The sequence below is a fragment of the Carcharodon carcharias genome, chromosome 3, assembly GCF_017639515.1.
Source record: "Carcharodon carcharias isolate sCarCar2 chromosome 3, sCarCar2.pri, whole genome shotgun sequence".
Classification (NCBI taxonomy): domain Eukaryota; kingdom Metazoa; phylum Chordata; class Chondrichthyes; order Lamniformes; family Lamnidae; genus Carcharodon; species Carcharodon carcharias.
Window position 1 is genome coordinate 231417146 of NC_054469.1, and position 60056 is coordinate 231477201.

The 60056-nt window shown below is 38.7% G+C and overlaps 1 protein-coding gene across 5 annotated transcripts; it reads right to left on the reverse strand.

The window, feature by feature from the left end:
- Positions 1 to 5355: 5355 nt before the first annotated feature.
- Positions 5356 to 58706, reverse strand: prpf4bb (pre-mRNA processing factor 4Bb). Of its 5 annotated transcripts, none has more exons than XR_005942601.1 (17): positions 58573 to 58706; positions 47149 to 48375; positions 42189 to 42359; positions 39348 to 39509; positions 37589 to 37670; positions 35972 to 36182; positions 33655 to 33728; positions 30046 to 30136; positions 26816 to 26963; positions 23329 to 23466; positions 20579 to 20732; positions 19262 to 19376; positions 17496 to 17647; positions 12872 to 12958; positions 8824 to 9565; positions 7066 to 8310; positions 5356 to 6738 (listed from the first exon to the last, which is right to left on the reverse strand). XR_005942601.1 is itself a non-coding variant. In XM_041183823.1 (15 exons), exons 1-15 carry the CDS (start codon positions 58671 to 58673, stop codon positions 9362 to 9364), a joined length of 3117 nt encoding a protein of 1038 aa, XP_041039757.1. In that variant the 5' UTR covers positions 58674 to 58706; the 3' UTR covers positions 5356 to 9361. The 5 variants fall into 5 exon arrangements, 1 of the variants encoding a protein (XP_041039757.1); XR_005942599.1 differs by having other exon boundaries at positions 5356 to 5839; positions 6685 to 6738; positions 7066 to 9565; XR_005942600.1 differs by having other exon boundaries at positions 5356 to 5839; positions 6646 to 6738; positions 7066 to 9565.
- Positions 58707 to 60056: the final 1350 nt, after the last annotated feature.

Here is a 60056-nt window from a genome sequence, read left to right on the forward strand (position 1 = left end):
TGGTTAGAAATACAATATACAGAATTAACTAGGAAGTGAAAGATGCCAAAACATTAGTTTCTAGAAGCCACCTTTCCAGACAGTTTGCATGTGGGTTTAAAGGATAGCAAATGTGAAGCTCACCTTCAGATGAATTGGACCAACCTGAAGACTTGTGCTCCAGAACTTGCCATGCCCCTAGCCAAGCTGTTCCAGCACAACACTGGCATCTAGACAGCATGTGGAAAATTCCCAGGTATGTCCTGTCCACAAAAAGCAGGGCAAATCCAGCCTGGCCATTTTACACCCCATTAGTCTACTCTCAGTCATCAGCAAAGTGATAGAAGGTGTCGCCAACAATGCTATCAAGCAGCATTTACTCAGCAATAACCTGCTCACTCAGTTTGGGTTCTGCCAGGGCCACTCAGTTCCTGATCTCATTAGAAACTTGGTCCAAACACAAATAAAAGAGCTGAAGTCAAGCAGTGATGTGAAAATGACTGCCCTTAACATTGACAGAGTGTGGCATCAAGGAGCCCTAGCAAAACTGGAGTTAATGGGAATCAGTGCTAAAGCTGTCCACTGGTTGGAGTCATACCTGGCACAAAGATGGCTGTAGTTGTTAGAGGTCAATCTTCTCCGTACCGGGACATCACTGCAGGAGTTCCTCAGGGTAGTGTCCTCAGCCCATCTCCAGCTGTTTCATCAATGATTTTCCCTCCATGATAAGGTCAGAATTGGGGCTGATCACAGATGATTGTACAATGTTCAGCACCACTTGCGACTCCTCAGATACTGTAGCAGCCCATATCCATATGCAGCAAGACCTTGATAATATTGAGGCTTGGTTTGGTGAGTGACAAGTAATATTCGTGCCATACAACTGCCAGGCAATGACCATCTCCAACAAGAAATAATCTAATCATTTTTCCTTGACATTCAATGACATTGCCATCACTGAATCCCCCACTATCAACATCCTAGGGTTACCATTGACCAGAAACTGAACTGGACCAGCCATAAGACAAAGTAGGCCAATTAATTTGCACCCCATCCACCAACTTGAACATTCACTCCCTCCTCTACCAGGAGCAGTGTGTGCCACCTGCAAGATGCACTGCAGTAACTCACCAAAGTTCCTTTGACAGCACCTTCCAAAACTGCAACCTTTACCATCTAGAAAGATAAGGGCAGCAAGTGCATGGGAACACCACCACCTCCAAGTCACACACCATCCTGACTTGGAAATATATCGTTGTTCCTTCACTGTGGCTGGGTCAAAATCCCGGAACTCCCTTCCTAACAGCACTGTGGGTGTACCTACAGTACATGGACTGCAGTGTTTCATGAACATAGTTCACCATCACCTTCTCAAGGGCAATTAGGGATGGGCAATAAATGTGGCCTAACCAGCAACATCCACATGCTGTGGACAAATATAAAAAAACTTGCATTTATATGGCACCGTTAACATAGTAAAACCTTGCAATGTACTTTGCAGGCATGTTATCAAACAACATTTGACACTGAGCAACATAAGGAAACATTATGACAGTTGACCGAAAGGTAGGTCAAAGAGCCATATTTTAAGGAGGTGCTTCTTAAAAGAGAAGCAGAGAGGTTTATAGAGTCACAATTAACAATGGTGGATTGATGAAAATCAGAGATACACACCAGGCAGGTTTATTAGAAGGTGGTGGGAGTTAACAGAAATAGGAGGGGAAGAGACCATGGAGGGATTTGAAAACAAGGATGAAAAATTTTAAATCCATCAGATACCACTCTGGGTCACTGAGCACAAGGTTGATGGGTGAACAGCACTTGGTGTGAAGTAGGATATGGGCAACAGAGTTTTAGATGATCTCAAATTTACAGAAGTTGCAAGGCAGGATAGCATTTGAATAGTTGAATCTGAGCATAACAGAACCACACCTGAGGGCTTCAGAATGAGCAGAGGCAGGGGACGAGATGGACTATGTTAACAGGCAGAAGTAGGCAAAGAGGTTAGAGGGTTGGAAGCTCAGCTCAAGATTAAATAAAAGCCAAGGTTGCAAATATCCTGGTTCAGCTGCAGACGGTCACGGAGAGGGGAGGCAGAGGTGGCTAAGGAATGGAGTTTGTAGATGATATCCAAGGCAATGGCTTCATACTTCCCAATACTTGTTTCGAAATCTGATGATTCTGATGAAGAATGTCAACATTTAGTCCCATATGTTTAGGAAATTAGAAAAGGAGAGCAAACTGCTCATCTTGGTCAAGAGGATGATACACCAGATGGGGAATGATCTACAACCAAGGAATATGTCTCAAATGGGAGACCAAATATTGCCACAAAACTCAGGTAAGATGCAAAAATTATGCAATGTAATTCCAAGCGTTAAGCAGTTCACAATACCAGTACACAAGAGTAATCAGCCTGTATCTGTTCTACAAAATTCAGGGTGTAGAATTAGTAAAAACAAGTTAAAAGCTGAAAGGAAGATGGTCCTCATCTATGGTTTTACAGAAAAAAACAAAGATCTCTTTGACTTGAAGTGTTAACTGAACTATCCAATCTCAAAGAGGGCAAACGCAAGACGCCAAATACAATTAAGCCGCAACGTATTCCTGGAGAACAACTCAACATAATGAGAAAACCAGACTAAGGAGTTATCAGCAGGTGCTGTTGGCTGGGTTTCAGTGTTAAATTTCACAATCTAAACTTCAGAATCAGCAGTATACTGTGTTGAAAAGATTCTACTGTGGGGCAGAAACTTCTAGAAGTGCACGAAAAGGCTGTTTCCTTGCACATCTTTGAGGGAACAGCAGATTGTGCCATCCTGTTGGCTGAGAACGAATGGACTGACCATCCACATATTTTGTTACTTCTCGTCCTTAATTTAAACCTGTCCATGGTCTTGTCCTGCAAACCCGATATTTGCCTCGAGCACCTTTCAATTTTAATCACTCCACCATTGGCAGCTATGCCTTAAGATACTGATGCCCTAGGCCATGGAATTCCCTCCCTAAACCTTTCCTTAAGACACTTCTTAAAACCTGCCTCTTTGATCAAGATCCTATGAACTGGAGGATGTTTCACTATGTTAAGGTCTGATATAAATGCAAATTGTTGAGATATCTGAAGAGATCAGTTTGTGACTCAGCCCATGCTAAACTGAACTAGTTTTTAACAACACCATTTTCCTAACTCAATATTTTTTGTTGTGTAATTTCCCAATACAGCTTCCCAAAAGATACAAGGAAATAGCTTTAATCCTGAAAGATACCGAGTTTTCAAAATGCCTGAATTCCACAAACCCTAATATTGAGTAGTTAAAATTTCAATGTAGTGCATTTGTGAAGTTTTATTATATAATTAGGTTTCAGGAAGCTGCATTGGCTTCAAGTGGCACATGGTAATAAATGGTTATGGTTGATAGATATAATAGATTAGAAGTATGAAACTAGAAAAGGTCCATTGCTTACATGCACAATGTGCCTTTATTATGATTTCTCCCCAAACGTTTAACTTCCTGATGAAAGATTCCATGGTTTCCCGTGCCAGTAGGAGCAAAAAGAGACTCTTCTCATCCCATCACTGTTATGAGATTCCTCTCCCCTTTAAAGGGAAAGTTCATTTATAACACTTTAATGCACAACTTGCTTTTCTAAAGCTTCATGAAAATTGTTCCAATTTCTAGTCATCTTCCATTGTTTGACAATTCCAATGCTAGAAGCTTCTTTTGGTCTCTATTTCTCCCACCTAAATTCATCACCACACATGAAATTCATCTGCCATTTCCACACTTATTCTGCTATTAAATTCTACCCCAACTGCTCCTTCGACAGGCTACTCCACATGTTCCCAATCTCTCCGTTATAGTGGTAATTAGGCAGCCACATGAACTTAAAATGAATAACTCAAAGACCTATGGAAACATTCCAGGAGCATTGTGAATGGCAAGGTTTCCACAAAATGCTTCATTTTTGACAGACGTAGGCCGCAGATTTCTTGGAGCTGAAGGATAGGCTAGGCCCCATCAGCTCAAGTTAACTTTTGTGACATTCTTTGCTTCAGTAAAGTGTTCAGATAAATGGGAGTGATTTGAGAACCTTATTCCAGGGCTATTTTGGGACTAAACTTTAGATCTGTTGTATGCATAGCCTTGAGTGAGGGAAAAACACAGCAAAGTCAACTAGAATACTTTTGAAGAGTATTTGCAATGAGAAAGGAGTGATTAAACAGACCACAAACTTTTCCTGGCACCCCACTCAAAATGGAAATTGGTGCCAACATTTATCACCATGTGTTGGCAAAAATGAGGGGGCAAAAAAATTAGAGATAGCCTTTTGAGGTAGCTCGAAATTGGTTGGGTGGTAGATGACAAGAGTGGGGATAAAGGGTCTGTAATTTGAATAGCAGGATGTGACGTGTTATTCTTTGAATTATGTTGCTGTTCTTTCACTGTCGCTGGGTCAAAATCCTGGAACTCCCTTTGCCACATTTATTAATGATTTGGATGACTGCATGGAGAATTGCAGGTGACAGTAGGGTAAGGAGGAACAGTAAATAATGTAGATGGGAGAAGAGGGACACAGATTAAGTGACTGGGCAAAATTATTATAAATGGAAATCAATGCAGGGAAGCATGAGGTTACTTACTTCGGATCCAAGAAAGATAAACTGGAGTTTTTTCTAATTGGCGAGAAACTACAAACTGTAGAGGAACAAGGTGATTTAAACCCAAGTACACAAAACAAAAAATCAGTTGCAGAACCTTGGTCAGATGCCATCAGGAATATTGCATTGTTTTGGGCACTATACTTCAGGAAGGATTTATTGGCCATGGAAGGGGTTAAAAGTAAAATTATGACGAGAGATTGCATAATCTCAGTTTGCATTCCCTGAGGAGTGATTTGATAAAGGGTTTTACATTTTTTTTACAAAAGTTTGATAGGGTAGATCTAGAGAAGCTATTGCTTCTTAGGGGAATCAAGAACAAGGGGATACCCATTAAATTAGAGCCAGGCTGCCATTCAGGAGTGAGATCAGGAAGCACTTCCCAAAAAGGTCATAGAAATCTGGAACTCTCCCGCAAAAGGACAGCTAACACTTCCAACACAGATACATTTTCTGTTAGTAAGCGTACCAAGGAATATGAAGCAAAGGTGGGTAAATGATGTTGAGGTGCAGATAAGCCATGATTTGATTGAATGGAGGAGCTGACCTGAAGGGATGAATGGCCTACGCTCCTTTCCACAATATTCTTAACATTAACAGGAGGAGAAAAACAAACATGCTTTGTAAAAGTGCCCATGGGAAGTTTTCTTCAGTGACCAGAGCTTAAAAATCGAGCTTTGCTCATCAGTAACAAATTCTTAAAAGGAAACAATCACTTTGATACTAAATTCTTTTAATGAAAGGGATTCAATTAGCAATTAACAAAAAATATTTTAAGTGTTGACAAAGTAATACATTTACAATGTTGCAGCTAGACAATACAAAATGCATACATTACTGAGGTTTCAACACTTAGAAATGAGCATTCTAGTCCACCACCAAGATGTCTGGAGTTTTAAGATATTTTATTGAACTAATGGAGTTTAGGGTGTTTCAGAATGATCAGCACCCAAGATTAGTAAAACAGGTTGAATGCTTGCATAGTATATACATATATCTGCAATTTAAATCTGAAATATTTCAACAAACAGCAATACAATTATACTTCTGGGTATAACCGTATTGAAAAATAAGTGTGAAACCACTGTCTTCACTTTCATTCAATACTGAAGAATTCTTTTGCTGTCAGTAACTTGTGTTGAAGCTAAGATAATGAATCATCATTCGCAGGTGTAGGCATTTTACATTTGTGGTCCCTACCTATGAAATAAAACACAGAATAAGAAAATAGTAGAACATGATTCAAACATGAAACAAGCTTACTTATGAATCACCTCTCAACCCTGTCTATTTATAAACTCTGCTTAACTAGATTCCCTGCACCAAAAATGCTATTATAGTATAATATTTAACTAGGTCTATGCGAAATGAGAGTCAAACTTGGGTATTGCCTGCTATAATGGTAGTTAGGACATTCAAAATGATAACTGAGGTGTGGATTATCTGCTATGTCAATTTTGATATATATTAAAGTTTTCACATATAACCCAAATAGATCCTGCAAAAAAAAAAATCACTAGTGAAAACACAATCACAAGAAAACAAAAGTCTTAAGATAACCAAAACTTACTACCAGAGACTATAATGCAGAGTTCAAGCTGGACTTACAGAACTACAGCTCTTTTAAAAACCTTACTGCACTTGTAGCAAATCATTCCTTTCACTATAGAGATAGCATCCAACAAAAAGTGGGATTATTTTAGTTTCTGAAATTGCGAAAGTCACTGGTAAAGATCCAAGTGTCAGGCTCCTCAATTTTACAAGGTAACAACTATAGGCCAAACTTGCACCACCTTGCCTTATTAAATGAACTACCCAAAAGCCGAAATCAATTTAAAGCCTGCATGGTTCATTTAAACCTGCCAATAATTTGTCAATCTTTCACCAGAAGGGTAACAATAAAGGCAAAATACTGGTCCTTGTCAATTGAGATTTATCAGTGAAGGACTTTAAAGACACTATATTAATTGAAAAAAATCACAAGCAAACAGTGATATTCCAGTTACTTAAAGTCACTGTAAGTGTTGTCTTTATGGGACAGAAACCTTAATTCAGTCTTCATTTTCTTGCAATATGCATCGTCTCCCATCAGGGTGCACCTAAGAGACAGAGAACAAGTAAAGAAACACCTTGATCCCTTAAGTTTTGCTGTGCTTTTCTTTTTAAAAAAAAAAGCCTGTGAAAAAATTCTGCATAACAATAAGGAATTTAAATAAATTTTGAGTAAACACCTCAAGTCTGAAGCTCTCAAACTTAATTTTAAAAAGTTTATATACATCACAATTCAACTGGAGCAAAGCAAAGAATCCTTAGAAGTGTCAGCTATTCAAAGAAACGTGTTTTATTTTCTTTAAAGATAACAGTTGCAAGAAATGCACTTTTCATCTGGTATGAAATGCTTATCTAGGCATGCCGTCAGAAATGACCTTGTGGAGAAGGTGAAGGAGAAGGTGTCTCATTCAAAGTAGGCCCATGGAATAGGCGGCGTGGCCTGTTGCCTTCCAGCTTAGCAACATAACGTGCTTTCCTTTCTCTCTCAGCACCATCGAAGGGAAGTAAGAAAACAGTACAAAACATTAGTCATTTTGCAGTAACAGGGTAACTGGATCAGACTTCCAAACAGCTTTGTGAATTGTGGTGACCTTTAACTGGCATTACTCTGATTTCCAATAAGTAACATCACCTCTTAACAGGTATTTTCACAGTAAGTTAGAACATTATCTAAACTGATTTGAAGAGACACTAGGAAACTGATCAACTACTCCTTTGCTTAAATCATTTTTACCAATTTTTATTTTTTTTGAAATAGTAAGTGAAAGGCTTACAGCAACTAAAGGCAATTTACGTTGAGTGCATTGATTTGTGACTTGATAATCTTACTTTTTTTACTTTGTACAAAAGGTTGTTGGATAAAAATGTCACATTTACATAGAAAATGACGCTCATTAAACATCTCATACCAAGACAATTGGGATAATAAAATAAAAAAACAGATCAGATCAGCAAGTCACCACTGTAGTTTTATAGCTGTACAGAGACTTGACTGCACATTCAGATCACTGTGAAATAGCTATAATAATGTTTGTTCAAAATGAACACTTTATTCACCAATATATCTATAAATACATACCAAAATCCTTCAGTATTCTGCATGGGTAACTTTAGGTGCAGGAAGAGTTTGCTGCTGTCTGACAAAATGCCCCAACTTACCTTTTATATATATATATATACAAGTATAAGCAAAGGCATTGTGCAATTTAACTCCTTCACTGGCTGTTTAAGAGTCTGCAGGCCTGAGTACTAAGGTACTAAGAGCTTAACACTAAGCTCTGATCAGCTAGTCTTTGAAGGTTACTTTTCTTTGGGGGTTTATTCCAATAGGATATCAAAGGATTTATGAATGGATTTCCCCATAGGTGCAAGGCTTACTGAATCTCAAACAAACTATCATGCAAACTGAAGCCAAAGAGTTAACGGGTTCTTTTCCAGTCTGAAATCAATATTGAGTTGTGCCAGTGAAGGGGCTAAGTGCAGAGCTAAAATTTAAAGTCATCACAACTTATCTTAAAAAAACTAAATGCCAAATTAAATGTACAAAAGAAAAAAGGTAAAGAAGCAATTACCGCTTTAAAAAGCAGCTTCTTTGCTCAAGAGTGGAAGGTTATGTTTGCCTGTATTGAGAGACAACATGATCACAAATAATGAAACCAATGCACATAACGTAGCAAAGGAAATTCTTACTGTAAAACAATTTCTTAATTTTAATTTAAAAATTCAGAAAATGTCATATTTTAGCCATCTACAAAGAAATATAAAATCCCAATCTTTTCCATTTTAATGACTAAACAAAACTGTTTCTGTTTATTAATGGACTATAGGTACAGATTTACTAAGAAACAGAATTTTATGGCATTGACAAATTTCTACCACAATTCTATAACAGTGTCAAATGGTGATAAACAGTACACTGAAGGTGCTATATCATCAAGCTTCCCTGCACTGAAAGTCTATAAATTGGCATAGTTTCAGCAGTACATTAGCAAATTCACAAGCTAGTTAATATCTTATCACATTCGCCAGCATGCAAGGCATTCTGCCATGATGCTAATACTTCTCATTCATGAGCTGTGCCTATCTGTGACAATGAATGCTAATACACCAGTAATGTTGATGGTTTAGCTTACCTTCAGTGTACTGAAAGTGGTACACAACCTGCTTTAAATGATGTGACCATCCCTGCGAGCAGGCACAGGTAGGGACAGACCCCTTCGGCACTGAGTACACCAAGGGCATGCTGGCCTGCGTACACACACCTAGGAAAATGTGAATATAAATATCATTTTACCTCGGCCATTATTTTAGAGACAAGGATGGGCTAAGCCTGCACAAAAACAAAGGCGCATTTTGCAGAGTTGCAGCCAAAATTCTTCAAAAACACCACTGTTTACAAGATCTTAAAATTTTTTTTTTAATAAACAGTTTGTGTGCAGTCTTAGCTGTTAAAACAATTCAACAAAACTACAGTGAAAGTATGAAGAAAACATTTGGAAAAACAAATCAGTATATTTACATTGACTCATATTCCTACTAGAAGTAACATTTCTCTTTTAACTTAACTTCATGCATATTTCACGGTAAACATCGTGTTTCACATATACTAAAATACTTTTTTCTGACTTTGCCAGTCTTTGTTTAATTGCTCAAACCCGTTAAATCCTCCGATTAAATCTTCTCCTGAATGAATGGGTGCTGCAGTGCCTGGTTAATGCTGACGCGTTTGGCTGGGTCTAACATGAGAATCTGCTCCAGCAAGTCCTTGAGCTGGTGAACTTTTTTACGCTGGTCTTCTGGCAAACGCTGACAACCAATCATGTCAGACAACAGGTCCTTCGTAGAATTAATAGTGCTCATAACAGTGACTTTCTCCTAAAGCAGAGCAAAAAGAATTTCAGTCTTTGTCTGGATGCATCATGTGCTTCAATATTTTGTACATGCAGAATACTGAGAGTTAATGCACTTACTAACATCAGTAACACAAATTTTTCAAAGCATCATATTCAAAAACAAAGCAAGCTGAAAGTTGTGTGCAACAACAATTGAGCCTGCAACACTAAAACATTTTAAATTTAGAGGCGTTAAAGTTTCAAGTAACCATAACAGTTTCATACTGATTTGCAAAGTCAGATGCAAATAGTCACACAGAGAAGTATAATGGGCTAGGGGCATCACAGTTGAAGTGTAATGGAGCAGAACATGTCGTGAACTTAAAGACAAGTTATCCACCTTGGAGTAGATTCTTCTCTAATTGTCAACACGCTTAAATTTCTGCAGGGTGCAAGTCTCAATCATCACATTGCAAAGATACTGTAGCTCAGGTACCAATCCATACTCTACAAGAGTTGTGTAGAAGAACTAATTGCTCACTGTCAGGGTGTTCCAATTAAAAGGTTTCTGCTGCATTCTATGCTTTCACAGTATTAGATCCAAACATCTTTTGTTAGGTTATAGAAAATGTTATTCAGTAGGTTTTGTGGATCTTACCACTTGTAGTAAGGATTGTGTATGCCACAGGTTTCTTCCATTTGTTATGGAAATCACAAGTTCTCCATGCTCAGATTATTGTTACATTTATCATTTTTACACCATACCAAAGCAACAAGCATATCTAAAAACAGTAATGGTTGTTAGCAGTTTGTTTTATATCCTTATTTATGTAAATCATGGATCCCAGAATGTTGTTTAATTTGAAACAAAACATGAATTCATAGATAATCAAACTTTACAAGTAAACAAACCTTTGCATAATTCATACAATGCTGAAGGCATGATCTCCAAACAGTATAGAGTATAGCATATTTTCCATAATAAAGCATCAGCCTTGACACCTGAGTCAGACGGTTGCGAGTTCATGCACCACTCGAGTTGTAGCACACAATCGAAATTAACGCTCCAGTGCTGTATTCTTTGGGATTAGGCAGGGGCCGGCAAGGGAGGGCTACTGTATCACTGGATGCCGTTTTTATTAGACACGATGTTAAACTGAGACTTTGTCTGCCCTCTCAAGCAAAAGTAAGAGATCTATTCGAAGAGGAAGGGACCTTCTCCTGAGAAGCACTTACACCTGTCCACCTCAACCAAAACCATAAAATGTGGAATTACTTGTCATGTTATTGCTGTTTATGAGAGGATGCTCTGTGCAAATTGGCTGCTGTATATGTCTAAAAAATAGCAAACTATAATTTACAAGGTAATCAATTAGCTGTTAAATGCTTTGTGATAGAGGACTTGAACAGCAAATTTGCTGCAAATCTTTAACATTCTTCTGAAACATTGTTGGTAAATTAGAACTGTTGGAATATTCAGAATTGCTTGGCTTTGATATTATTGTCCATACATCAATGTTCTTTTCAAATTATGTTCAGATTCTGGGCCCTCTGCATTGACGATAAGGATTTAAAACACATTACAAATGTATCTAAACATGGACATCTAACGTTGATTCTTTAGACTTCTGCAAGGCATTTTTATTTGGGGGATTTTATAGGATCAAAGGATTGAAATCAATTAGTATTTCAAATTGCTTTTTAAAATATTTAAATTTCACTGAATCTCAGTCATCAAATTTTTGAAGACAATAAACTTTTGCACAAATCCATGGTACTTGAACTTGGATTTGCGGATTGAAGGGTAGACAGTTGCAATGTGTACCATATATGCCAAGAGAATTATAATGATTTAGTCAATAGCATTACTCAACATCAATATAACATCTCAAATTAAAACAGGCAACAGGAACGGTGGTGCATTTCCTCACACTATCTAGTCCCAATTGCTATATACACACATAGTCTCAGAAATGTTTCCACTTGCAGCATCATTAGATTGTTTGTAACTGCTACTTGTTCTGCTGTTATTTTTATCCTTCTTGAAACCACAGTTGCTACTCAAACACTCTCCCAAAGCGACTACAAGCAAAATCAGCTGCAAGAACCTCAAAATTCAACTTCCATAGGAGTTATTGAAAGTTTGGCACACTCATATGCACAACATTTTGAAACCCTACTACCACAAAGTATAATAGAATGCATTTCACAGCTTATTATTTTTGGACAAAGAGGTAAGAATGTTTATGCAGAAATCAGGCATTGAATTGTGTTCAACAGCCACAATCCTTGCAATACTTAGTTCAGAGAAAGCAATTCATGATGGAAATAAAATTCACTCTTTGTTCATTAAGGAGCCAAGAGTTTTTTTTTGGTCTTTTGTGCTGGTAGTAGGAGCACACTGGAATTTCCCATTTAAAAGCACTTTTAGCCAACTGTTGAGGTTCAGTTTTATCTTAAGCGGATTCATTTAAAAAACTTTTAGCCTAATTTGATAAAGATATATTTGCGTTTCATTCTATTTATCACAATTTTTTTTAACATCAGGTAAAAAATATATTAAATGAATATTTGATAAGATAATATTTCATTTTCAAAATACAGTGATTGTGCACAGGGTTGAACAGAAAATAAGCTTCAATATAATGTAGCACTAAATAAAGTATTACCACAACTCCCAAGTTATTTGTGCCAGCTGGAATACCCTGGAGAAGCTTCATTCATTCAGGTGAAATGACCTGGATTGTTTTTACATACTTCCAAACGATAGTCACAAACTGGCAAGTCTAAACATTGGGAGTGGATCATCTACCCAATCACATGGCCAGAGACTGAAGAGAGATATAAAAGAGGTGGCAAAATATTACAACAAAAACATCCCACCTAATTTTTCCTTCTCTAGCCTCCATGGGCCTTTCAGAACATCCCCCAACTCACTGCAAAATGCAGAGATACAGGAGGGGCCCAGGACAACTCTCTCTCATGTTTGTTCTTCCTCATGAAGTTTCAATTGATCTTTATTTTATATTACATCTTTGTACACTGCTACAGACGTTGAATTCAATAGTCAAGGTTTCCTCTCATTTCAACTACAAGGATTTCTTGTGGTTAGCAACATAAGGAACACACTGATCTGAATGACATGATTGATTTTTTTTGAACAAAAGTTGTTTTGTACAGCAATCTAAAGTCAGGAAAATGGAGAATATAATTTTGAACTGTCCAATAGAAAATACACTACTTTTAAATTCAAGGTCTCCCAACTCTTTGCCTTTAAAAGGTCAGTCTTTTAATGGGAACATACTAAGGACTATGCTTTAAAATACAACAGAAGCTGTAGTGTACTAACCCTTTCTGTCACTTTATCCACTTCAATGTACATGAAGTTCAGATTCTGATCAAAGTGCTGGTCCTTGAAAACACCTTTTCTGATCATCTGAAAAGAATTAAATCAGTTTCACATAATTGTACAAATACACAATAAGTAAACCAGAAATACATTTTACTACTCAAAAGAACCTGATCTTTAATAAATCATAGAAAAATGTAGCTGCAGCACCAAATACTGAAATGGTCTACACAACTGTTTGCTGCCCTCACAGTATCATGCAAAATAGAATGGCAAAGGAGAAAATAGAGATTTGTAAAATATAGCAATAACTAGTGCTAATAAGTAATAGCATAAACCACTCCACAGGAAAAAAAAGCATGATTCAAGCATCAACATTGCACCTGAGCTTTAAAGTCTGACAAAAAGAAAATAATTCTTAAAAACATAGGAAGGTGTTACTAAAAGTTTCTGAGAGTGATTTTATAATTTTCATAAAGATGCACATCCACAGAACAGAACTTTATTTTAAATAGAAAAAACAAAACTTGAAAAGACTTACTGAGCTGCAGTGGAGCTCAAGAGTGGTAAATAATACAACAAACAGGAAAAACACTAATGTACCGACCTTAGGTCTGGCCTTCCATATACAGTGGATGTAGTTCAACCTCCACAGACAATTCAAAATTCCAAGCATGCAGAGTCCTTTGCACCAGCATCCAAGTACTAATGCAGCTTTTAGTTTTAGCAAACAGCCAGTAAGACAGTTGGCTTTTTGACAATAAAAATAAAGATAGAGATGATCTTAGCCAGTTCAACTGTTTAAAGTGCTGGGTCAAAATCCTGGAACTCCCTCCCAAACAGCACTGTGGTTATACCTACACCATATGGACTGCATCGGTTCAAGAGAGCAGCTCACCACCTTAAGGGCAATTAGGGATGGACAATAAATGCTGGCTTTGCCAGAAACGCTCACAACCCACAAATGAATGAAAAGCCCACTGTACTGCAGGAATAATTCCCTTTCTATTTTAAAAATAAAAGCCTATTTGAATCTCCAAAGCTTTGTTACAGATTCTGTATCAGCTGGACACAATATGTTAGGATCAACTGACTTATTAAGGCACATACATCATAAGACCATAAAAACATAAGACGTAGGAGCAGAAGTAGGCTATTCGGTCCATCGAGTCTGCACTGCCATTCAATGAGATTATGGCTGATCTGATAGTCCTCAACTCCACTTTCCTGCCTTTTCTCCATTACCCTCGATTCCCTTACTGATTAAAAATCTGTCCACCTCGGCCTTGAATATATGTAACATCCCAGCCTCTAATGTCCTTTGCGGTAAAGAATTCCACAGATTCGCTACCCTCAGAAGAAATTCCTCCTCATCTCTGTCTTAAATGAACAACCCCTTATTCTGGGATTATGCCCTCTGGTCCTAGGCTCTCCCACAAGGGGAAATAACCTCTCAGCATCTACTCCGTCATGTTCCCTAAAGAACCTTATGTTTCAATAAAGCTGCCTCTCATTCTTCTAAACTCCAATGAGCACAGGCCCAATCTACTCAAGCTCTCTTCGTAAGAAAATCCTTCCGTGCCCAGGATCAACCTAGTGAACCTTCTCTGGACTGCCTCCAAAGCCAGTATATCTTTCCTTAGATAAGAGGACCAAAACTGTTCACTGTTGTGGTCTAACTAGTACCTTGTATAATTTTAGCAAGACTTCCCTATCTTTACACTCCATTCCCTTTTAAATAAAGGCCAACATTCCATTTACCTTCCCTATTGCCTGCTGAAATTGTACGTTAGCTTTTTGGGATTCATGCACAAGGATTCCCAAATCCCTCTGTGCTGCAGCTTTCTGCAGTCTTTCTTCATTTAAATAATATTCAGCTCCTCTATTCTTCCTGCCAAAATGCATAACCTCACATTTTCCCACATTATATTCCATCTGCCAAGTTTTTTTTCCCACTCACTTAACCTGTCTATGTCCCTCTGTAGACTGTGTCAGCCTCATCGCTTGCCTTCCCACTTATTTTTGTGTCATCTGCAAAGTTTGCAATAGTACATTCACTTCCCTCATCTAAGTTATTAACATATGTTGTAAATAATTGTGGCCTCAGCACTGATCCCCGTGGCACTCCTCTGGTTATAGTTTGCCATCCTGAAAATGCCCCCCTTATCCCAACTGTCTTCTATTAGTTAGCCAATCTTCTATCCATACTAATCACAGAAGCTTATCGGCACAGGAGGCGGCCATCTTGCCCATCAAGTCTGCACCGGCTCTCCAAATGAGCATTATGACCTAGTGCCATTGCCCTGCCTTTTCTCCATACCCTTGCACATTGTTTCTATTCAAATAATCATCTAATGTCCACTTGAATGTCTCCATTGAACCTGCTTCCATCACACTTCCAGGCTGTGCATTCCAGACCCAAACCACTCATTGTGTGAAAAACATATTTCCCACATTACTTGCTTCTTTTGCAAATCACTTTAAATCTGTGACCTCTCATTCTTGATCCTTTTACGAGTGGGAACAGCTTGTCCCTATCTACTTTGTCCAGCCCCCTCATGATTTTACACATCTCCAACAAATCTCCTTCAAGCATTCGTCTCTTCAGATAGAACATTCATTAAAATACTAACACCATGGGCTCTTAACTTATTAAGCAGCCTTACGTGTGGTACCTTACCGAACGCCTTTTGGAAATCCAAATATATTACATCTACTAGTTCCCCTTTACCTATCCTGCTTGCTACCTCTTCAAAGAATTCTAATAAATTTGTCAGTCGTGATTTCCCCTTCATGAAGCCATACTGACTCTGCTTGATTATATTATGCATTTCTAAATGCTCTGCTATTACATCCTTTATAACAGACTCTTATCATTTTCCCAATGATGGACGTTAAGCTAACTGGCCTATTGTTACCTGTTTTTGTCTCCCTTTTTGAATAAGGGCATTACATTGGTGGTTCTCCAATCTTCTGGGACTTTTCCAGAATCTAAGGATTCTTGGAAGATTACTAACAATGCTTCCATAATTTGTGTAGCTACTTGCTTTAATATCCCAGGATGCAACGCATCAGGTCCAGGGGACTTATTGGCCTTCAGCCCCATTAGTTTCCCTAGTACTTTTTCCTCCAGTGATAGTTATTGTATTTATTTCCTCCCCTCCTTTTGCCCCTAGCTTATTTAATATTTTTGGAATGCTATTAGTATCTTCTACAGGGAAAGAGTGAAGCAAAGTATTTATTCAACTCCTCTGCCATTTCCTGGTTCCCCATTATTTCCCCAGCCTCATTCTCTAAAGGGCCAATGTTCACTTTGGCATCTCTCTTCCTTTTTATATATTTAAAGAAGTTCTTACTGTCCATTTTCATATTACTTGCTAGTTTAATCTCAAAGTTTATTTTCTTCTTCTACTTTTTTTTGTCATCTTTTGTTGGTTTTTAAAAACTTCCCCAATCCTAGTGTAGAAGACACTAATACAATTAATCTTTGCCACATTTTATGTTTTCCTTTCAATTTGATACTATCCTTAACTTCCTTGGTTAACTATGGTTGGTTTATCCCCCACCTAGAATCCTTCTTCCTCACTTGGATACATCTTTGTTGTGAGTCATGAACTATTTTCTTAAACACTTGCCATTGTTCATCAATCGTCTTTTCTGCTAAACTCCTTTCCCAGTCCACTCCAGCCAACTGTGCCCTCATTCCTTTGTAATTACACTTATTTAAGTTAAGTACAGTTGTTTTCGACCAAGTTTCTCACTCAAACCAAATGCTAAATTCAACCATGTTATGGTCACTGTTTCCTAGGGGGATCTTTTACTCAGATCATTTATTAAACCTGCCTCATTACACATTACCGGATCCAAAGTAGCCTGATCCCTGGTTAAGAAACTGTCCCAAATACACTATGAATTCTTGCTTGTGGTTACCTCTGCCAATTTGATTTTCCCAATGTACATGAAGATTAAAGTCACCCATGATTAATGCGCTGCCTTTTTTACATGCCCTCATTAACTCCTGATTTATTACCTGTCCTACAGTTTGGCTACTGTTAGGGGGCCTATAGGCTACTCCCACCAGTATCTTCTTCCTCTCGTTATTTCTTACCTTCATCCATATGGGTTCGACATCTTCCGATCCAAGATAATTTCTTGCCATCGTACTTATTCCATTTTATACTAACAAAGCTACCCCCACCACACTTTCCTTTCTGCCTGTCCTTTCAAAAAAGTCACATACCCCTAAATATTTAGTTCCCAGCTTTGATCTCCTTGTAACCACGTCTCCATAGTGGCTATAAGACTATACCCATGAACCGCTAATACAAATATGATAATATTTATACAAAGAGTGTACATCAATTTGTCACTATGATTTAATGATATAACAGGAAAACTAAACGCTCTCACAGCATAAAAAACTTTACTACTCAAAAATTTAAAAATTATTCCACTTCTAAAGAGTTTTAGTTTTAAAATTAATTTTTCCTTAGTAACTTGACATAAGAAATTTGAGAATTCATTGCTAAAGCATCAATTTTAAATGCAAATGATTGATAAACAGAAAGTTAAAGTTCTCATCGCCTCACGGATATAAATCAAATTCCAAGATTCATTTTCCTACCTTATTTGGCATTTTGCCCTTTAAGTCCATCATGAGTTTCAGCATATGATTATTAGTTTTGCCAGGAAATAGGATTTTTCCTGTGTATAGCTCATAAAGTGTGCAACCAACAGACCACAAGTCTATGGCATAATCATAAACCTTTCCAATAACTGTAAAAGATAAACAGAAAGTACTTAAGCTTACATACACACATGTACTGAAACATTCCTGCTTATTGCATTTTGATAAACAAAGTGCTAAAATTAAAACTTAAAATACTAAATCTACAGCACTGTATACAAGCAGGGTCTTGCTCTTAAGCGTACATATTCAAGACACACAAATGACAATACACTAAGGCACTCTTCAAAATGATGGTAAAACACTGAATTACAGATATTCTTAAAATGAACTTGTGATTTTAGCTAAATCATTGGAGTAAAACACCAAAAGGGATGCAAAGGCACATTCCTAGCAGGAAATTCTCAGACAGTTCCCTTAACGCGTTTACTGATCAGGAACAACTTGCATTTATGTAGTCCTTTAATGTAGTAAGATATCCCAAAGCACTTGTGGCAAGAGAAGAAAAATCTTTTGACAGATCAAAAAAGTACAATTTTATTAATGGTTTGGTGGAGAGGGCACCTATAAATAATAAAGCAGTGCTCCAACATGTTTTCACAGCACGCAAGCTTGCACCTATAACTTACCCCCTTACTATGTTCTTGAACTCAAATATGCTATGTCTGCTTGAACCACTCAGCTAGCTCCTAATAGTTAGCTATAAAACAGCACCACAGTAGACTTGGTAGAAAAAGTCTTCACTTTAATTTCATAGTCAGTGCAGATGTAGATGCAGCAAGACCTGGACAAGATCCAGACTTGGGCCGACAAATGGCAAGTAACATTGCCACACAAGTGCCGGGCAATGACCATCTCCAATGAGAGAGAATCTAACCATTGCCCCTTGATGTTCAATGACATTACCATTGCTGAATCTCCCACTATCGACATCCTGGGGGTTACCACTGACCAGAAACTGAACTGGACTAGCCATATAAATACTGTGGCTACAAGAGCAGTTCAGAGGCTAAGAATCCTGTGACGAGTAACTCACCTCCTGACTCCCCAAAGCCTGACCACCATCTACAAGGCACAAGTCAGGAGTGTGATGGAATACTCTCCGCTTGCCTGGATGAGTGCAGCTCCAACAACTCTCAAGAAGCTTGACACCATCCAGGACAAAGCAGCCCACTTGAATGGCATCACTTCCAGAAACATTCAGCCTCCCTGACACCAACAAACAGAGGCAGCAGCGTGTACCATCTACTGCAGGAACTCACCAAGGCACCTTAGGTAGCACCTTCCAAACCCATGACCACTACCATTTAGAAGGACAAAGAAAGCAGACACATGGGAACACCACCAGCTGGAGGTTGCCCTCCAAGCCACACACCATCCTGACTTGAAAATATAGCACAGTTCCTTCACTGTCATTGGGTCCAAAGCCTGGATCTGCTTTCCTAACAGCACTGCAGGTTTACCTACACCACATGGGCTGCAGCGGTTCAAGAGGTCAGTTCACCACCTTCTCAAGGGCAATTAGGGGTGGGCAATAAATGCTGTCCTAGCCGACACCCACGTCCCGTAAATTAATTTTTAAAATCATCGGGGTAGACTCAGGAGGATGGTAAAAAGAGGGAGGAAATCAAATTACCATTACGTAAAATTAAATGTGCAAATTTTCATCTGATTCAGATATTAGATAAATACTTAAAACTTACTGATTTCAGGGGCTCGGTAAAATCTGCTGACGAGGTATGGCGTTATATCATTATCAGCCACATGTGAAGCTGAGCCAAAGTCACAAAGCTTCAGGATGGTTTTGGATTCATTTACCTGTAAAGAAGAAATCATTGTTGCATATACTCGGCAATTAGTTCTTAAGGGTTTGCAGAGAAAATTCACAGGAGTTTTTGACAGCACTAATGGTTACACTGTTTTAAAGAATTCTCAGCGCTCAGTAATATCATTGCAGATGTTGATCGATTCTCTGAAATTAGTGTCACTGGAAAACAGTTTGTGATCTTATAATATGGCATTTATATTGTACCTATTCATGTCAAAATATCACAGAGCATACCACAATGATTTACTTTTGAAATGCATACTGATTTTAGATGTTTGCTTCAGTTTCACAAAAACTATAACAATCTTCATCTCCAACTGTGTTACTAATCTCAAGGGCACCTAATAAACTGATCATCAACTTAAACTGGTGGCCAACCATTGTGTTTATAAATAAAGATTTAAAAACTTACTGATTTCAGGGGTTCAGTAAAATCTGACAAGGAATGGTGTTACACCATTATCAGCCATATGTGAAGCTGAGTCAAAGTCACAAATGTTTGCCAAGATGTAAACATTTCACAAATGACTAATTAGTACATGAATGATTTGGTATTAAGTTGCTTCAAAAATCTGCATCTCTGAAAACTAATACTTGCATACAGATTCCCTCAGATTATCCTCCTGGATTTTCCACATTCAATCCTTTAGTCAGTGAAGAACCACATTGTTTAAGCAGGTCTTATATTTTATATGTAGTATTATGAGTAGGTGTCAACAAAACTTTCTCCCCATGAAAGAAGTGTATATCTTAATGTTCAACACACCAAGGCAACAATGCTACCACACAAATAAACTAAAAACACACTGGTGCAATTTAAAACAATTGCTGTAAATCTGAAAAGTAAATATGTCTGTGTTTACAAATGCATCCACCCACAAATCCTAACCCCTCCTAATTTCCACTCCAAACTTAATCTAGCCATTCTGCTACCTTCTGTTTCTCCTTTTTCTTCCATGCAAGCAAATATCTACCGGGCAATTCAAGAATTTACAAAACTCAGCTGATGAGAAAGGAGTGCCCTATCAATGCGTTTTACCTAGGAATGATAAAAAAAATGTTTTAAAAAATAAAATTTTACAGAGATTCTTCCACCATCCCCCCTCCCCTTCCCAAGAATATCAGGATATCAAAAGCTTTTGATGGAAACTACCTCTTTAAGCCTATATTATTGACAAAAGTTGCAATTTACCAGAATATTGTCAGGTTTGATGTCAGCATGCAGGATGTTACATCTCTTCAACAGTTTCAAAGCCAGGAAAAGCTGTTGGCTGTATGATCGTACCGCCTTTATATGAAGGCCGACATCTTTCCCATATTTTTTCAACACCTCACGTAAGTTCATACTGTGCAAAAAGGAAAGAAAACGTTTTAGTACCAAATGTATAAAAGTACATAATAAAATGTAGGTGTTAACCAGTAATGTAATTTTTGGAGCACAAAACTCATTTTAAACAGAATTATAAATACAAGGGGAATCAACTTATATCCTTTTTACTTGGTTCAATTGAGTAAAAAAAGTTTGCTCCGTATCTTTTAAAATATGCCAAGTGATACTCAAGTGAAGCCAAAATACTTCTAATCACATCTATTTGGTCTTAGTCAAAAACTAACAGCCTCAATTTTGCTTCATATGGAAGATGTTACAAACAAGCCCTCTTGTTTCCAGAATCTCAACACGCTTAGCTGTGCTAAAGTGCAAATTGTGCTGTGATCTTATGAGAATCATTCCATTTTAATCTCTCCTACAGTAAAGTCAGTTTGCTTCCAGTTTCACAATAGCTTTGCTACAAGTACTCCACTATTGGTCAAAATCCTGTTTTTAAACCAATTAACTTCCTTATCAATCATGGATTCTCAGTTTCCTTCAACTGCTGGTGCAGGGTAAAGGGAAAGCATATCAATATCAATGCTCTAAACAGGATTAGAGTTGGATTTGTGGTATTTTTTTAAAGAAATGCTTTAACAAATCATAAACGCTACTTCATCTGATACTCTGTCAACATCCTCAGTGAGTACTGCCCCTCATTTCCTACCCTCTGAACTTGCTTGTAAAGGCCAGGAAGATGAAACTCCTTATTGCTAACTTCTTTAAATAGAAAGCATCCTCCACTTATCACAAGGATAACCTCCAGTTACCCCTAAGGAGAATCACAAAACAATGCTCCTGAAAGAGATTATGAGCCACAATAGTGGGGTCCCTTTATTCTCCTTCCTACAGTAACAAGCTTGTACTGAGAATGAACAAAAATAACATTTACTGCTCAAAAGAAAGATGTCATGCAATTTGAGATTCCCCTCCCCAAACCACTCAAGATTAAGGTTCATAGTAAAAACGACACTGCGAAAAGATCCAGTTCACAACACTGAAACCCTCTCTGCAACATCAAAAATCAAGGGCAGAAATTCTATGCTTGGCTAATTCCAAAATGCTTTGTGCTGAACTATGCCAAGAGACTGTAGCCCACCAAAGGGCTTACAACCATTTAAGCGTCAACATTAGTGAAGTACTGGTGCCAAATGATGTCAAGAATTAGATGGCAAAATCTGGCTCAAAGAAAATGATAGAAAAGCAAAATACTGCAGATGCTGAAAAATCTGAAATAACATACTCAGCGGGTCAAGCAGCATCTGTGGCAAGAAACAAAGTTAAGGTTTCAGATCAAGGTGACCTTTCATCAGAACTGATGAAAGGTCAACTAGACTTGAAACACTAAACTCTGTTTCTCTCCACAAGTGCTGCCTGACCTATTGAATATTTCCACCATTTTCTGTTTTTATATCAAAGAAAATTATTGTCCTGGGACTGTGGTCAGAGTCATGCTTAACTTGGTCACTATGCCAAAGCAAAAGAAGAACACATCAACAAAGATGATTTAGTAGGCCTTAACCTTGCACTGTGTGTTTCTGCAGGGTGAATTTTGAAGAATCATAAATTATCTAGCATTGTGACGAAACAATTTCTTGGGCAACCCACCTCAAGAAACAATTTCTTGGGCAACCCACCTCAAGAAACAATTTCTTGGGCAACCCACCCCAAGAAACAATTTCTTGGGCAACCCACCCCAAGAAACAATTTCTTGGGCAACCCACCCCAAGAAACAATTTCTTGGACAACCCACCCCAAGAAACAATTTCTTGGACAACCCACCTCAAGAAACAATTTCTTGGACAACCCACCTCAAGAAACAATCACCAGAGCTCATTGGTCCATCCATTGTTATTTGCAGTGGCTTTAGCATCATATGTCTACGTAGTACTATTTCTCAGGAATTCAAGACAATGAGTGAGTTGACAGCTTAAAACTGAGGGAAGATATTCTGTCTTGGTGAGTTGGCTGAGGGAGGAAATATTGGCCAAGACACAAGGAAAACACTTCTTAAAAACAGTACCTAAGAATCATTTAAGCCCATTTGTTGAGAAAAGTTTAACTCTTACTAATTGTAGAGAGGTAGCTGCTTTCGAAATGTGGAAAAAGACTGATCGCCACAAGCGGTTTTTTCTAAATGTAGCACAGAACTGACACAGTGACATTAACTTTCAAAATGTCTGTTTTCCCAATTCTCCCTATTAATAACTTTTGCTTATCCCTGGTAACACGAGTTATCAATGCAGTTACAATATTACCAGTAGCCACTTAACTATGAAGTTTCTCCAATAGTGTTAATTAATTGCATTTGGTCCTTTACAGAACTCTTCAACATAACATTGCAAACACCCATTCCAAGGACTCTGCACTGCAGCCAGAGTTGACATTGGCTCGAGGATCCCTCCATATTACAAGGCCCGCAAAAAAAATCCCTAATAATGCTGATCACAGCACTTTGTTTGCTTCTCCCCAATCCAGTTTCTACCACATCCCAATCAAGATATTGGTAGTTGTAGTGAGGGGCCGGTGAGAAAAGAGATTTACGTGTGCAGGGTTATACAGTAACAATTTACCTCAGAGGTTCAAAGACCAAACAGAGATGCTGCTTGTGGTAGAAATGCCTAAAAAGTCTCAGGCAATGGAACTTATCATCAGGATCTGCATCATTCAGCTTCTTCAGGAACTCTAGCTCCTTCAAACCAGTCTTTTGCCTATCAACACAAGCAACAATTAGCCTTAATTTTATTAAGAAAACTGAACAGCAATTAAATAAATTATATTATACAATTAAGAAAAAAAACCCAATATAATTGATGGTCCAAGTGCTACAACTGACTACAGCTTCCTTGGGTTGGGAAGGAGGCAGATATTGGGCAGAATTCCGCTGGAAGTGCACAGTGAGTGTTGGGTGATGACAGTAAGAGACTGAAATCTATTGCTCCTCACAACTCATATCCAGCGAACACTTACCATCTAAGCCCACGTGATTAAAAAAAAACACATGTAACAGATTTATTTGGAAAATGGAAGTACATGGTAAAGGGACAGTGGTAAATTAGAACATAGGAACAGGAGGAGCCCATTTGGTCCGAGGAGCCTCTTCTAACATTCAATGAGATCATGGCTGATCTGCAACCTAACTCCATACACTCACCTTTGCCCAATATTCCTTAATACTTTTGGCTGAGAAAAATACAAGTTTTAAAATTAACAACTGATTTCGAATCGAGTGTTCCAAACTTCCATCACTTTTTTACACAAAGGAATGTACTTCCTAATGTCACTCTCAAAAGATCTGGATCTAACTTTTAAGGCTATGATCCCTTGTCTTTGACTCCGCAGTCAACTGAAATAACTTCTAATGCAGCCTATCTGTTCCCTTTAACAACCCAAAAATTTCGCCAAATCGCCCATAGCCTTCTAAATTCCAGGGAATACAAGCCTAGCTTGTGTAATCTCTCTTCTTAATTTAATCCTCGGAGTCCAGGTATCATTCTGGTAAATATAAACTGCATTACGTCCAAGATCAATATATTCTTCCTAAAGTGTGGTGCCCAGAACTACTCTCAGTACTTCAGGAGTGATCTGACCAGGGGGTTTTGTAGCTGAAGCATGACTTCTACCACATTGTGCTCTCAATAAAAACCAGGATTCCATTAGCCTTTTTGGTTGTTTTCTCTACTCTTCATGTCATTTTCATAATGTACCTGGACTCCAAATCGCTTTGGACCATCACAGTTTTCCCCATTTACAAACTACCCTGTTCTGTTCTTTTTATATCCAGAGTGGATGAACCTCACATTTGTCTACATTAAAATCCATTAGCCAGAGTTTGGCCAATTCACTCAAATATCTCTTTGTAATTTTACACTTCCATCCGCATTGCTTACAATACCGCCTATTTTGGGGTCATTGGCAAATCTAGATATGTGGCTTTTAATCCCATCATCTAAGTTTTAATGAATAGAGTGATTAGTTGAGGCCCCAACATAAATCCTTGCAGGACACCACCAGTCACATCTTGCCAATTGAAGTACCTGCCCATTATCCCTTCTGCCGCCCTCCACTCAGCCAATTTCCTAACAGATCAGCAATTTGCCTTCAATTCCAGGAGCTTCAACTTTAACCAATCATTTAAAAATGAGTTTATCAAATGTCTTCTGTAAGTCAATATAAATAACATCCACAGACCCTGTAAAACTACCTTAATCACCTCTTGAAAAAAATTAATCAGATTTGTCAAGCATAGTCTACCCTTTACAAATCCATGCTGGCTCTCTTTGATCAGTTGAATATTTTCATGTTCAGTCACCCTATCGTCAATTATAGACTTTAGCAATTTTCCAACAACTGATTTTAGGTTAACTGGACTATAATTCCCTCTTTCACCTTCCTTAAATAACAGAGTGATGTGCATATTTTTTCCAATCTAAAGGAACAGTTCCTGAATTCAAGAAAACTTTGAAGGATCATTTGGGAATCTAGTGTTCTCTCGTAGCTCTTAAAACCTTGAGGTGGAAACCATCTGGTCCTGAGGATCCATCACTTTTTAGTGCCATTAATTTTGTTATCTTGCTTACATTAATTTTTACTGAGTCCCTGTCCCAACAATAGTTTCCTCGGGTTGTCTGGCATGCTAACCTCTTCCTCTATACCGAATACTGATGCAAAGTAATTAATCAGCATGTTCACCATTTCCTTATCACTAGTAACATCACCATTATCGGTTTTCAAGGGGCCCACATTGCCTCTGACTACCCTCTTTTCCCCAACGTAATTATAAAAATTACGTTGCTTGCCTTATTGGCTAAGGGACAGAGAATAGTGGTGATGGAATGCTTATCTAACTGGAGAGCAGCATGCAGTGGGAATGCAAGGGGTCAATGTTAAGAGTCATTGCTTTTCTTCTCATAAATGACTTGGACTTGGGTATAAGGAGTGCCATTTTGAAGTATGCGGAGAAGGCAAAACTTAATGTACAAAATTAAATAGAAGGAAGTATAGTTGCAGACTTCAAGCTGACAGGCTGGTGACTAGTTGGACAGGGTACAGATGCAATTTAATGCAGATAAATACGAAGTGAGGCACTTTGGGAGAATCAATATGGGCAGGCAGCTTAATCTAAATTCTACGACTGAGTGGACCAGAAGGACCTGGAAATGTACATTTACAAACATTTGAAGGTGGCAAGGAAAGTCAAGGTGGTTGAACAAACTGCTTCCTCCAACAAATGAGCCAGAAATCAAGTTGTATTTAAAATAATCGCCAAAAGAACTAGTGGTAAAAACAGGAGAAATTTCTTCAGAGGATTGTTGTGATCTGATTCATACTACTTGAAAGGGTGATGGAAACAGATTCCATAGGAACTTTTAGAAAGTAAGTGAGCTTGAAGAGGGCTAATTTGCAGGGTTATGAGGTATAAGTTGGTGTGCAGGACTAAGTTAAGAAGCTCCTTCAAAGACCTGGCATAACCAGGGGAGGCCAAACAGTCCTTTAGGTGCTGTGATATTCTATTATTTTATAACCCATGTGCAAAATAAACTATACGTTTCCTTATAATCAAGGTTACAGTTGCCCAAAAGCAATCATGGAAATATACTCCAAAATGAATGAGCAAGTCATGAATCAATCTAATGTTACACCTTAACCTCTCTGTCCTTTTTTAGGGTCAGAATAGTTTTTGTTTATTGTTCTGTACAGGCTTTCAGAGAAAAAAAAAAACACCTCATTGCACAAAGTTTTGGATCATTGTGCTCTGCAGGGCTGACTGCCAAGGTGCTGTATTTGTCTTTCCTTTAATTTCATATAAGCTCCCCATGTCTATGAAAGGAGAATGTAACCAAGAGTTCTCTCCTCCACATCCCCCCCCATCACCATGTACTTATATGTTTTACATGTGCTTACACAACATACTTGTATTTCATGCTTTTGCTACAGTAATGTTGCTTGCATACTGCAGCAATTATACAAGTCATACTTGGCAGTGTAGAATGGTACAATAACTATGATCTCATATCAGGACCTTGGCACAGTTCAAACTTCCCCTCCGAACAGACTTACATGAGCTCATTGTTCCTGATGATTTTGACTGCCACCTCCTGGCTAGCTCTTGCCATGTCTCTGGCACGTACAACATTACTGAAAACTCCTTGACCAGTGTAACCGTATACACTGTAACGTTTATCAAGAACTTCTCCAATATTCACTCCTGCAAAGCAAGATGAACATTTACAATGGGTTATAACTCAAACAATGATGTTGCATGGAAGTAAGAGAACCTTTCCTTAAATGACCGAGGATTACTCGTGACTAACAAATGCATGGTCAGGTTGTCAGGATTTACTGTTTTCCCTGTACCTAACCTTTGTTTCAGAATTTGTTAGTTACTTAAGATGCTACCTCATGCAGCTGGTTTATGGTGTGCTCTTTCTTCAGTGGCTTCTCTACCTTGTTAGGCTCACTAGCGTCATTAGTCACTGGTTAAGGAAAGCACCTGAATTAGTTTCTATGCTTCACAAAGAGGTCAAATTTCCTCTTTAACTTTTCCTCCCTATTGGGAAGCAGCTAATTACTTCATGTCAACATGGTTGAGATCTGGTCTGAATTATGCAGAATATCATGGGGAACAAATATAATTGTCCACTGCTAACAAATATAACAGATCAAAACATTTTATCACATTCAAATGCCTATTTACAATGGGTTGGCTAAAGGACTGTAGGTTGAATTATTCAGTGCAGATACTGTAGTTTTTCATAATGTGGTCAATTAAATGATTGGTGAGGTCTGAGCTCAGTTTAATCCAAGACCTATAGATCTGTTCTAAACCCTTAATATCATTCACAGCACGGTCTTATACCACTTTAGAGCTTGAATGCTCATTACCAAAGTATGGTCAAATGTGGGCTTGTGCCAGAGAGAAGTCACCATGGGACTCTTCTTATGTGCCTCCTGGAGGCCAGCTTAATAGCAGTCCTGGCAGATGCCTGGAAGGTCTCTTACTTGCCCTCTCAGCTGGAACTGTTGTGAGACTTGGAGAGCTGAATATGGGAAGAGAAAATAACTTAAAATCAACAGCAACTTGCAGCAACTAACCCTCCACACCCAACCCCCAAAAGAAAGCTAAAATTCTTCTCTCATCTCAACAGCATCAATTAAAGCAACTAAAGGCAGGTAAATGTAAATTTGTTAGCAGAGATCCCTTTGGCCATTGTGTCAGTGGTTTAGCAAGGGTTTGCCCTTGGCCTGAAAAACTTCCAAAATAGATGGTTCAGTGCCACAAGCCATGGGAGCTGGCTCAGTATCTATAACATTGCAGAAATAGAATTTGACTAGTAAGGATCTTGGGATGTAGGACTGTCAGACATCACAGCCCGTCACACTCAGCTTGCCTCAACTTTATCACAAATTAATCCTTCTAGTCCACAAGGATAATTTGAATTACAGAACCAAATCTGAAAATTCACTGGTGGTAGGTAGGAATTAATATTGAGCAAGGCTGTCCAATTTTTAGTCCTTCAGCCTTCCTCAACACGGCCCCAAGAGAGAATATAATTTCCGTTCAACCATACAATTCTGGTTCATTAGATAGCAACAAGGACATTCTCTAGTGACAGAATCTGACACTCAACTACAGAATTTAATGTTTTGCTCATGGGCAGAATGAAACAAGCTTCTATTTGTCAAAAAAAACCTTGAACCAGAAGAACAAGAAGGTTTCAAAATAGGGAAACATTTTTAGTTCAGTCCTCTGTTAAAATGAATATGATGGAAAACTAGAGATCAGTGCAAAGGAGAAAATGAGCGATTAGTATAAACATAAAAGCAGTCACAGTGACTTACTAGGAATAAAGCCAGAAAAGATGCTTAGTCCCAGACAGTTTGCATCAAATTATTCCAAGAAACAGTCAAAGAATGGGTATGCATTAGATATAATCTTTCAAAGGTCCATGAATTCAGGGATAATACCAGAGGATTAGAAGGCAGCAAGCATTACATATAAGATGGTTATTTCAGATGACAGGCTCAGGTTCATCGATGTCACATGTGGATTTTCAGAGGCTTTTTGAACAGGTATGCTCAAGAGATTTACTTGCTAAAATGTAGGTCACCTGGACTGTAGCAGTTTTGTGGTATAATTGAGAAAGTGATTGGGGGCTATGGGGGACCTACGTTGGGATACAAGTAACATTGTTGCATCAAAAGAAGCCCCACAATTAGCACTAATGGCTTCAGCTTTTCTTTGAGTGAGAATGAGAGAAAACACAGTTTAACAAATTAGGAGGTGGTTCACCCGTCAAATAAGAATGGCAGGTGACTATTCACGTTAAGTCACTAATCCTGTGTTCGAGGAGAAAGTCACACTCAAGAGGCAGTTTACAGCCCATAGGCTCTAACACATACTCCTTGCAAGCATGGCTACCAGCTTGGAGTATTAAATTAGCCCTACAGTCAATCTAAACTTATGTAGGAAATAAAATATTGAACAAGAATGAAAAGTTGACAAGCATGCAATTGCGTTCCTCTGAATATGAGTGTAATGAAAGCTCAACTCTATATAACCAATACTATACCCGACATGGATGTGCTTGATCCTGGCAAGTGAATTGCAGAAGTGGAAAGGCTTCAGTGCTCAACAATGGCAGACAATGTCAAGCATTCCATACTAGCATCCTTACTATTACAAACAAATAATTTTACACAGGAGAAGATATTCTGAATACATTTATCAGGATCACTTTGCTCAACTGGGAAAAAAAATAACTAGAATATCATACTGCAAGTTTCTCCAAAAATTGCACTTTCAAAGATAGTTTTAGAATGAAAAAAATTATACAGAAGAAAAGAGGAAAAGCTACTCAGCAGGTCCGGCAATGAGAAAGTAAGAACTTGCATTTATGCAGTCCTTATGAAGTTATGGCATCCCAAAGCCCTTTTCAGTTAAATTATAACGTTTGATGGTAGCCAGGGTTATAATGGGGGGGGGGGGGGAAGAGAACAAAAACAAAAAAATCAATGAACAGAAATCTTCTTTATGTTGTTTTGAGGGATAAATATTGGTCAGAACACCAAAATTCTGTTTCTCTTCAAATAGGTTTTACCTGCATCTAAGAAGGCAGATGGGGCCTTTGATTAACATATGATTTGAAAGTTAGCGCTTCAGTCAGGACAGCACCAAAGTAACAGCTGAGATTATGTGGTTGAGGCAGAGGACACATCATTTCATTAAGCCTTTCTATGCCACTTTTCAACACTTATAGGAGATGAGGAAATAATTTTCAAATACTCACGATAGTAGCCTTCTGCATCAGTCCAGTTATCCCTGAGATTGGGATTTTCTTTGAAATCTTTCCCAAATCCAGCAGCTCTCAGATGAGCACTCTGGAGACAAATAAAAATGCTTTAGACTTCAAAGTTTCATTGATCATTAATGCTTCCAAGTGGATACAGCTGAGACTCTTGAAATCAATCTGTTTTTCTCCCCATCCAATAATATGCAAGTCTACAAGATTAAACTCTAAGAAATTATATTCAAAGCCATTCAGCACAGATTTCTAAAAGGCATATTATCTTTGACCAATCACAGAAATTTTTGTAGAAATAGAAAGGATAAAGGAAATGTCATGGATTTTCAAAAGCTGTTTTTCTAAAATACTATGTCAAAGTAAGTTCCAGGGCATAGGTAAAATAAAATTAAAAGCTATAAAGTCAAATAAAAATCATCATTTTGCAAAACACTTGTGGCAGGGAACTGCACATCTTAACCATTCTTCATACAAACCCTTCTCCAATTTATGATTAAATCTGTGCCTTATTGTTACCAGTTTGATATTCATAGCCATCCATATTCTTGAAGGCCTTCATCCCTTAAACATTTCAGCTCCAGGAGAAAAAGAGCCAAAGACTTTCTCAATTTTCTTTTCATAATCACAATCCCATATCTCTGGTTAACATCCTAAGGAATCTTTGCTGCAACTTTTCCATTGCTTTGACAGGTCTCCAGCAGTAAGGTGTCCAAAACTTCTCACAATCCCCAGCAATAACCTATAGTTTCACACAGGTTCAATATTAACTCTTTTGTATTCTATACCTCTGGATGTAAAACCAATAATTGTTTTTTTTTAATGGTCTTACCTATTTCTGATGCCACCTTATCCTGTGTATTTGCATATCAAGGTCCATCTGCAACATTACTCCACTTAAAATTTTGTAATTTAAGGTGCATTTGCTCTTGGTATTATTTACAAAGTGTATTACTTTATTTTTTATACAATGAACTATGTCTGCTACATATATGCTATACTTCAAAGTTGTGGCCCTGCCATGCATATTGACTAAAGATTTTTAAGGGCGCTCTCCGAAACTGCTTAGATATTGCATTTTGTTGGGAATAATTTAGAGGTAAGATATTTAAGTCCAAGCTGGGGATACAGATAGAATCCAAGAAACGCAAGTGCTTCTGGCAGTTTTATATTACTGGAAATAAGGCATTTTTTAAAAATTCATTCATGGGATGTGGTCTTTGCTGGCTTGGCCAGCATTTTTATTGCCCATCCCTAGTTGCCTTTGAGAAGGTGGTGGTGAGCTGACTTCTTAAACCGCTGCAGTCCATGTGGTGTAGGTACACGCACAATGCTGTTAGGGAGGGAGTTCCAGGATTTTGACCCAGTGAATGTGAAGGAACAGCGATATATTTCCAAGTCAGGATGGACCTTCTGGCTTGAAGGTGATGTCGAAGGAGTCTTAGGGAATTCCTGCAGTGCATCTTATAGATGGTACACACTACTGTTACTGTGCGTCGGTGGTGGAGGGAGTGAATGTTTGTGGATGTGGTGCCAATCAAGCAGGCTACTTTGTCCTAGGAAGTGTCAAGCTTCTTGAGTGTTGTGGGAGCTGCACTCATCCAGGCACGTGGTAAGTATTTCATCACACTCCTGACTTGTGCTTTGCAGATGGTGGACAGGCTTTGTGGAGTCAGGGGGTGGGATACCTGTCGCACAATTCCTAACCTCTGACCTGCTCTTGTAGTCACAGTAGTTAAATGGCTAGTCCAGTTCAATTTCTGGTCAATGGTACCACCCCCGCCCCCCCCAACCCAAACAAGAGTGCTGATATTGGGGGATTCAGTGATGGTAATGTCATTGAACATCAAGGGGCGATGATAGGATTCTCTCTTGTTGGAGATGATCATTACCTGACACTTGTGTGGCACGAATGTTACTTGCCACTTGTCAACCCAAGCCTGGATATTGTCCAGGAATAGACAGAAATAGTGGATATGTGACACTACGTAGTAAGTTACCGTGTTGCAGTTCAGCTTTTACATTAAATGTGAGTTCAAAGCCGTAACATTAGATATGTGAGAAACCCTGAGACACACTTGAAGCAAGTTACTTTGATTCATAGTAATGTAATAAACATTAATTTCTCTTCCAATCATGTGTCCATGTGTGTTACCTTTGCAATTAATTAGAAGCAAAAAATTTGGGCTGTATTTATTGTCAAAAAATTGAAATACTGAAGAGCGTGGGATTTAAAATTATAAAATTAAGATATCATTTTTCCCCAACACTTCAGATTTTGATTCAAAATAAATTAGGTGTGAACATCTCCGAAACAAGTGAACTGGAAAGATAAAAATCACAGCTGGGCATGGGATTAAACGGGGAAGCCAAACGACGACAGAAGAAATCATTTTTGGAAACACATGAAAGCTAATCCAGTTACAAGCATGAAGAGTTTTGATTTTGTATATTCTTGCCCCATAATTTGGAAGTGGATTATTCTCTTGAAACTTCAAATTGAACACATGATGTGGACGTACTAGCTTATTAACTGAAATCACAATGATAAGGTTTGCTGCAGTGGGTCACAATATTAGATTAGGTAGTAACAAAGCCTTAAGTCTCAACTGCGGTACTCTAAATCTGAAACAAGATAGTCAGGTTGGAAATTACAATGTTAGCCTCAAAGCTTCTGCTCAACATAATCTAAGGATATATGTTCGAAGCACCACCACCAGGCAATTGTTCCACAAGCTATTAAGTTAAACAAAAAGCAGTTAATGGGCCATAACTTCCTCGGAGTGACAATCAGCATCTGTGCCTTGTTACTTATGGAAAACTCCTTCTGTGCCGGGTGAGATCCAGACAACATAGCTGTCTCTGAAGCCCAGCGTTGCAGACCAGCAAAGTCTGATCAAAGAAGGACACACTCTTTTTTACCACACCAGCTGCCATAAACCAGGTAAGTTCAAAGGTCCCATTGAAATTGGCAGGCCAGGGAGAAGATAAGTCTCTAAGGAAAGTGGATAGGATTTGGGCGGGTTTGTGTGTGTTGGGGGGGGGGTGGATCGGAGGTCCAGTCGGGTCAGGGGGTGGTAGGGTGGTAGGTTCTGGATGGGTGGGGGGGTGGGGCAGGGAAAGAGGTGGGTATCCAGTCAGGTTGAGTTTGGGGTGGGGTGGGGATTGTCATGGGTGTAGGGGTGTCCTGAAAGAGTGGGCGGGGGGGGGCAGTCTGTGTCTTTACAATAGTTACTTATAAGTTAGAAGAGGCTTTAATTCTAACATTTTCTGAATAACTATTTGTGTAACACAGCTGGAATCATCCAAAGTTTGAGATTGAAATTGCATTTTTGGATGGTTCCCAGAACAGGGCAATTTCCCAGAGGAAGTTTGCACTTCTAGGCAATTGCCACGCAAACCCTTACCTTTCAAGTTCCGAGAGACGTTCCCCAGCATATCTTTGGGTACCCCCCCACTCCCAAAATCAGAGGCTGAAGAGCTCAGGAGTTATGGCCCATTATTTACCATTTACATTCAGAGAGATGAACTAGATCTGACTTGAACACAGCCTTTGGCTGTGCATGATCTTTTGAAAGCAAGATACAGCATACATACATCAAAGTAGGCAGCAAACATGTCATCAGATTCAGTAAACATATCTGGAACTGTTGGCTTCTTCGAAGCAGCTCCTGTGAATAAAAATAATTAAGTTCAGACAATACTGTCCACGACTTCAAATACAAATTTAACATTGCAAACAGGCTAAATTCATGACTACAGACACTGGAAAAAGGACAATCTGCATATTTAAAGCATTAAGAGGAGATTCTTGACACCACCCAAGAAAACAATATATTTGTCATATTTTAAAATCAAATTGTTGGAAAACATAATTTGAACTTGAAAAGGGAGTTAGAGGCAAACTACAACATCATAGAGCTTGAAAAATCTCCAACATGCTCCAACATTTTGTTTCTTGCTGCTTGGTACAGAAAGCAGAAAAAATGCTTTAGGATGCTGACTGCAATTTTCAAACGGTTCCCAAAAGAGGAAGCTTTTACAGTATTATTGCTTTTAAGCCATGCATTCAAACCAAAATGTGTACACTATTATGATTTTTTATTCATATTTGTTTAATGTGTTCCCTGGAATATTGATAGAAATGTTTAGTTCCTGTGATGAATGGCTGTTTGATCCAAAGCAACAACCATAGCTTGGACACGGAGGGAAGAATTTGTTGCTCATTTTATATGGGGAGACCCTTCCTATGATGCTTCTTGAAGATATCCAGCACAGCTTTCCCACAGTCACCAAAGAGTTTGCTGTCCACTATTCTCCTCAGTAAGTCAGGTGGAACATCGAACATCTTCAGCTAAACAATGTGGTACAAAGCAAATCCTTAGATAGCCACCTTGTCTTTTGATCAAGGACATCCACATCCATGATTGACTAGTGTACTAATTTTAACATTTGACTGGTGATGCCCACATCAGTCTGTACCTAGTAATGAGCTTGGTAATGGTTAAGTCACCTTGGTGAATTTTTCGTATAAGCTTCATGTCAAATTCCCAGTTTCTTTCTCAGATGAAATGGCAGTTCTCTGATGGGTAACTTCTTGTACACAGAATATGCAAGCCATTAGGGAGTTGTAAAACAGGAACCTTTTCAGCTCTTTGATGCATGGCACAGCCTTAAACGACTGAGAATTCTTGGGACTTTCACTGGGACAAAGAAGAGCAATAGGAGAGAAAGGGAACAATACAACCACATGGTTTGCAAAAATAGATGCTAGGCTGCCAAACTTGATGCAGAACTCTGAAGGTAGGTTGAAACCTCAACTACTACTGGAGGAATGATGAAAGTCCCTACAATGTTTTATTCACAGTTTTGTGAACTGACTCAGAATATAGCTTTATTGACACATCCTTAAGCAAGTGGCCACGTAATTGCTCCCTGTTTACACTTGATTCCCTAACAGACTTAAGAGGACTCCATGCGAAGCTGCAGCCTCAGATCTCTGTATCAGGATGACCCAAGCATGGAAAACAGGCTGATGGCCAAGATGACCTTTCAGAGGATGTAGTCAGGTTACACTTTTCTGTTCAGTTGAGAACTGAATTCACTCTGTAAAATCACACGATTAAGAAAGAGATGTCATTGGAATCAGTCACTTAAAACACACTTTAAACCCAGAAACAAAAATCAAACAGCTTCTACACAGGTCAACCCAATTAACTTATTCCTTGGTAGACTGCAAAGCAAAACATCATGAAAAATGATCAAAGAACCTGACAGAGCTAGAAATTAAACTCAAATAATTCAAACCGATTTTCTTTTGCCCATGAAGACCACAGGAGAGGATATGGAACTGTTCACAATTAACAACCAAAATGGTTTTGAGTCCAAACTTCGATTCCCAGTCTATATCAAGTTAGCCAGGGTAGCAACTGGGGAATGGTTACTGTTTTAGTACTCCTAGATTGTGGGCTAGAAAATTAACCTGGGTTCCATTCCTGATCATCAATTCTTGCTGAAAAAGTGTGACAAATATCAGTTGAGGACAGTGTTGAATCTTGGCTGAATAATCTACAGTGCAAAAACTGGCAACATTCACTGCATTAGGCTCATACTTTAAGTATTGCGACTCAGGGAAGGTACTAAAAGGGTGCTTGCTCACCATGGAACTGTCACTCTGCATGAAGCCAATGTCATTAGGAGTGGAGAAGAGGAGGAGTTAAACAAGAGAGGGAAATAAATAATCCATATATGGCACCTTAATTTTTGAAAATGAGGGAAACAATTAAGAATGCGACATAAATTGCACCTCAAAGTGAAGTCAGGGAGATCATGTGGCTAAAGGAGAAGAAACACTCAAGCTGCCAAAGATTAAGTGATAACGCAAACACAATCCAAGCTAATTTCCAAATCCCACCTTCTTTCTGCTCGAGTGCCATGAGGTTGCGTTTGGCATTCACAGAAGCCTCAAAGGTATCAACATTTTCCCTTTCGTATTCCTTGACATCAGCTGCAGCACGCTCAAAAATGTCATCAGGAGAAAGAGAGCGGCTTCTAGTGCTGCTCTGAGGACTGTTTGGTTCAGACAATCCAGACATGTTGCTGTCTTCATTTGGGTTTCTATATTTCTACAAAGTAAAATAAATTAGTTTTAATTCAACACCTTAACATTTGTAAATGTTACCTCACATCCTTGGTTCTTATTCTTTAAGATTGTGCCTTAGCAGCAAAGCGAGACACCAGTGAAACTTGCATATGTAAGGAATGAAAAGAATTGCTTAGATTCTCATACATCAAATATGCAAAGTCTGTTGTACATGGTAATAAATCCATATCAATATACAAAACAACTTCACAACTTCGAAATTTGTGAGCAAACTTTGAATACCGTTTCATAAAAATATCAAGTTGGGTGTTGTTCCATGGCGACAAGCTGTAAAGAGTGCAAAGTACTCAGGTTCATTTCTAAAGGAATGGAAATCAAAAGCAAGGGGATAATCTTAAATTTACAGTTCTGGTCGCTATACAACAAGAAGGATATTAAAGCGCTGGAGAAAGTACAGAAGAGATTTACAAAGACGTGCTCAGAATTAAAAGGCTTCAATTATCAAGAAAAATTAAGCAGGTTGGGAATCTTTTTGCTGGAGATGAGAGCAAGAGGAGACCTGACAGAACTCTAAAGTTATGAAAGGATTTATAGGGCCTGTGGAGAAACTGCTCCCACTTGTGGGGCATAAGATAGCTACTAAAGGATCAAATAAAGAATTTATTAATGAAGAGTGGAAGAACGTGGAATGCTCTGCCACATGAAGTAGAAGACAACATTTATGCGTTTAAAAAGAGTCTTAATGCATACAAGACAATGGAAATGATGGAAACTGAGGCCAGGGTGGGAACAGGTAATTAGAGTAGTAGGCTGTTCACATGGAGTATAAACACCAGGGCAGGCTAGTTGGTCCCAATGGCCATTCAAATGAAATGCTAAAAATTCCTTCCCCCACACCTAAGTCATTTTCACAATTGCACAGCTCACATCAGCCATCTAAAAAGGATTCAACAAAACAAGGTAAAGGCAAAATACTGCAGATGCTGCAAATCTGAAACAAAAACAAAAAACGCTGGAAAAGCTCAGCAGGTCTGACAGCATCCAAGGAAAGACAGGGTTAACGTTTCGAGTCTGTATGGCTCAGAGTCATACCAACTCGAAACATTAACTCTGTCTCTCTCTCTCCACAGATGCCATCAGACCTGCTGAGATTTTCCAGCATTTTTTGTTTCAACAAAACAGGATACAACTGAAAGATGCATGAGTGTGTGCCATCTTCTTGTTCCTAGCATTTAGAATAATGGAGCAATTCAATAAATTAAAATGCATCCAAGAGCCAAGAGAAGCTACTTGAGACAGCATCCATTGCAAAATTAACAGACTTAACTAAGTTGCTTTTTGTTTTGGTTTCATTCACTACTTCAATCCAATGAGAACAGATAACAGATTTTTTATTTCAAAGGCAGAATCTAAAGCCTGAAACCATACCTGAACAATTGCCAATCTCTGTTCACGCCTTTGTTGGATAACAGCTTCTTCATCTTCCTCCTCTACATCAAAATCCTCAAGACTAGATGAAAAAAAAATGAAAAATGTTACATATTACATAACACAAACTGAATAAGCTAAACTTGGGTTAAAAAAAAAATCGCTCCTGAATTGGAATTGTTGATTATCTAACATTTACAAGCCTAGTTTTGGACTCACCACAAGTGGAAACATTTTCTCCGATATACCTTATCAAATCCTTTCAAAACCTTATAAGCCTCTCTTTGGGCACTCCTTACCCTCTTTCAGAGAGGAGTGCCTCAGCCTGTTTAATCTTTTTTGATGGGTATAAATTCAGTTCTGGTATAATTCTTGTAAAATCTTTTTAGCATATTCTCCAGTGCTTTCTCAAGCGCAATTAGGGATGGGAAATAAATGCTGGCCTATCCAACAACACCCACATCCCATGAAAGAACATCAAAAAATCCTTCTGATAATCTGGAAAACAGGATTGTTCATAGCACTCTAGGTGTGGTCTAACCAAGGATCTGTACAAGTTTAACATAACTTCTGACTTTTAATTCTATTCATTTAGAAATGAACCCTTGTGCTTCTATATGACCTTATTAATCTGCATCACAATGTTGGTTTGTGCAGCTGTTCTCCTAGATTCTTTTGCTCCTCTATGCCACTTTGACTTATTTTCCAAGGGGTATGTAGCCTCTGTATCCCTTCTGCCAAAATGCACCTACTCACACTTATCTATACTGAAATTAATTTGCCAATTTCATGCCCACTTTCCAAGATTATTAATGTTTTGGCACACTTCTACGAAATTAACTATACCTCACAATTTGGTATCACCCACAAATTTTGAAATTATTTAGACTCTGAATTAGAAATATAATTTGTGGAAGGGTAAACGCCAGTGGTGCCAGCACCCCTCCTTGTGGAATACCCGTCACCTTTTTCCAGACTGAGTTTTGGATTGTAGCCAGCTTCTAATTCAATCTGCTCCTAGTCCTTTGATTCCACATCTCAACCTTAGGCATGAATCTTTTAGGTGGTAACTTATCAAGGATATGCTGAAAATCCAAATATATTACATCTACCACATTACCCTTGTCTACTCTTACTTCTTCAAATAACTCAGTAAGGTTGTTAAGGCATGAGTTTCTCCTTTTGAAATCTGTGTTATTCTTTACTATATAAACTAAAGAAAGCATTCATAAAACCAAGCAGGCACTGCAATAGGTATAAAACAGAATTGACAGTTCACGAAAAAGTAAATTAATTCGCAAAATCACATTTTTCATTTTCTTTAAAATAAATTGACAGCGGAGGAAAAGGTCAATTTTACCACCTTTTCTGAACACTTTTATGATTTACAAGCTAAAAATTCTTACCCACCACTGTTTCTTGATTTGCATTAACCTGTATAATGAATATGAACACTCTTATTTCTTTTACTTAGAGGAAATATTATATAGTACTCTTCCCCTGCTCTAAGCAGTGAAGTTCGAGGAGAAAAAAATTCAGTGCAAAGCACATTTAATCCTTCACTACAAACAAGAATATGTTGTGTAACTGGCCAGTGGTGACGTTGCCCAATTCAGACACCGTTGTTCAATCTTATGCTATGGAGCTGCCTGCTGACTGGTCTTGTACAGCTACTTACTAAAAGATTTAAAAACCTCATCTCTTGTATATCTTTAGCAAGTTCTGTTACTGTGGAATACTTTTAAATAAGGAAGCTTACTTTTCGTCAGAAGATTCCTGTTCAACTTTCATGCCTTCAGAAAGGCTTCCTTTAAATTTGTCTTCTTTGTCTCTACTTCCACTTCTACGTCTACGTCGACCTCGTGACCTGGATCGTCTTCTGCGAGATCTGCTTCTCCGATTCCAGTCTCTCTCCAGAGATCTGTGGGGAAATAAAGAATGGATAAAGGAAGGAGTGCGCTTTCTCTTTGTGAGACTCAATACTTAGCATGGAATCCAGAGGCCACAAATAAAAACAATAACATCAAATTCAAGAAATGCTGCATATTAAAATACACAAGTTCTCTAATTAAAATACAGCATTACAAAAGCTTTTAACACAAACCAAAATCCCAAAACAGTATAAACTTTGTTGCTCCCTGACTTTTTTTTCTTCATTGCTGATTGTTTTCACCAACTGCCCTCCAACTGTTCTCCATCTCCACTGGATTATTCTTTACCTCTACACTTGTTTTCAAATAGTTTTTTTTCTGGTTTGAGTTGGTGAACTTTATAGAGGTTTGAAAAGTGTGCTATCAGGCTGGTGAAAAGGAGATGCAACGCCATTGGAGGTTTAGGTCTTTAAATTGAGGAAGGCAAACATAATTGTGGAAGAAATATAGATTAAGTGTACAAGTAGGAACTAAAAAAGATACTGGAAATTCACAGGCTGAATAACTGGAGCTTGCGAGCTGGATATAATCAACAGCCTGTAGTCTGAACATACCAGACACAGAAATAGAGGTGTGAAAATATATTCACTCCTCTTGAAGCTGAATGCATAAAGGCACTGCCTGGTCTAGCAGTAACCTATATAAGCCAGACTATCCCAGGTTCAATTTCTGAGCTATTCTGAGTCACAGCTCTCAGTTAAAATGCTATAGGCTAATGGTGGATGGGAAGATAAAAAAAAAGCAAAGATCTCCACATTAGCAACTGGAAAGAGGGAGGAACTCACAGTGTTTGAGAGAAGAAAATTGTTTTTTTTTTAAATTTTTTTTAAAATTAATGTTACACCATCACAGCTCCTAGCCATAGAACCAGTAAACTCCTCCATTGTACTGAAGAGAATAAGCGGATGCTGTGTCTATATGCGTTTCTAAAAAGCAATTCTTGGCAAAATTGAAGTGCAGGATATAATAGAAATATGGCAAAATGAACAAGTAGTTAGCTAAAGATAAAATATGGATAGGAAAGATGCACCACAAATAATTTAAAGACACAGGCAGGTCAACAAATTGGACAGATAGATGGCAATGAATTTAATGCAGAAAATTGCAAAGTGGGCTAGTTTGATAGGAAGAACGAGGAAAGAGAAACAATAAAACTTAAGAGGAGAATGATTTAGGGGTTCAGATGTACAAATCCTTAAATGAGAGGGGGCGATAAAGCTATTTTTAAAAAAAAGATAAGCATATTGGATCCTAGGTTTCATAAATAGAGAAAAAAAGGTAATAAATGCTAAATCAATACAAATCTGTGATTAGACCACAATTAGACTTGCTTGTTCAGTTTGTGTGCCCTCCTTAAGGAAAAGGTGGCATGGTATGAGGAACTTTAGTTAGAAGAGACTAGAAAAGTTACGAGGGGATCTGATAACATTGTTCAAAAGTATGAAGAGTTTTGATGAGGTAAAAGGGATATAACTATTTCTGATAGTGAATTAGTAACTAGATAATAAACCTATCACCTAAAGAACAAAAAGGAGGGGTTAGAAGTATTTTTCTTTTTTTAAATTCCCTGTAAGCTGTGTGGGCGGCCATGCAGCAAGCCAGAAGGTACCACACAGGCTGCTCATGGAATGTCCCGATTAAGGTAATGTATAGGCAAATGAACAGGCCACGTCTAATGGAAAAATATAGAGGGGACGTTGGCTGTTAGGGCATGAAATGCCCTGTGAGGAACAGCAGCAAGTAACTTTTAAAAACAAATTCATCTTTTTTTTAAACAAAATAAAAACATAAGGTATTGTATGAAACTAAGTGAGTAACACTTTCAGAGAGCTGGTGACAGCACCTCCATAGAAAATTCTGTGAAGCCATGTTAGCAATTGCACTAATTCAACTTGCCTCTACCTCCAGAATATATAGGTAACCAGAATCAGGTTAGCGGTTGTAGAATTTACAATATTTTTAGGTACAGTTTATGAAGAAAATTGTCCTTTACCCCATTTTCATTGTGCAGCATGAGGTTCAACCAAATTAACAATTTTGGCACACCTAGAAAATGCTTTAGCCAATAAAACTCAGTGTGAAAAATAAAATTCTGCTGTGCTCAACTTTATTAATACAGAAGGGCAAATAACACGTGTCTAGAAACAAATGTATACAAAAAGGAGCAGCTTAATCCTAAACATCCGTTAGATTAACCACCTTGCATTGAATTTAGGAATTTCAGTGTATTTCTTAAGCAATTTAAATTTTCAAATTCAATTATTTTGTTTTTTGTATCATGTAAAAAAAATTGACAGATCTGGTGAAAATAGGAAATCTGAAGCATCCCCTCAACATATCCTGGAGGAACAAGCATGGTCATGAACTTGGGAGTCTGAATAGAAGTTAAATTGTGCTTTTGTGCCGAATACTCGACTCTTCTGATCAATCAAGTTTTTATTTTGCTCATCCCTCAAAGAATTAAAATATTGTTATACAAACAAGGGTCAGATAAAGCATTTCAATTATTTTCAGTAAAAAATTTAAAATTTTTATTATGGGAGAAAAATCAGCTCAAAAAACCCAACAATAGTCCTGTATTGTTGAATCTTGCCCTCCCAAGATATATTTTTCCCCCAATTATAATTTATCTAAAAGTTCACAATTTCAGAAAAATATGTAATGTTTACCTCCTTCTAGATCTGCTTCTTCTCCTTGGAGAACGACTTCGTCTGAGGAGTGAACGAGATCTCCTCCGAATAGGAGATCTACTGGCCCTTCTCCGTGCTGGAGACCGCCGAGAGGTACTTAGGTCCCTGGATCGTTCTAGCCTGTTCATTGGTTCGTCTCGTGACCTTGTTCTAAAGTTGTCAAACATAGACAATACATCAGCAAATGCTGAATAAAAACATTAAAATAGCAACACAAATATTTTTCTTCAGGAGGTTCCAACACCACAATCAAACTGTTCACTATTTCACAGATATAATATGCGATTCTCTGACTAGGGGCCTCTAGCAAGCAATATGAATTCTCCAACAAACAGCAGTCCAAAAATACTAAATAATCAAGGGGCAAAAGAGTGGGGTTGGAGGGGTGGGGGGGGGGGGGGAGGAAATAAATACAATAACTATCACTAGAGAAAAAGTATTAGGGAAACTAATAGGCTGATAAGTCCCCTGGACCTAATGGGTTGCAACCTAGGACATTATAGGAAGTAGGCTCACAAATAGTGGATTCACTGGTAGTAATCTTCCAAGAATCCTTAGATTCTGGAAAAGTCCCAGCAGGCTGGAAAACTGCCAATTTAACACCCTTATTCAAAAAGGGAGGGAAACAAAAAATAAGTAAATATAGGCCAGTTAGCTTAACATCCATTACTGGGAAAACGTCTATTATAAAAGATGTAAGAGCAGAGCATGTAGAAATGCATAATATAATCAAGCAGAGTCAGCATGGCTTCATGAAGGGGAAATCATGCCTGACAAATTTATCAGAACACTGAGAAAGTAACAAGCAGGCTAGATAAAAGGGAACCAGTAGATGTAAAGTATTTGGACTTCCAAATTGTGTTCAATAAGGTACCGCACATAAGACGACTTAATAAGATGAGCCCATGGTATTGGGGGTAGTATATTAGCATTGATAGCAGATTGGCTAATTAACAGGAGACAGAGTTGGGATCGGGGGGCATTTTTAGGATAGCAAACTGTAACTAGTGGAGTGCAATAGGGATCAGTGCTGGGGCCACAATTATTTACAATATATATTAATGATTTAGATGAGTGAGGTGAATGTACGATCGCCAAGTTTGTGGGATGACACAAAAATAGGTGGGAAGGCAAGTGGTGAGGATGACACAAAGATCTGCAGAGGGGTATAGACAAGTTAAGTGAGTGGGTAAAACCTTGGCAGATGGAACATAAGCGGGAAAAGGTGACGTTATGCATTTTGACCGGAAGAATAGAGGAGTTAAATATTATTTAAATGGAGAAAGACTGCAGAATGTTGCAGCTCAGACAGATTTAGGAGTCCTCGTGCATGAATCCCAAAAACTTCAGCAGGTAATAGGGAATGCAAATGGAATGTTGGCCTTTATTTCAAAGGGAAGGGAGTATAAAATAGGGAAGTCTTGCTAAAACTGTACAAGGCACTAGGCAAACCACACCGAGAATACTGCGAACAGTTCTGGCCCCCTTATCTAAAGAAAGATATACTAGCATTGGAGGCAGTCCAGAGAAGGTTCACTAGGATGATTCTGGGTATGCAGGAGTTTTCTTATGAGGAGAGATTGAGTAGGTCGGGCCTGTACTCATTGGAGTTTAGAAGAATGAAAGGCGACCTTATTGAAACATATAAGATTCTTAGGTGGCTTGTGACAGGGTAGATATTGAGGCTGTTTCCCATTATGGGAGAGGACATAATCTCAGAGTAAGGGATCGCCCATTTAAGACAGAGATGAGGCGAAATTTCTTTAAGGGTAGTGAATCTCTGGAATTCTTTACTGCAGGGTCTGTGGAGGCTGGACCATTAAGTATATTGAAGGCTGAGACAGACAGATTTTTAATCAGTAAGAATCAAGGGTCATGGGGAAAAGGCAGGAAATTAGTTGAGGATTATCAGGTCACCCATGGTCGCATTGAATGGCGGAGCAGACTTGATGGGCTGAATGGCCTACTTCTGCTCCTTTGTCTGATGGACTAAAGTTGAGAGTATTCTAGCTCAAATGTTAACAAGAATCTTAGAAGTCCAATGGTTTTTACAAATCCGAGCTCTAGACAGTGGACTTTATACTTCCAGTTAAAGACTTGGTTCCAATTTTCTAGAGTTTCTGCAAGGAGCCCAGGATAACACAACACCCTTTCTCTATCACCTCACAATGTAACAGATTGAAATTAATGTGCATGGTATTGAATGGGAAGTTCTGCAGAACTAAAATGAATTTTACATGATTCACTGTGAAGTGAAAATCAAAACATTAATTCAACCTGATGTTCCATTACTTTTAGCTATAGTTTCTCTACATTAGTCATGAACCTTCGGTGATCTGCACAATAGCACCTAGATCTTTCCTCTCAACCTCATTCAGTATTGTTCCCTGCAAGTGATGTGTATTCAGCATTGGGTTCTAGCGACTTGCATGATACGTTTACCTGAGTTAAACATTTGCTATAGTGTGGCCCACTTCCCTAACACATTTAAATCTTTGCATGGAAGAATATAAAGCTATTTTGATATCCTGACAGGTTCCTCCTCCTTGGGTTGAAGTTAATTAAGATGGATCAGGGAAAGGTGAACTCTACTCTAATCTGCTGACAGAATATGGGCATGTGGAGCTTTATTTTCTATCAGTCTGTTACAGTTGCACTATCCATTAGAATTTGCAATACCCGTGATGTTTTCTTCTCTCCCCAGCAGATGCCTCTGCAAGGAGTGGACTTATGCAGGGCACATTAACACTATCATATGCTAAATTAAGATGAAGAATATACAGATCCTTTTCTGTATTAAAACGCATTAATTCAGTATAAATCAAAGGACACCACTGCGACACAATGCAGGTTGCTGGTCAGACAGCATCTGGAGCACTGTGTCCTGTTTTGGTCTCCTCTCCTGCCACATTTAGTGAGTGACGCAGCCCTTGGAAAAGATTCAAAGGAAAGCCACAAGAATTATTCCTAGCTTAAAGCTCAACTACTCAAGCACACTCAAGAACCACAGCCTAATTAATTTATAGCAACATAGGCTTGGGGGTAACCCGACAGAAGACTATAAAATAATTTTAGCGCTGGACAGCGTACACCTATTGAAAGAGTATTTCAGTTTAGTAGCTTGAGGGAGGCCAGGGACACCAACTTAAGCCAAAGAAGAGTTGGAATAGACTGGAATTTAGGCAGATCTTCTTTTCCCAGAGGGTAGAGTGTCTCTGGAATTCGCTGCCGGCTACCATTGCGTGGTGATGATTCTCTGTATGCCTTGAAGAGGGAGCTGACCTGATTCTTGACTGTGACAATGATCACAAAATATGTTAGACAAGCGTGTTTGTAGCTGAACCATATAATCTATTGGACTGGTTTTGATCACTTGAGGGGTTGGGAGAGTAATTTTCCAGAGTATCTTTTCTACTAATGGCTCTAGGCATTACTTGTCTTTTTTGGGAACTTATAGCTTGGGGTGGGGTGGAAGGAGGGAAAGAGAGTAAGTATTTAATCATGAAACTCCTGTCATCATACTGTGGGGCAAACTCGAAGGACTAGTTGGTCTTTTTCTTCCCGCCAATTTTGTATGTGCATAGGATTGTTCCCTTCGTTAACTGTATCCACTGACTACGTATTGCCAGAGACTTTTGTCCAACTTCCTGCAAACTACAATGTTTGTCTACCAAAGGGCTTCTGGTTGTTTTAGAGAACGCAATGCCTTAGACTGCACAATTAGTTTGACACAATAGTAGGGAGTTAGTTCGAATACAAGGGTAAGAAGGTTATATTTCAGTTATACAAGGCATTGGAGACCACATCTGGAGTCCTACGTACAGTATTGGTCTCCTTATTTAAGGAAATATGTAAATGCATTAGTGCAGAGAAGGTTTACTAGATTAATACTTGGAATGGGGAGGTTGTCCTACGAGGAAAGGCTGGGCAGGCTAGGCTTGTATCTGGAGTTTAGAAGAGGAAGGGGTAGCTTGACTGAAACCTTTAAGATCCTTAGGGGACTTGACAGGATGGATGCGGAAAGGATGCTTCCTCTTGTGGGAGGATCTAGAATTCAAGGTCACTGTTTAATAATAAGAGGTCACCCATTTAAGACAGATGAGAAGAATTTTTTTCTCCGAGGGTTGACACTTTGGAATTCTCTTCCTCAAAAGGTGGCTGAGGCAGAGTCTTTGAATATCTTTAAGGCAGAGGTAGATGGATTCTTGATAAGCAAGGGGGAAGAAAGGTTATCGGGGTAGGCAGGAATGTGAAGCTGGAGTTAAAACCAGATCAGCCATGATCTTATTGAATGACAGAGCAGGCTCAAGGGGCTGAGCGACCCACTCATTCTCCTACTTCATATCTATGCTCATACATGTTCTGAATCCAATTGTCATCCCTGGCATCCAAAGGCTGATACATTCTGGCTGGACTTTTGGAGAACATTGTCTACCAAATTTGAAACTTCATTAACCTCCTCTGAAAGGACAGCTTAGTTTATCTAGATGCTTGAGACATCTGAGGCACATGTTGATTGTGCAGTCCCAGCAGTATCTTGAAAGGCTATTCATACCTTCTACAGTTGTGCACATCAAACGGGTACTCAACCTCATTCTGAGATTCAGAATAGCATTCTGTTGGAATGCACCAAGCCATTTGGAGTAGCTTCAATCAAAATTGTAATGAGAACACAGTGTAGGGTGTCATGGGTACTAGAGAATCCAAGTGACCTCAAATTAGTCCTACAGCATCATAAAGGTATAGGCTGTAGTCAACGGATGCAAAAATTTACTAATACATGCTCATCCTCCAGGTTAACGGGGCAAAGAGCTACAGGCATTATGATGAAAACTGACAAATTAAAAGGTTTGACAGTCAAAGAAAAGCACATGCTAGCAATGTAAATGTCAGCCACATTAGCGTACAGTTAAATTTTAAAGGAAAGATGTTGCATTACCTTGGAGATAAAGCTCTTGTTCGTTCACTTTCTCTCCGTCTTTGTTCTATAGATCTACTTTTAGCTCTTCTGGGTGGAGACATATTCCGTGAGGGAGACTGACTTGGTTTAGGTGCGCGATCATTAATAATAGGTGATCGACTATGTTTGGACGACTTTTCTCTATGTTGTTTCGGAGATAGACTTTTCCGTTTAGGAGAAAGTGCATGTTTCTTCAGTGGTGATCGATTCTCCTTTCCAGAAGGAATCTCTTTAGATGGAGACTTAACAGATTTTTTTTCCTTTTCCATCTCGGATTTTCTAGATCGCTTCTCACGGTCTTTGGATTTGGATCTCTGACTTCTGTCTCCTGACTTACTCCTTTTCACTGGAGGAGATTTTGATTTTTTATTCCGCTCCCTTGTTTTGCTTTCATTTGTTATATTCTTCCGATCCTTTGACTTAGTCCCATCTTCTGCAGGAGTCGATTTTTTATTCTTTTCTTGCGATCGTCTTTTGGCTGATGTTGGAGACCTAGGTTTTTCTACAGGCTTACTGCTTTTGATGGGACTTCTTGATCGCTTTCGCTCATGTGATTTGCTTCTCGTTTTTTCTTTCTCTTTTCTGTGTTCCGAACTCAGCCTACTTTTCTTTTTCTCAGATTTAGCATGTTTAGTCCTGTCTTTTGATTTGCTTTTACTTCGCCTCTTCGAAACAGGCTTAGATTCTATCGGCTCTCGTTTAACTTTGTTGTCCCTAACAGGTAACATTTCAGAAACGTCACGACTAGATGCAACTCTTTCACCATTGCGAGTCTTCTCATGGATTTCCCCCTCTTCCTCAGAGTCGGACACATAGCCCTGCAGAATTAAACCCATGCCTGATTGAACTTTCCCCCCCATAAGTTCACTGTCCAATTCCGCTTTTATCATTGCTCTCTGTTTCTCCAAGTCCTCCAGAAGAGCATAATCATCAAATTTAGGTCTTTTTATTGAGTGATCATCATCCTTCTCAAAGCCTTCATTCTCTTTCCTTTTATGCTTTTTATGCTTGTGTTTGTGTTTATGTTTTCGTTCCTTGTCATCTTCTGACGAATGCTTATGCTTCTTGTGTTTGCTCCGATGCTTGTGTTTCTTTTTCTTGTGTTTAATAGCTTTGCCTGGGGCTGTATTTGGATCTCGATTTTCATCTGACACTTCCCCATTCTCTTCATTCCCACTTTTTTCAGATGAATCTGCAGCTTCCTGACTGCAAAAAAAGAGAGATGTTCAAACTAAGATAACAAGAGAAAAATGCTTACCAGCAAAAAAAATACAGAACCGGAGTTCACTGTTGAATTATTCAATGTAATTATATGGCAGTGACTTAGGTATTTTTTTCCATGCGAGAACCCCTCCAAGTACTGACACAGCCCAGGAACCACTATCCTGTAAGTAAATCCACCCACCCCCATCAAAAAACAAAGTACAGTGCCAAATTCAAGGTTTCTCCAGCACTTGCTAAGGGTTTTGAAGTCCAGTTTCAAAATGTACACAATAAGAAACTAGCTGAAAAATAACCAATCTTTAGCTACAATTTACCAGCACGGAGAATGAAGCTTTTTTCCCCCACATTCATGTCAGACTCTGTATACAGCATAAAGGGTGGGTGTCTGGAATCCAGTTCCCTTGCTGGGGTTGGCAAACAGAGGGAACTAAGTTTAGAAGCATCCAGGATACCTTTCCCGCACCCCAACCCAAAAAGATACATGCACATTGTATGTTACATTATTTTTGTGGACTGAGCTGCAAAGGTAAGAAAAATTAAAATTACACCGAAATTTCTATATCATATCTTGTGACATTTACAAACGTACGTTTCTTGCAGTTCCATTTCATAATAGTGATTCATTAATATATGAAAATATTTTATCTTAGAACTTTATGGTGAGGGGCTGAGATTTCTGAACAAGAATTTTGAACTAAAATGAAGAATTTCATGACAAATAATTTTCCTCTTTTTTGAGAAAGAAAAGCTAAGCCTCAGGTAGAAAGCCTTGCACCTTTTTCTACACAAAATTAAAAACATATCCATCATACTGACATAGTATAAGAAAGAAAAAAAAATTCCAGTGCTTACATCAGAAACAATCAGGACACTCACAATGTAATTTTTTTGAACTCAGCAAAATGAACAGAAACACCAATTGTAAAGCGCTTCAACTTAGAAAACAGGACTTGAGAATACTAGGTAAAAGCTTCATTTATTTTGTGCATGACTGCATCAATTTTCTATTGTTGCAGATTCGGACTGCACATTAGACACATTTGTTTGAGAGTCAGAACTACGAAACTTTGGAACACGGAACTTGAGTTCTGTAGCTTGCAAAATGGAAAAAAAAACCTTAAGTACACTTATGTTACAATTTAACCAGTTTGAAACATGGATAATCAACATCAATTGATCTCTACGGTGACATCTGGATATCACGTAACTCCCGAATGCTGATTCAAACTTTATTTGTAGACTGTGTACCATATTTTCTCTGACTTCCTCTTAGCACCTTCTAGAACCAGGTCACCATCAAAAAATGTTTCAATCTTCTTATTCTGGAGATAAAACCATCTTAGCAGGATTTAATTTCACCACAATCTTCTTTTCATTCTGGAACTGCAGATATTACAGCTGTGCTAGAGGAAACAGTGCTGTGGAGCTTTAATTGTGGAATTACAGTTTTTTTTAAAAAAAGAGGCCATTCAAAAAGATTCATGGGATTATGGATATGATATACACTGGGACTGAATAAAAAAGCAAGGAAGTGGGGTGAATTTGTCCAAAGCAATTTACACATCACAGCTCAAAGATTCCATCCTATTTTAGGCCCTCTTATTACAAGAGCGATATTAGAAGAGCTTCAGAGGAGAGCAAAAATTCACTAGAATGAACAAGGAATGAAAGATTATAGTTACAAAAGATTTAGGAAAAAATTTGGAACCAATATTATACCGGACTACATCTTGAAAACAAAATATGCTTCGCAAGTATACAATGAACAAAATGGTAGTTAAATTAATACAAGGTCAGTTTAAAAATAAATTTACTTTGGTGTTGAGATTTGACCAGAGCAGAGTTCAAGCAAAGACCCACAATCCCCAAGCAAAATCACTTTTTACTACTCCAATCTCTCACTGAAAAACCAGTTGCTTTCCATACTTCCACAACAAGGTGGGCCTTGGGTGTGGCCCATAATCTATTTTTACATTAGAGTGCCTTAATCATGGGAGTACTGCTCACCTACCTTTCCAGGCATTATCAATGTTCAAAAATAAAAACAAAAAAACTGCGAATGCTGGAAATCCAAAACAAAAACAAAAACAGAATTACCTGGAAAAACTCAGCAGGTCTGGCAGCATCGGCGGAGAAGAAAAGAGTTTTTCCAGGTAATTCTATTATCAACGTTCAGCTGTTTATAGAACAATACGTGGTAACGATAGTAAACAAGTAACTTTCAACATGGCAAAGGAAATAGTGAAAAGAATGCTTCTATATCTAGAACAGCAGAGTTGAAGTTGATACAATGTCTTCACAATGTACTTGTCAGACAAGACTTGTGCCTGTTGTGTTCAAACCCAGTCAGCTCCAATTTATATATGCACTTTGAACAAGTGGAGGGCAAATTAGCAAGGGTGATCCCAGCTGAAACACAAAACATTAAAGAGGTGTCTAAGGTAACAGCGCATGATTTCAAAGTAATCCAGGGAAGCAGAGGCAAAAAGATACATGTTTTATTTCTAAAATTTAATATCAGGAGCACTTCTTATTCAAAAATTGATAAACTTCCTAAGAATATTCATAAACAAAAAAATGGAGAATGTTCAAAATACATTTGGATACTGAGAGAAAAGCACTGGCACTAAATTAATAAGTTCAAAGGCTGAATGACTTATCATTGGCTTGTCTTAGATCCTTATAAACTAGAAACACATTGAAGACTCATGGGAAATTCAGACTTCTCATAAGTGATGCTCTTCAGTGCATTGCTACTTAAATTAGAAGATATTTATGGACATATATTGTTTAATATGCAACATATCTATATTCTATCAGTGCTAGGGAAATATGATAAAGACAATTCATTGCAATGTTTTATTTTGAAACTTAGGGACATTACATCTCCTACATCAACTACCCAAAACTTTGTATTTAAAAAACCTTAAAGATAAGGAGTTTTAAAACTGTTTGGAGTAAAACCTTTGAATGCAGATAAGTGTCTGAGCACCAGAGGAAGTTTACCCCATTTTCTGTACCTCCTTTGAGATTCTACAGAGCTGTGTTTATATGCAGAGCCATGTGAGGGAAGGAGGAAAAAAACTAAAATCTGACACTTCTAAATTTAATTGATTAACCCACATGAAAATTGCCGAATATAATAAGAACTTCTTTCTGGCAGCCCATGTAATGTTTCCATTACAGTACTGCAAAGTTATTTATGATGTTATCCAAGTGAACTACTCAGTACTATAGTTAGAAACAGGGATAGGCCTACATTTTAAGGTAGATCTGATAGTGCTATAGTTACATAAGCAAACAAGTTACTCGTATCATCCATCTTTAGCTTCATCATAATCTACAAGCTTCCTCACATCCATCAATTTTCTTAAGCACTCTACTAATCAAGTTATTCAATGTTGCAAATAAATCTGTATTAATTTCTCATTTCCTGACTTTCTTAGCATGTTTATTGTTTTATAAGATTTCACACAAAAATTCAACATTTTTTCCATTATAAGCCCCCCCCATCTCTGTTCTCACTCCCACTTCCTGAAAGTCAATCAGCAGTGAAGTTATTGTAACAATATCAACATATATTACCATAAAAACAAAAACAAGGACTCCATGGTCCATGATATGCACAAGAAACATAAAAACTATTGCAATATTTGCATCATTCCAGTACCTAGGAAAGCAGGCTGCAAGCTTGTCACATCACCTCCCTTCTGTTTTTACTCCACACCTCAACAATTGGGATTCAAACAGGAATAGAAATGCTTGAAGTTTCAAAATTTCCACAATGTAACTTTAATTCAGAATTGTAACATCCCTATTGCTGCTACTGCCATATAGATACGTTACAATTGTAGGCTAAGGGAAATCAAGGTCAGAAATGTACTTGTCCCTTTGGGTGATCAAGTTTGGCCTAATTCAAACTCCCCTGAGCTCAAGGATAGATAAAATGGGTTAAAAACAAAAAACTGCGGATGCTGGAAGATAGATGAAATGGGGTTGGGGGTGGGGACCATTTTTAATAAATGTTGACATTAGACACTTACAGATTCCAGCAAAACTTTTCTCCATATGTAATGAATTCTAAACTCATATATTGGTTTTATTAAAATGGCTGGTTAAAAATTCACCAATAAAAATTAACCACCTTTCGGAGTAACGAAAGTTCCTTAGGCCTTATTTCTAGGTGAGAAAATCAGGTGGATCTTTTGCGGCTATGAAAGTCCCATATCTCTCAGATTCCAAATTCATGAGTTTTCTACAAGTGAAAAAACTTAAATTCACGGTCACTAAGATTTTGTGGGTACCCAGCAAACAACTCCAAAGACAATAATGAGCTTGTTATAAATGAAATGAAAATATTAGGTTAGGCAAGCTAATTGGACTCAAAACAAGTAAATCCTTGGGACAGATGGCATTTGTCCAAGAGTACTGAGTTTTGTGAAATAATGACAATCATTATGTGGGAGACAGTGGACATATGAGCTATCAGTAAATTGGAAATTTGGCAGGAATAAAAGAGAAGCATATTATCTAAATGGTGAGAGACTGCACAGCTGAGATGCAGAGGGATCTGAGTGTCTTAATGTATGAATCACAAAAGGCTAGTTAGCAAGTACAGCAAGTAATTAAGAAAACCAATAGAATATTATTTATTGTGAGGGGAACTAAATACAAAAGTAGGGAGGTTATGCTTCATTTATACAGAGCATGATGGAGCCCATATCTGGAGTACTGTGTACAGTATTGGTCACCTTATTTAAGGGAGGATGTAAATGCGTTGGAAGGTTTACCATTCTAATACCTGGAATGGGCAGGTTGTCTCATGAGGAAAGGTTTGGCCGGCTAGGCTTCTATCCGGCAACCTGATTGAAGCATAAGATTCAGAGGGGTCTTGACAGGGTGGATGTGGAGCGGATGTTTCTTGTGGGAGAATATGGAAGCAGGGGTCATTATTTAAAAATAAGGGGTCACCCATTTAAAATGGAGATGAGGCAAAAATATTTTCTTTGAGGGTCGTGAGTCTTTAGAGTTCTTCCTGAAAAGGAAGTGGAAGCAGAATCTTTGAATATTTTAAAGACTGAGGTAGCTAGATCCTTGGTAAACAACGGGGTGATAGATTATCAGGGGTAGGCGAGATGCAGATTTGAGATGACTAAATGACAGATCAGGGTCTAGGGGCCAAATGGCCTACTTCTGCTCTTTCTTCCTATGTTCGTGATCCAATGTGGTGTCCATAATCACAAAGGGTGCAAAAAACAGACAAGTAGCCATCAAGTGCTGCTTCCTCTCCACGTAAAATAGAATCAATTATCAGTTGTAAACTTGAGCATCATCTGTACATTAAATTCAGTATGGATTCAGAAGGGGAATACCTTGTCTGCTTAATCTCTAATTGAAGGAAGTGACATCCCAGATGGACTGTGATAAGCTTCATGATGTTGGCTACCGTAAATTCAAAAAGGCTATGAAGTTCAGCGTGTTCAGGGTTTACCCAGGAAATAGAATATGGTTCAAAGGTAGGAAACAATCTGCCCTCATGAAAGAAGTTATACCAGAGTGGGGGAGAAAGCAGAAAATGGAGGAAAAGAGGAGAGATGGGGGGAGAAGAGGGGGAAAGCACTGCCTGAGTTGCCTCAGGGCTCAATGTTGGCACCAGCATTTTTTCTATCTTAAAATGACCTAGATTCCTATACACAATGGAAAGTGGTCAAATTTGCAGACCATTTCAAACCAGGAGATAGAGGAATTAGAGGAGGCAGTTCAGACACCAGAGAATTAGTAGCACAAAATATGAAAGTGGGCAAGCAATTGCAGATGAAACTCAATAAATAAATATAAAGTGCTTCACAGAGGAAGAACAAATTACTCAATACACATAATTCCATGTGTAGGGTTTAAATAGCTAATGAAGTCCAACAGACCCAAGAGTCTGTTTTGAACAAATTCAAACATGCAACTAATGCAGAGTAGCAAACAAAGGCAAAGGGGTGTTCAACTATAATACCAAAACTGTATAATACAGGTAGTGATCAAACTTTACAATGCTGCAGTAAGACTGCACCTTGAACACTGCGCCCAGTTCAAAAAGAAGCATTCAAGTGCTCGAGGCAGTGCAAAGAAGAACTGCAAAGCAGATCTCCAGTGGTATGAACAAAGGCTAAAGAAGGGCTTTTTGGTCTGGAAATGAGTGAAGAGTCAAACAAGAATGCGGAAAATGTTAATCTGGATTATCTTAAACTGTGGGAATAGAATTGATCTTCAAACTAGAAAAATATACATGTCAAACAGATATCTGTCAATTTTTCAAGAGTGGTCAATATGTGGAATAAATTTCCAGAAAATAATGGTGACAAAAGCCCTGGGATCATTTAAGATATAATTGGGAGAAGGAGTAGACCATTTGGCCCTTTGAGTCTGCTCCCCCATTTGATAAGATCATGGCTGATCCGGTTGCAGCCTCATCTCTGTACCTGTCCCCATAATCCTTGACTCCCATGTCTATCAATAATCTAACTCAGCCTTCAATAAATTCAATTAATCTGCCTCCACTCCTTTCTGAAGAGAATTCCACAGACTAAGACCTTCTTGTAGAAACAAATTCTCATCTTCATCTTAAATGGGAAACCTCTTCTTCCTGAACTCTGTCTCCTAGCTCTAGTCTGCTTCTAGTTACAATGGGGAGGCACAATGATGAATGATTTAAGATGGACCAAATGCCTCCCACATTAGTAATTATCTTGAGATCTTTATAAACAAATTCTCAAACATGCAAAGCTGTCAAATATTAGGTGCTTGTGACCAGTGAAATAGTAATTCACCTTATTAAAGAAACTGAATATCTCGCCGATGAATTACAAACTTTCCCTCCCCATATGTTAACAGCCCATAACTCAAGGGCACAATTTTCCAAACCCATCATAGGCCAGGAATCATGCGACGAGTAACTCACTTGCCTGGATTAATGCAGCTCCTACAACACTCAAGAAGCTTGACACCATCCAGGACAAAGCAGCCCACTTGACTGGCACCACATCCACAAACATTCACTCCCTCCACCACTGATGTACAGCAGCAGCGTGTACCATCTACAAGATCACTGTAGGAATTCACCAAGGCTCCTTCGACAGCACCTTCCAAACCTACGACCACTACCATTTAGAAGGGCAAGGGCAGCAGACAGGTGAGAACACCACCACCTGGAAGTTCCCCTCCAAGTCACTCACCATCCTGACTTGGAAATATATTACTAGTCCTTCACTGTTGCTGGGTCAAAATCCTGGAACTCCCTTCCTAATAGCATTGTGGATGTACCTACATCACATAGACTGCAGCGGTTCAAGAAGACAGCTCAGCGCCACCTTCTCAAGAGCAACTAGGGGTGGGTAATAAATGCTGGCCCAGGCAGCAAAGCCCACATCCCGTGGATGAATAAAAGAAAAAGAAAAATTAAGTTCGACACCCTGCTTGTTAGATGAATGAACATTTAAAATCTTAGCTCAGTTTTGAATTCTGTAACGGACTCTCTTAACTTTCTTGGGAATCTTAAAGTGAAAGTGAGGCAAATCTAAAAATTATATTTCATAATAAAATATCAATCTTTGATTAATTGTAATTGCTCTTTCTGGCAACCTTGAACTTCAAAAATGCGCCAAATGTGTTTTGAGTAGAATAAAAAAGCTGGAGCTTTCATAACGTGGAAAGTATTTCTCCTAACAGTCGCTTGGCAGTACAGAACTTGACTATTGCGGAAATGAGGCATGTTGCTGAAGTTTATCATCTTGCATCCATCAGGACAAGCACAAGAACGTCAAATTTCAAACAATCTCAATAATTTATACCACAGGAGAAAAGGGTGCTGATTGGTTGACAAGCTGTGACTGGTCGTGGGGTTGCCATAGAGAAATCAATGGGCAGGCTATAGACTCTGCAAGCTTCCAAGTAATTCAAAAAAGACTCAAGCCTTTAATACATTCCCTTTGCTTGCAGAGAATAGGTCCCTGAGTCTGAATGTATGTTGTTTTTAATGAGCCATGTTACAAGTTCCACTGATCATCTTAAAGTGACGGTTAGTGCGGTTATTAGCACTATGGGTTAACATTTTGGGAGGGTAAGTTTGTAATTCACCGGGGAGATACTTCAGTTTCTTTAAGAAGATGAATTACTACTTCACTGGTCACAAGCAACTTATATTTGACAGCTTTGCATGTTTGAGAATTTGTTTATGAAGATCTCAAGATAATATAATGATGTGGAAGGCATTTGGTCCATCTTAAATAATCCAGCATTGTGCCTCAGGGTTGATTAGCTAGTGCTGCTCAATCGCAGAGTCACATCTAAGTGTAGACATTTTGTTTTGGGTCCTGAAAGTGCAGCCTGGCTGAGTACGGTCTGTATTCTGCTTATTACGAACAATCAAAGGAACGTGCTGTTGATATGATCAGGCAATCACTGGGACATATGGCCTATGTACCTGGCATCGTACTAGAATTAAAATTCATACACAATGTTGCTCAATTGTGTGGTTGGCAGAATGTGTTTTGGGACTGATGGCAGCAACCTGCTGGCAGAAAATACCACTCGCGTAGCCAAGAATATGCTCAAGACTTGCGCCTGGGAGTTTGGGAAACCTATAGTTCCCTACTGCTTTCTCTGTGGCAATGCCTCAGAGGAGGCTTCCCAACCAATCAGCACTCTTTTCCCTTGCAGTATAAATTGTTATGAATGAAATTTATTTTTAAGTTTACCCTGAGTGCAAGACAAAGAATTTCAGCAACATAGCTTCAATCTTGATAAAAAGAGATATTTCTGTGGACATACACGCAAACTCATTTTACATCACCAGGGTAGGGCTGAACATTAAAAAAAGCACTGGTGATATTTACAAACATACAGGGGAAAGAAAATCAAACACAAGACACAAATACAAGAACAGAAAGTTGAATTTATTTTCATTGTAGAAAGTGGCAATCGACAGGTCTGCTTGTCAGAGTATTAAAATGCTAAAATGTCAGCTCGACTCCATGCTCAGCATATGAAGTCCAATCTGGGAAGACAAGGGGCAGTGCACCATATTGCTGGAGATGTCAGGTGAGACATTAAACTGAGATCCTGCCTGCCACCTCCAGTTGACAGAAAAAAACCTATAAAACTAAAGCAGAGTGAGAAATTCTTCCTGTGTTCTTGCAAATCATTGTCCTTCAACTAACATCACCAAAAACTGATCATCTGGTCATGCATTCATTTGCTCTCCATGCTGAAACTATCTTTGTAAACCAACAGTAAATACTGTATTCAAATATAATCCATTGTCTTAAGAACTTTAAAATATTTTGAGGATGTAATATGGCAACATTTAACTGCAAGAAGATTTGGTTACTTATGTGAGTTAAATGCATTGTCAGTATTTAGAAAAGACCAACTTTAGACAAATTCATCTAGTCCAATACAACCTATTAGCCTAGTAAACTGACTTGTAGATCAAAGTGAAAAAGGCAAACAGGTAGACCACTTGCAACGAAAATATTAACTTATAGTAGAAAACACAATAGATAATCACAAAGTAGGATAATTAATTCAGAATTACAAGATAAATAAATCGACAGGAAGAGTAAGGAAACAGAGACAAAAAAAAATGCTGGGGACCCTCAGCAGGTCAGGCAATATCTGTGGAAATGAAAGGATAATGAACTCAGCATAGAGGGACGCGTTAATGAGAAGGGTGGGGAATAATGTGGGATCCGGGAGGAAAGTGAAGGGCGGAGCCATCCCTCCACCTTCCCTCCTCTCCCGATACAACAAACCAGTCTGGCCTATGTCGCTCACATGTTGAGCGAGGCCCACAAGAGCCGGATGACTTTCAGCGGCCGGGTGGAAACTTATTGCGCTCAGACCACCAGGCGGAAGAGCGGCGGCCCCGGCGCGCGTGTTGTGGGAACTGGGGGAACGGCAGCCGCGGCCGGGCTGCCCGAGCGCTCCGGTCCCGGCGGGGGGGGGGGGGGGGGGTAACCAAGGCCGCTCGTTATTATTTGAACCACAAACAGCGCGACCGCCGCGCACCGGCTCTCTCCCACTCATTCACACACACACACACACACACACACGAGGTCTAACGGAAGGCTTATTTATAATCGCTGCTGCCAAATTAATTCTATCCGTATCTGTAACGAATGCTCCCCTTACTCTTCCTCCAAGGTGGCCGTCAGCCGCTCGTTCCGGCGCCAGTCCGCCTCTTCCTCCTGGCTGTGAACATCCGCCATTTCACCAGGGCCGTCTCTTACCATCCGCTCGGCTCTGCCACTATCCCACAATGCCACCGCGCACGTCCTCCACTATCCCACAATTCCGCCGCGCACGGTCCTCCGTTATCCCACAATGCCGCTGCACACACCCACGCACCGGCTGGCAACCCTGCGCGCCTGCGCCTCAGGAGAACAGAGCAGGCAGGGTCATTTGAGTTGGGGAGCTCACTGATGCATTGGTTCTGTCTCTCATCATTTAACAAAAATGCCATGTTTTACATTTTATCTCCATAACAATCAAATAAACAGAAACTTGGAATTGGGAAATAAAAACAAATTGGTATAAAATATGTAGCAGGTGTGTCACCAACTGTCAAGAGGAATGACAACTTAATGTTTAGATAAAAGCAAAATACTGCGGATGCTGGAAATCTGAAACAAAAACAAAAATTGCTGGACAAACTGAGCAGGTCTGACAGCATCTGTGGAGAGGAAGACAGAGTTAACGTTTCGAGTCCATATGCTTCTTCATCAGAATCTAACTTAATGTTTAGGTTGCGGACTGAAAATTGGAGAAAAAAAATGAGCTATTTAATGGAGCCAAACCAAATGGGTAACCCATTCTTCATGAATGGTGTTGAATCAGTTAAATATAACATTAGCAACTCTAGTTGAAAGTGTTATCAGATGGTTGGCCATGTGATGTTGGCAAATGTTATTCCCTATACCTTATAAAAGGTTGAGCCCCCTCTGATTGAGAATTTTCGAACATAGTTTCACACCAGCAGCCGTTTGAGAAGTTTCACGAAGCAGGAGACCATCTCTGAGCAGCTGAAGAAGGGAAACACAGGTTTAAAAAAAACTTGCATTTATATTGCACCTTCCATGACTTTCCCAAAGCACCTTACAGACAATTAAGTACTTTTGAATTGTGGTTGTTGCCATGTTGGCAATGTGGTAGCCAATTTGCACACAGCAAGCACTAACAAAAAGCAAAGTGAAAATGACAGATACTCTTTTTATGAAGTTGATTGAAAGAGTAATATTGGCCAGGACACCTGGGAGAACTTAGCTGCTCCTCAATAAAGAGCTCTTACACCCACCTGAGAGTGGCCTTGGTTTGACCTGTCATCCAAAAAGACAGCACCTCTAATAGTGCAGCAATCCCTTGATACTGTAATGGAATTTCAGCCTTGATTTTTATGCTGGAGTGGGACTTGAATCCACAACCTTTTGACTCAGTTAAGTATGCTACCAACTGAGCCAGAGCCAACACTATAATATTGAAAAAATTTCCTTTGACTCCACTTACTTCCTCCAAGCGCCAGGTGTTCCAATGGATCCTAGCTATGTCTGCCTTTTCCTTGGGATATGTGGAATATTCATTGTCTCAGTCCTACTCAGGTCCCCCCCCCCTGCTTTTCC

Excerpts from the sequence above, each read along its gene's own strand:
- prpf4bb (XM_041183823.1), bottom strand. The coding sequence starts at position 58,673 with ATGGTAAGAGACGGCCCTGGTGAAATGGCGGATGTTCACAGCCAGGAG. Across the intron at positions 23,467-26,815 it reads ATCAGGAACAATGAGCTCAT|GCAAAAGACTGGTTTGAAGG; the intron begins GTAAGTCTGTTC and ends TTGTGTTGATAG. Across the intron at positions 9,566-12,871 it reads TGGATAAAGTGACAGAAAGG|GAGAAAGTCACTGTTATGAG; the intron begins GTTAGTACACTA and ends GCTCTGCTTTAG.